Below are 72089 nucleotides of genomic sequence, written 5' to 3'. Positions count from 1 at the left end.
GTGTATACCCTCAGGGCAACGTGGGTGGAGAGATGGAGAGAGATTGCATCATCCCAACCTGATTGACATCTGAGACCCCGTGAGTTCAGATAAAAGAGGGGTTGTAAAGATGGCCCCTCAGACGCACCAGAAGACACGCTAGAAATCCTGCGACAGCGTTTAATAGCGACAGCCGGTGGGGGGGTTCGTGTGCATCTTTTCCTTGCCTGGGATTGGCGACCTCACCACAAAATAACGGCTTTAGCTACAGGAGAGGCCACGAGTGAACGGCCACCCCTCAACAAGACTCCGACGGATCGAACTCCTAAAGGTTGGAAAAAACCCGCCAGGTAACTGTTTCATTCAATCTCTATCTCTCTCTCTAACAAAAGTGCACCACCGCGACCCCCCAGAAGATGGCAGCTGGTGGAACTGCAGTGAACGCAAGAGACTTTTAGATATACAGCGGACAATATATACCTTACCCCTAGACAACGATAGAGCTTATTTCTTATTGATTATTACTATACCTGCGCTTTAGATTGAGTATTGACGACGTATGTTATCTGAATGTTTGTATTAACCTTACTTTTGTGCCCCTTTATAAATAAAAATGTTTGAAAATGGTACCATCAGACTTCAGCGGACCTCTCTATCTTTGCTGGTAAGTGATCCAGTTACGGGATACGTAACAGGACAAACCTGTGCTGTTTTCCCTGCAGAGTCAGAGACCTGTTAGAAGTTTGTAAGTTTATGAGCAGCTTCGGTAGATTAGGCAGATAGAATCTTATTCCAGGAATGGAAATGTCAAATACTCGAGGATGTAGGTTTAAGGTTGGAGGGGGAAGGTAAAGGAGATTGGCAGGGCAAGTATTTTTACGCAGAGAGGTAGATGCCTGGAACAGGCTGACATGAGCAGATACAATAGCAATGTTTAAAAGGCATTTAGACAGACAAATATTCAGGCAGAATATGGGACCTACAGAGGCAAATGGGATTAGTTTAGATGGGATTATGGTCATCAGGGAAGGGTTTGTTCCTGTTCTTTGTCCTATATTCTGTGAATGTGACTGACTATTGCTTCCACTTCTCACACTGACAACTCCTGAAGTTCAATTCTAAGGAATCAGATATTGGAAAGTACAGGATTGTGCAAAGGTCTAGGCACATATATATATAGCTAGGGTGCCTAAGACTTTTACACAGTGCTGTAAATGTGGCTTATGCTCACTCGCCATGAGTATAGAGCATCTACAACCAGAGACAGATCTCTCCCCAGTAGGGAACTGAGCAACAAGGTGGGGGAATGAAGTTGTGCTGCACATCAGGATTGATCCTTTTACACTGAGTTTAAAGAGATTTTAAAGATGAGCTTCATTTGTCACACGCACCTTAGGACATTGAAACATACAGTGAAATGCATTGCCTACGATAATGACCAGCACCGTCCGAGATGTGCTGGGGGCAAGTATTGCCATGCTTCTAGTGCCAACATGGCATGTCCACAACTTCCTAATCCTAACCGTGCCCCTTTGGAATGAGAGAGGAAGCCAGAGCATCCGTAGGAAACCCAAGCAGTCATGGGGAGAGTGTACAAGATCCCTATAGGCGGGAATGGGCATTGTGCCCTGGACTTACAGCTGGAACTGAGAAGTGTTACACTAACAGCTCCTTGCTCCTTGGATACGATTGACTGCAGTGTTTCTAAATACGCAGTGCAGGTTCCTTTCTGGCCTTAGGGCTGTCATAAGACCTGAGCTTAGTTGTGCACAGACCCATCATCATGGTTAGCTGGGTGGCTGCATTAGAACTGATCTCCTTCTTGGATGGTTTGTTCAACATGTTCTACTTTTTCAAAGTTCAAACTGTATTTATTATCAAAGTACACATATGTCACCATTTGCAACACTCAGATTAATTTCCTTGCAGGCATATTCAATAAATCTATAATAGAAAAATAACCATAATAGAATCAATGAAAGACCGCACCAACTTGGGTGTTCACCCAGTATGCAAAAGAGAACAAACTTGGGGAAACAGAAATAAATAAATAAATAAATAAATAAATAAATAAATAGATAATCAATAAATATCGGGAACATGAAATGAAGAGTCCTTGTAAGTGAGTCCATAGGCTATGGGAACATTTCCATGATGGGGCAAATGAAGTTAAGTGAATTTATCCTCTTTGGTCAAGAGCCTGATGGTTGAGTGTTAATGACTGTTCCTGAAGCTGGTGATGTGGGTCTTGAGGCTCCTGTACCTTCTTCCTGATGGCAGCAGTGAGAAGAGAGCATGTCCTGGGTGGTGGGGTCCCTAATGATGGATACTGCTTTCCTGCGACAATGCTTCATGTAGATTTGCTCAGTGGAGGGGAAGGCTTTACCCGTGATGCATCCACTACTTCTGCCATCTCCAAAGGGATCCTGCATATCTTTACCCCACCACCCAATTCTACTCTTTCTGCAGGGATCACTCTCTCTGCGACTCCCTTGTCCACTCGTCCCTACCCACTAAGCTTCCTCCAGCACTTATCCCTGCAAATGGCCTAATTTCTACACCTGCCCTTTCACCTCCTATCTCACCTCCATTCTTGCCCCGAACAGTCCTTCCAGGGGAGGCAAAACTTCACCTGCAGATCGCTGGGGTTGTCTATTGTGTCTGGTGCTCCTGATGTGGCCTCCTCTATATTGGTGAGACCCATCATAAATTGGGGAACTGCTTCGTTGTACAAACCCCATTTCCAGAAAAGTTGGGATATTTTCCAAAATGCAATAAAAACAAAATCTGTGATATGTTAATTCACGTGAACCCTTATTTAACTGACAAAAGAACAAAGAAAAGATTTTCAATAGTTTTACTGACCAACTTAATTGTAATTTGTAAATATACACAAATTTAGATTTTGACGGCTGCAACACACTCAACAAAAGTTGGGACAGAGTTAAAATAAGATTGAAAAGTGCACAGAAAATTCAAGTAACACCGGTTTGGAAGACTCCACATTAAGCAGGCTAATTGGTAGCAGGTAAGGTATCATGACTGGGTATAAAAGTAGCGTCCATCAAAGGCTCAGTCTTTGCAAGCAAGGATGGGTTGTAGCTCGCCCATTTGTGCCAAAATTCATAAGAGAGTTGTAGTCAGTTCAAAAGGAACATTTCCCAATGCAAGATTGCAGAGAATTTAAGTCTTTCAACATCTACAGTACATAATATTGTGAAAAGATTCAGAGAATTCAGGGACATCTCAGTGCGTAAAGGGCAAGGTCGGAAACAACTGTTGAATGCGCGTGATCTTCGAGCCCTCAGGCGGCACTGCCTAAGAAACCGTCATGCTACTGTGACAATTATAGCCACCTGGGCTCGGGAGTACTTTGGAAAACCAGTGTCACTTAACACAGTCTGTCGCTGCATCTAGAAATGCAAGGAGGAAGCCATACATCAACTCGATGCAGAAACACCGGCGAGTTCTCTGGGCCCGAGCTAATCTCAGATGGACCGAAAGACTGTGGAACCGTGTGCTGTGGTCAGATGAGTCCACATTTCAGCTAGTTTTCGGAAAATACGGGCATCGAGTTCTCAGTGCCGAAGATGGAAACGACCATCCTGATTTTTATCAGTGAAAGGTGCCAGCATTTGTGATGGTATGGGGGTGCATCAGTGCCCACGGCATGGGTGAGTTGCATGTATGTGAAGGTACCATTGACTCTGAGGCATATATTAGGATTTTAGAGAGACATATGTTGCCATCAAGGTGACGTCTCTTCCCGGGACGTCCACGCTTATTTCAGCAGGACAATGCCAGACCACATTCTGCATCGGCTACAACAGTGTGGCTTTGTAGACACAGAGTGCGTGTGCTTGACTGGCCTGCTGCCAGTCCAGATCTATCTCCTATTGAAAATGTATGGCGCATCATGAAGAGGAGAATCAGACAACAGAGACCACGGACTGTTGAGCAGCTGAAGTCTTATATCAAGCAAGAATGGACAAAATTTCCAATTGCAAATCTACTACAATTAGTATCCTCAGTTCCAAAACGATTAAAAAGTGTTATTAAAAGGAAAGGTGATGTAACACAATGGTAAACATGCCTCTGTCCCAACTTTTGTTGAGTGTGTTGCAGCCATCAAATTCTAAATTTGTGTATATTTACAAAATACAATTAAGTTGGTCAGTAAAACTATTGAAAATCTTTTCTTTGTACTTTTGTCAGTTAAATAAAGGTTCACGTGAATTAACATATCACAGATTTTTGTTTTTATTGCATTTTGGAAAATATCCCAACTTTTCTGGAAATGGAGTTTGTACACTGCTCCATCTGCCAAGAGCAGAACTTCCCGGTGGCCAAATATTTTAATTCTGATTCCCATTCCCATTCCAACATGTTGGTCCATGGCCTCCATTTGTGCCATGATGAGGCCACCCTCATTCATGGTGGAGAAGTAACACCTTATTTCCTGTCTGGGTAGCCTCCAAACTGATGGCATGAATATTGATTTTGCCTTCTGGTTTAAAAAAATTCCCTCCCTCTCCTCTCTTCTTATATTCCCCTCTAGCATCTTACCTCTTCTCACCTGTCTATCACCTTCCCACCCCCCCAGTGCCCCTCCTGCTTTCCCTTTCTCCCATGGTTGATTCTCCTTCTCTTATCAGGTTTCTTTCTCTCCAGCCCTTTACCTTCTGGCTATCCTCCTCCCCCTCCCCCCACCTTTTTATGCTACCGTCTTCCCCTTTCCTTTCCAGTCCTGAAGAAGGACTTTGGACGTTTACTCTTTTCCATTGATGCAGCCTGACCTGCTGAGTTTCTTCAGCATTTGGTGTGTGTTGTTTAGGATTAGTAAAGTAGCGTTCATGTGTTTATGGATTGTTCAGTAACCTGATGGTGGTGGGGAAGAAGCTGTTTCTGAATCACTGAGTGTGCATTTCAACTCCTCCCCCACAGTGTAAGAGAAGAGGAGAGGGCATGTGCGAGGATCCTTGGCAATGGATGCTACCTCCTTGAGGAACTGCCTCTTGAGGACACACATAAGAGAGCTGCATGCTGCCTTCCCCACCTCACTGCTGAGCCTCTGTGGCTGGAAATGTCTGAGTCATTGTCATTTGGCTCAGACTGTTGCAAGGGAGAAAATAGAGGCAAAACCAACTAGAACAATATCTAGGACCTTCATTAATTAAGAGAACACATGTCCTGAAGTGACTAAAGTTACAAAATTGTTTGAGAGTTGAGATGAAATTTGAGATCCATAACCCAACATTAATAATACCTCATCTTCTCAGCTGCATATCTGCCTTGTAGAGCATGCATCAGGTAAGAGGTTTCAACCTGTGCAGCCCTTGTAGACAATGCTCCTTTGCAGAAGATTGTTGTAAAACTTGACACAGAACCTGCTCTTAAAGCAATGACTGAGATTGCCCCTGGTTTGTAGTTGTGGGTCAGTTTGACCCAGTGACCCCCTTCAATCTATTAAATTCAAACATAAAACACAGTTGCCACAACTAATGTCCCTGGTTCAACAGTACGAGAGAATATATGGCTTGACTCATTGTTAGTACAAATTAAGATTTCCTGCTAAAACAAATCACTATGTTTAAGGAGAATCTGACCCAGAAGTCACCCCTATCAGATATGTGGCCTTGGAGTTAATTCAGCTGTTGCTATGGGCTGAACTCGGCCTCATTAGTCATCTAGTATAAAGTTAAAAATTACCTTCTCTCTCACCTTTTCAACTCTTGCACTGGTATTTGGATAAAGTGCCCTACAGGTAACTGTGATCAAAGCTGCCTCTTTGTGATGATATTAACTCATTGTGTTGAAAATCTGTACATAGGACACAGAACTGTATGCTCAGGAACAGATCTTTCAGCCCAGAATTCCTATGCTGTGTCGAGCCCAAAACAGCATCCTCTCCTTAGATGCTGCCCGATCTGCTGAGTTTCTCCAGCATTTTGTGTGTGATGTTCCAGATTTCCACCATCTATAGAACCTCTTGTTAAACCTGCACATAGTTTTGTATTCCTCTATTCCCTGCTGTTTTCATGTCTCTGTAAATGCCCTTTCAACACCACTATCATACTTGCCTCCATCACCTCCCCTGGGTGTCTGTTCCAGGTACCCACCACTCCCTGTGTAAAACAAACACTCACCCTGTGAACGTCTTTTAAACTTTCTCCCTCAAATTAAACCTATGCCCCCCAGTGTATGACATTTTGACCCTGCGGCTATCAGTTTGATTCTGTCCATCTATGCCTCTGATAATATTATGCACTTCTATTACCCTCTCCAAAACCTCCTCGTTCTTCTGTAGTGAATGACCAGAACAGTACATAATACTCCAAGTGTGATTGAACTTAAGTTTATATAGCTGCAACATGATCTCCTGATTTTTATACTCAGTGCCCAGACTGATGAAGGCAACAATGTTGAACACCTTCTTCATAAGACCATAAGACAAAGGAGTAGAATTGGGCCACTCAGCCCATCAAGTCTGCTCTGTCACTCCAACATGGCTGATACATTATCCTCCTCAACCCTCATTCTCCTACCTTCTCCCTGTAATTATGGCTCTCTGACTAATCAAGAACCTATCAACTTCTGCTTTAAATATACACAATATCTCGGCCTCCACAACTGTCCAGAGCAATGAATTCCACAGATTCATCACCCCATGGCAAAATAACTTCCTCCTCGTCTCTGATCTAAATGGGCATCCCTCTGTTCCAAGGCTGTGTCCTCTGGTCCTAGACACCCACCACAGAAAACATCTTCTTCACATCTCTCCATCTAGGCTTTTCAATATTCAATAGGTTTCAATGAGATCCCCACTCATTCTTCAAAACTCCAGAGAGTATAGGCCTAGAGCCATCAAAAAATGTTAACCCTTTCATTCCCAGAATAATTCAAATGAACCTTCTTCTGGACCCTCTCCAATGCCAGCACATCTTTTTAGATAAGGGACCCAATGCTGCTCACAATACTGTACTCCGAGTGTGGACTGACCAATGCTTTATACAACTTTAGCATTACATCCTTCCTCTTAACTTCTCAGTAATAAGTATCCCACTTTGGATACTGTTGAGGAAGACGGCTGACCAAGGGTGAGCCACAGTAACTGGGTCTCTGGCACTGAGTCTGGTGCTGTGATTCAGAAGAGCTGAGTGGTGAAGAGGACTGTAGTGTTGATAGGAGATTCTTTAGTCAGAGGAACAGAGACAAGATTCTGTGAGTGTGAGAGACACCCGGATGGTATGCTGCTTACCTGGTGCCAGGGTCAGGGATGTCTCAGGTTGGGCTCGTGGCATTCCTGGGGGTAGGGTAAGCAGCCCTACCCTTTGGTACATATTGGCACCAATCACACAGGTAGGAAAAGTGAATAGGTCCTAAAAAAAGATTTTAGGGAGCGAGGTAGAAAGCTGAAAAGCAGGACATCCAGGGTAGTAATTTCTGGATTGCTGCCTGTGACACGCACCAGTGAGGGTAAGAATAGGATGATTTTGCAGGTGAATGCATGGCTGAGGAGCTGGTGCAGGGGACACGGGTTCAGATTTCTGGATTATTGGGATCTCTTCTGGGGAAGGTATGGCCTGTACAAAAGGCGTGGGTTGCACCTGAACCCAGGGGGGACCAATATCCTTCTAGGTATGTTTGCTACAGCTTTTCAGAAGGGTTTAAGCTAATTTGGCAGGGAGGTAGGAGCCAGAGTGATGAGGCTCAAACAAAGGCAGTGTGCAGTGAGACGGTTAGCAAAGAGAAGTTGATGATAGGGCAAAATTGCAGTCAACAGGATGAGCTGCAATGTAAGAGGGGGACAAAATCGAAAAGGGTGAATACAGAACTGAAGGTGTTATATTTGAATACACGCAGTATGGAATAAGGTAGATGATCTTGTAGCACGGTTACAGATTGGCATGTATGGTGTTATGGGCATCACTAAATCATTGCTGAAAGAAGATTATAGCTGGGAGCTTAATGTCCAAGGATACACATTGTATTGAAAGGACAGGCAGGTAGGAAGAAGGTGTGGGGTGGCTCTGCTGGTAAGAAATAAAATCATTAGAAAGAAGTGACATAGGATTGGAAGGTGTAGATTCATTGTGGGTTGAGTTAAGAAACTGCAGAGCTAAAAAGAGCCTGATGGGAATTATATATAGACCTCCAAACAGTGCTTTATAAATTACAATGGGAGATAGAAAATGTGTGTCAAATGAGCAATGTTAGCACACTCTTGGGGGATTTCAATATGCAGGTAGATTAGGAAAATCAGGTTGGTGCTGAATCCCATGAAGGGGAATTTGTAGAATGCCCACGAGATGGCTTTTTAGAGCAGCTCGTGGTAGAGCCACAAGGGGATCAGCTATTCTTGATTGGGTGTTGTACAACAAACCAAAATTGATTAGAGAGCTTAAGGAACCATAGGAGGCAGTGATCATAATATGATGGAATTCACCCTGCAGTCTGAGGAGGAGGAGCTAAAGCCAGATGTATCAGTATTAGAGTGGAGCAAGGGAAATTACAGAGGCATGAGAAAGGAGCTGGCCAAAATTGATTGAAAAAGGACACCATCAGGGATGATGGCAGATGGATGATGGATGAAGGTGGAATTTCTGGGGACAATTCACAAGGCGCAGGATAGATACATCCCAAAGCAGAAGAAGTATTCAATGGGCAGGATGCTGCAACTGTGGCTGGTAGAAGTCAAAACCAACACAAAGACTCCCAAGTCCCTTTGCACCTCTGATTTTTGAATTTTCTCCCCATTTTGTAAATTTCTTCTACCGAAGAGCATGACCTTAAGCTTCCCTGCACTATAGTCTGCTTCCACTTCTTTGCTCTTTCTTTCTATCCATCTAAATCCTTCTGCAGACACCCTGTAAGTATCACGAAATCTCATCTTTAATAATCAATTCCAACATTTTCCCAACCACTGAAGTCAGACTAACTGGCCTGTAATTTCTTTCCTTCTACCTCCTTCCCTTCTTGAAGAGTTGAGTGACATTTGCAATTTTCCAGTCCTCCAGATCTATTCCAGAATATAGAGATTCTTGAAGCATCAATACTAATTCCTCAATGATCTTGTCAGCTACTTCTTTCAGAACCCTCTGGTGCAGACCATCTGGTCCAGGTGACTTATCTACCTTCAGACCCAAGCACCTTCTCCTTAGTAATAGCAACTACATTCACTTCTGCCCCCTGACACTCTAATTGCTGTATTGCTGCTAGTGATTTCCAAGTGAAGACAGATATAATTTACTTACAAATTCATCTGCCATTTCTTTGGCCCCATTACCCATTACTACCTCTCCAAAATTATATCCCAGTGGTCTGATATCCATTCTCACCTCTCTTTTACTCTTTGCATATCTGAAAAATCTTTTAGTATCCTCTTTTATATTTTGGCTATCTTACCTTCATATTTCATTTTTTCTCTCCTTATGATTTTTTTTAGTTGCCTTCTGTTGGTTTTTAAAAGCTCCCATTTCTCTACTTGGAATGAAGTGATTTGGTGGGTATGGACAAACTGGCGATGCCATTTAGAAGCATTGTTCAGGGTGTAGGAGACAGTGATGGGTGAAAGGTAGAGGGGAGACTGTGAGGAAATGGGATTGGGGTTGGTTAATCACAGAGGTTTGTGTCGCATGGCCTCAGGAGGACCCATTAGCAGCACTGTTGCCTGCACCTTTATCAGGTTGGGATCGGTAGGAGTGCTGCCTGAGAGAGAGAGAGATGGATGGGTGAGTATATTTTAACAGGATTAGCCTGACTACCCTCTGGGATCTGAGACTGCAGTACACACTGTACTTTGTTGTATTACTTTGTGTGCTTTGGTTGATGACTTGTTCACTGATGTATGGTATTACATAGGCTAGGCATTGTTGTATAGAGGCTGGTAAGGACCTCACCCCCAACCACCTCCTGACACTGATGCTCATCAGAATAGTTGCTTGTTCTTCTTGGTCTATTGATCATGGGAACAGACAGCAGATATCATACGAGCGTCTTCCGTGCTAAGCATAGTGATGGCAACTCTTTGTCTACTTTATGCACTGCTCTAGAATCCCACAACTGACATCTCTGGGTGAGGGTGACCACAAACAGCAAAGCTTCCAGGCCCTGTTTCATTCAGGAGATGAGCAGGGCCTCTGCTTTCCTGCTGACTTGCAGGCTCTCTGGCTCTCTGGGCTCTCTGTGTAACTGCACCAGGCTTGACCACAGACTGCAGTGCAAGATCTTCACAGGAATTAGAGGTATTGCTGAATCTCCTGGGACCTTGACCCTGGAGGACTGTGGAGGCTAAATCAATGCAGGTATTTAAAGAGGAAAAATGACAGTTTGAAAAAATCATGAATAGAGGTCCAGGTGATCACAAGCAAGTTGGAACAACAAACAAATTGCTGGAGGAGCTCAGCAGATCAGGCAGTATCTCTGAGGCACAATGGATAGATGGTGTTTCGGTTCTGAACGCTGTATCTTCATTAGAACTAACCTAGAATGACCCATTTCTACCTGCTACCAAAGATACACCAGCAAGACTGCAATGGTAGACCCATTGCTTCTGCCTGATCTTGCCCTACAGAACTTATTTCCTGACACCTTAACATCATGTGCCTCTTGGTCCAGTCCCTTCCCAGATACGCATTTCTGGGACACCTCACATGTTCTCCACCACTTTAGCCACTTTCAGTTCCCTGGTCCTGACCACTTCTTCTTCACCATGAAGTTCCAGTCTGTAGAAGCAGTCCTGATGAAGAATTTCAACCCAAAGCAATGATTGTCCATTTTCCTCCCACGAATGCTGCCTGACCTATTGAGTTCCTCTGGCGTTTTAAGTGATGCTCCAGATTCCAGCATCTGCCACCTCCTGTGACAACAAGAAAGTAGGAGCAGCAAAAGAATACTTGGCCCCTCAATCCTGCTCTGCCATTCAATGACTAACAAACCCTAAGCCTCACCAGGCAGTTCCCAGTAGTTTCACCTCCCTTATCTACCACTAGTTAATCTGCTTCCTGAAGTACGAGGGATGATTGATAAGTTTGTGGCCTAAGGTAGAAGCAGTCAACTTTAGAAAACCTAGCACATTTATTTTTCAACATAGTCCCCTCCTACATTTACACACATTTGCACAGCTCTCGTTACATGCACGTACAGTTCAATTCTTTGAGTGATTATGCAGAAAGTTTGAAGTTAATCTCTTTCTACCTTAGGCCATAAATTTATCTATCACCCCTGCTGTGGACCACTTCTGGAGGTCCAAGACGCCAACTTCTACAAAGAAGGGATCTGTATGCTCCATGGCCGCTGGACTAAGTGTGTAAATGTAGGAAAAATAAATGTGCTAGGTTTTCTAAAATTGACTCCTTCTAGCTTAGGCCACAAACTTATCAATCACCCCTCATAGTAGGGTAGTTTCACCTCCCCTATCTACCACTAGTTAATTTGCTTCCTTAAATAGGAGGGTAGTTTTGGTAAATTGGATCCAAGATTAGCTCGGTAACAGGAATCAGAGTGTGATACTAGGGGGTTGTTTCATGATTGGAAGACTGTAACCAGTGGTGTGCTGCAGGACCAGTGTTGAAGCCCCTGTTATTTGTTATGTGCATTAACAATTTTAAGAACAGCCACATCCCTTCAACCATTTGGTTCTTGAACCAACCGGCACAACCTACTCACAATCTCAGTATAGCAACACTGTGACCACTTTGATCTCTTTGCACTAAAATTGACTTCATGATTTTTTGGTTCAAATTGTATTTTTGCTTGTAAAAATTGTGTTTAATTCATGTTTAATGTATGTTTCTCTTGTGAATGCTGCTTCTATAAACCTATTGTACATACCCATGATGCTGCAGTAGGTTTTCATTGCACCTCTGCATACATGGAAGTAGAGATGACAATAAAGTGGACTTTGATGGAGGACTTTCAGCCTTTTCTGTATCTAGTGTTCTCAACCATTTCCTGACAGTACACAAAGTGCACTATATCAGCTAGGACTGGTTTCTGTGAAGGTGGCCTCTCAGGTAGAAGCTGAAATGAATGATCTGTTCTTCATCTCTGACTAGACATGGCTGCAAATACTTCAATTCCTTTACTGAGCACTGAGAGACTTAGGAACTCTGCTCCTCAAAGGTTGGTGGAAGAAGTCACTTGAATATGTCTGAGATGTATGTAGATAAGCAACAGGGTGACAGGTAACCAGAGTAACCAGGAATATGGAGATGAGCTTACAGTCAGATGCTTCCAAATGGCGGAACTGATTTGAAGTGGTGAATGGCTGTTTCTGCTCCCAGTTAGTATGTTAGTAGATACAAATTGGGAGCAGATTTGTATCTGTATGCCTCTACTTCCGCAGAACACTAAAGAAATTTGACTTGTCCCCATTGATCCTCACTAATTTTTATTGATTTACCAGAAACCATTCTATCTGGATGGATCACAGCTTGGTATGGTAACTGCTCTACATGTGAGCCTAAGAAGCTACAGAGAGCTGTAGACAGAGCTCTGCACATCACTGAAGCCAATTGCCCCTCCATGATCTCTGCCTATACTTATCACTTACCTCAGTAAAGCAAGCAACAAATTAAAAGACCTTAACTGCTCCTCATCTATCAGGCAGAAGATTCTAGAGCCTGAAAGCATGCAATAACAGGCTCAAGGACAGCTTCTACTCCACTGTTAAGAGACGATAAATGCCTCCCTCAGGCAACAAAGTGGACTCCTGACCTAGCAATCTACCTCATTATGATTATGCAACTTATTGTTTAACTACACTGGACTTTCTCTATAACTGTAAGACTTCACTGTTATTCTCCACTGTTATTGTTTTACCTTGGTCTACCTCAATGCACTGTGTAATGATATGATTTGCATGAACAGTATTCAAGAGAAATTTTTCACTATATTTTGGTAGGACTAGAGGGCACAGCCTCAGAATAGATGGACACCCCTTTAGAACAGAGATGAGGAGGAATTCCTTTAGCCAGAGAGTGGTGAATCTGTGGAATTCATCACCACAGATGGCTGTGGAGGTATATTTAAAGCAGAGGTTGAAGGTTATGTGGAAAAGGCAGGAGAATAAGGTTGAGAGGGGTAATAAATCAGCCATGATGGAATAGTAGAGCAGACTCACTGGGCCTAATAGCCGAAGTTTGCTCATTTATCTTATTGTTTTATGGTCCAGTTCCAATACACAAATGTACACTTTGGGAGCAGATGCTAAGCTGGGATCCAGTGAATGAATCAGATTGGACCCAACATATTTCTGAGTGTATCTGTGCAGTAGCCCTATAATACAGTGTCCATCACCTGGTGCTGCCTTTGACATAATCATCTGATTCCTTAATGAATCAGTGACCAGTGGACTTGGTACTAATATTACACTGAGTTATACTCTGCGTGGTCAGATTACAGATATTGTGGTTGGGAACAATTATACGGCTGTTTACTGTCCACCTGGTTTCAAGCTGTCAGTCTGTTCCCAGCCCCTCTCATACTGCAGGACAGTAGTAAGATTAACTCCACAAAGACCATGTGGTGGTCACTTCAAGGACAGACACATCCCTCACAGATTGTTTGGTGAGGATGAGGTTTGTCCCTCCTGTTGTAAATCAAATCTGGCAGCAGTCTCCTTCAGAACTGGCCATTTTCTTCAGTTTTGAGTCTACAGGGTCCAATCTCCAGACATATAGATGGCACAAAACCCAGAGTCATCAGCAACAATGAGAGCGCCACCATAAACTCTGATCTGTCGAAGGGCTGATAGAATCGATGCATGGATTGGAATGAAAATCACAGACATATATCATGAAAATTGTTGACTTGTGGCAGTAGTACTGTTCATGACATCAAATATTACTATAAGTTGCAATAAAAATGCAATGGTGGAATAACAAGTTAGTGTTTACGGACCATTCAGAAATCTGATGCCAGTGGGGAAGAAGCTGTGGTAAACTATGTATACCTGTCTGGACACGCCCCTCTGCTGACTGCTCCTGTGGCTCCTCCCACAGACCCCTGGATAAAGGCGATTGGAGGCACTGCTCCTCCCTCAGTCTCTGAGATGCCGTGCTCCGTTTTGCTGCTAATAAAAGCATATCGTTCACCTCCCGTCTCCTAGAGTTATTGATGGTGCATCAATTTTATTAGCAGCAATTTTAAAACATGGAGAGCATTTTACGACCCAACAGATTGGATCTCGACCCACAATCCCAGGAAGCCGGCAACGCTTTTGAACTCTGGCTAGCATGCTTCGAATTGTACCTGGAGGAGATTCATGTGACCGACCCTGCCACGATGCGCAGGGTTCTCCTCTCCAGAGTCACTGCAAGGGTCTACTCCATGATCAGATACCAAACGGACTACCAGGGTGCGATGGATGCCCTCAAAAGACAATACCGGCGGCCGGTGAACACCGTCTACACAAGATATCGCTTAGCGACACAGCAGCAGCGGGCCGGAGAGTCGAGCGCTGAGTTTGTCTGGGCCTTACAGACACTCGTGCGGGCCTGCGACTGCAGGAGACTGATGGTGGAACAGCATGTGGAGCTGCTAGTAAGAGACGCTTTTGTTACGGGGATCAGGTCAGTGTACGTGCGCCAGAGGCTGCTGGAACATGCCGATCTTACCTTACATTCGGCGATCGAGCTGGCCGACACGCTGGAGGCTGCTCTGCACAACGCTGACACTGTCCAGGCGCGCAATCTCCCACCAGTCCCATGGAGACTGCAGACCCCGCAACCCGCTGGCGAATCGACCTCAGCTGCTGTCAGTCGCGAGTCTGTGAAGTCCCCGCAACCCGCCGGCGAATCGACCTCAGCTGCTGCCAGTCGCGAGTCTGTGAAGTCCCCGCAACCCGCCGGCGAATCGACCTCAGCTGCTGCCAGTCGCGAGTCTGTGAAGTCCCCGCAACCCGCTGGCGAATCGACCTCAGCTGCTGCCAGTCGCGAGTCTGTGAAGTCCCCGCAACCCGCTGGCGAATCGACCTCAGCTGCTGCCAGTCGCGAGTCTGTGAAGTCCCCGCAACCCGCTGGCGAATCGACCATGGCTGCTGCTAGTCGCAAGTCCGCACAGTGTTACTTCTGTGGACTCGAAAAGCACCCGCGAAAACGCTGCACAGCCCGAGAAGCTACCTGCTCCAGCTGCAGAAAGAAGGGCCACTTCGCCAAGGCCTGTAAGTCTAAACCACGAGCAGGGTCGAGTAGCACCGCGTGCGAGGCATGGGGGCGGCCATCTTTGTTGGTGCCACCTCACCCCGCCTCCGACCCATGGGTGCTTACCGGGCACCAAGATGGCGATTCAACTCAGGCCTCCGTAACCCTCGACCAAACCGCTCCACACCAGCTCGCAAGGTCAATGATGGACATCCTGGTGGAGGGGCACAGGACTAGCTGCCTGTTTGACACGGGCAGCACTGAGAGTTTTATTGACCCGGACACGGTGCAACGCTGCGGACTCGTGACACGACCGGTAAGCCAGAGGGTTACCATGGCTTCTGGATCGCATTCCACAGACATCCGGGGGGGTTGTGTAGCGACACTGGTGGTGCAGGGCACAGAATATCGGGACTTTGCGTTACTGGTCATGCCTCAACTGTGTGCCCCTGTGCTATTGGGGCTCGACTTCCAGAGCCACCTGAAAAGTGTGACAATGGAGTATGACGGGCCCCTCCCACCAATCACTGTCAGAAATCCTCAGTTTTGTGGGGCTTCGTCATATACCCCGCTACTGACCACACACACACACCGACCCGCACATCCCAGCTAAAACCATGCCAACAGCCGCGCTACTGACACCACTTGCAGCCTCTCCACCCTCAAGATCCCTCCCCCACCGCTGTTCGCCAACCTGACCCCCGACTGTAAACCTGTGACAACTAAAAGCAGGAGGTACAGCGCGGGGGACAGGGCCTTCATTAAGTTGGAGGTGCAGCGGCTACTCAGGGAGGGGATCATTGAGCCAAGCACAAGTCCTTGGAGGGCCCAGGTGGTCGTTGTTCGGACCGGGCAGAAAAATAGGATGGTCGTGGACTATAGCCAGACCATCAATAGGTTCACGCAGCTTGACGCGTACCCCCTACCTTGCATCGCAGATATGGTCAATCAGATAGCTCAGTACAAGGTGTACTCGACCATAGACCTGAAATCCGCTTACCGACAGCTCCCCATCCGCCCAGAGGACCGCCCCTACACCGCCTTTGAGGCGGGCGGCAGGCTCTATCACTTCCAGCGCGTCCCCTTCAGTGTCATGAATGGTGTCTCTGTCTTCCAGAGGGAAATGGACCGGATGGTGGACCAGTGCCAACTGAAGGCCACGTTCCCATATTTGGATAACATCACCATCTGCGGTCATGACTGGCAGGATCACGACACCAACCTCCAACGATTTTTCCAAGTTGCCAAAGCTTTTAACCTTACCTATAACAGGGACAAGTGTGTGTTCGGAACCACCCGATTCGCTATCCTTGGGTATGTCGTGGAGAACGGGGTCATTGGCACTGACCCCGACCGTATGCGCCCCCTGTTGGAACTCCCTCTTCCCACCACCCTCAGAGCCCTCAAACGGTGCCTGGGCTTCTTTTCCTATTACGCCCAATGGGTCCCTCACTATGCAGACAAGGCCCACCCCCTGATCAAGTCCACCACATTTCCCCTCTCAGCCGAGGCCCGCGCAGCCTTCAGCCGCATTAAAGGGGACATTGCCAAAGCAACGATGCATGCGGGGGACGAGACCATTCCCTTCCAAGTAGAGAGTGACGCCTCCGACTTCGCGCTAGCTGCTACTCTCAATCAGGCAGGAAGGCCGGTAGCATTCTTCTCTCGTACCCTTCAAGGCCCTGAAATTCGGCACTCTGTGGTGGAGAAAGAAGCCCAGGCCATAGTGGAAGCTATTAGGCACTGGAGGCACTATCTTGCCAGCAAACGGTTCACCTTGCTGACCGACCAGCGCTCAGTTGCGTTCATGTTTAGCAACTAACAACGGGGCAATATCAAAAATGATAAAATTTTGAGGTGGAGAATAGAACTCTCCACCTACAACTATGATATCCTGTACCGGCCTGGAAGGCTCAATGAGCCCCCTGATGCCCTATCCTGGGGAGCGTGTGCCAGCGTGCAGCTCAACCGGCTATACGCCCTCCATGCAGATCTTTGCCACCCGGGGGTCACCGGACTTTACCATTTCGTGAAAGCTCGGAACCTGCCTTACTCCCTTGAGGAAATCAGGACGATGACCAGGGACTGTCAAGTCTGCGCTGAGTGCAAACCGCACTTCTACCGTCCTGAAAAAGCACAACTTATCAAGGCCACCCACCCCTTTGAGCGACTGAGTGTCGACTTTAAGGGCCCCCTTCCCTCCACCGACCACAATGTGTACTTTCTCAACATAAACGACGAGTACTTGCGGTTCCCCTTTGCCATCCCCTGCCCCGATACCACTGCCACGTCCGTCATAAAAGCCCTGCGCCAGCTCTTCACTCTGTTCGGATATCCCTGCTATATCCACAGTGATAGAAGGTCCTCGTGTATGAATGACGAGCTGTGCCAGTACCTGCTGGCTAGGGGTATTGCTACTAGTAGGACCACGAGCTATAATCCCCAGGAGAATGGACAGGTGGAGAGGGAGAATGCCACTGTGTGGAAGGCCACACTCTTAGCCCTCAGGTCAAAGGGATTGCCGGTCTCTCGCTGGCAGGAGGTCCTCCCCGAGGCACTCCACTCCATCCGCTCCCTGTTATGCACATCCACCAATGCCACCCCTCATGAGCGACTCTTTTCTTTTCCCAGGAAGTCTGCCACTGGGACCACCCTACCGGCTTGGCTGACGTCCCCAGGGCCAGTGCTGCTCTGGAAACATGCGAGGAGCAATAAATACTCCCTGATGGTTGAGTGGGTTCACCTACTTCATGCGAACCCCCAGTATGCCTACATGGTCTTACCTGATGGGCGGGAGGACACGGTCTCTGTCCGCGACCTGGTGCCCGCAGGAGCACCAGACCCCTACCCCGAACACTCCACGGTGACTATGAACCCCGTACCCACCGATGTATATACCCACGAGACACCGCACACACCAAGCCCTACACAGACTCCTCACGACACTCCCATACCAGGTGCCTCGCACACGCATGAGGGATTACTGACGCCTAACGGGCTGGCACCTCAAGTTAGGCCGGAGCCAACACAACCACCGTCACTGGTGCAATCACCACCGGTGCTACGTAGATCGCAGCGACAGACTCGATCGCCTGATAGACTTAACCTGTAAATATACTTGTCAGAAACTTCGCCCCGTAGGGACTCTCTTTTAAAACAAAGGGGGGGGGAGTGAATGTGGTAAACTATGTGTATACCTGTCTGGACACGCCCCTCTGCTGACTGCTCCTGTGGATAAAGGCGATTGGAGGCACTGCTCCTCCCTCAGTCTCCGAGATGCCGTGCTCTGTTTTGCTGCTAATAAAAGCCTATCATTCACCTCCCGTCTCCGAGAGTTATTGATGGTGCATCAGAAGCTGTTCCTAAAATGTTGAATGTGGGGTCTTCAGACTCCCGTCCGTCCTGGCTGGACTAGCAATTGGACTCACTGAGGAACATACAGGAAGCAGAGAGTGCTATTGACAGGAGCTTCAGAAAGATGGTCACACCACAGGTTCAGCTGGTCAGAGGGTGGATGACTGGCAGCAAGGGCAGGCAGACAGTTTAGGAGCCCCTTGTGGCTTTTCCCCACTCCAGCAGGTATAACACTTTGTATATTGTTGGGGGTGGGATGGCTTTTCGCAGGAAGGCAGTCAAAACCAGAGCATTGGTACTATGACCAGCTCTCTTGTACAGCAGGGAAGGACTGTTGAGACAAACAGTAGGGAAGGTGGACTTGGCAGTCAGGGGACTGTCAGACATGTTTGTGGCTGTGAGTGAGATTCCAGGATGGTGTGTTGCCTCCTGGGTGCTTGGGTCAAGGATGTCTTGGAGTGGTTTCAAAATGTTCTGAACAAGCAGCCAGAGATCACAGACCCTGTCGGTACCAATGACACAAGTAGGAAAAGAGATGAAGTCCAGCACACCATGTTCAGCGGCTCAAAAAGATGCCCATCACCGCACAATAGTGCCTGCAGTGGAGCCACTGCTTCCCAGTGCCAGACTTCCGATTCTCCCAGTAATCACATGGGTTTCCCCCAGGTACTTCATTTTCTTCCCAATTCCTCAAAACAGATTAGTTGGTCACATTAACTTGTTCCTAGTATGTGGTGAGTAGTAGAATCTTGGGGGGGGGGGCGGGCTGATGAGGATGTAGGGAGAATAAAAGGGGATAAGTGTAAATGGTCAGCATGAACTCAGTGGGCTGAAGGGCCTGTGCCATGCTGTGACTCTGTGACACTATTCAGTCATCTGAATCTGAATAAGGAATTGCACCAAAGTGTGACTGTGCCACAGAACACAGAGCCGGTGGGGAATTGAATAGTCAATACTCAGTTTGTGTACAACAGCTTAATAGTGTAAGCCTGGACCTAAAGCCCCACGTACTGAAACATCGGAGGAGAGTGGACATGGCAGGGACCATTGGGTCTGGGATGCTTGGTATATCAGTTCCATTGGGAAGTTTGCACTGGTTTAGCTTCCATGTCTAGCCATTCCTCTGTGGGAAGGTATTATCAGAATTTTGGAGTTATAACATTGCAGTAGACAAGTGGGCTCATTGAGACAGGGCATGGACATGGCAGATTAGAATCAGAATCAGGTTTTCCACTAATTATAAAAATATATAAATAGTGCAAAATAGAATGACGAGGTAGGATTCATGGGTCATGGACCATTCAGAAATCTAATGGCGGTGTCATGGTCTGGTCTAAAGTCCGCATTTCGGTTCACGGTCTGGTCCGCGGACTCCGGACTCCGGGTCCTCCGGCTGTCCCTTGTTTCGATTGGACTTAACCATAAGCACCTGATGCTCATCTTGAGGCTGGGAATATAAGTGGCCCTGGGATTGAATGTGGTTGGGAGTGGTTGTTGTTGTTGTCTTGTCAACATTCCCTGGGAGCAAATGGCTGGTGGAAGGCTAGACTGGCCACTTGCCATCTTTAGGCTGTGTTGGAGAACCATTGTTTCTTGGAGCCTTGCTGTCAGTAGTCGGAGCGGTCATTGCGGTATGGATTCGGCCGTTTCCCGGGCCAGCTGGGTGGTCGTCAGTCACTCCGAGCTAGGTAGGGATCAGGTTGTTTCTGTAGCCAGCCAAGGTTGCTGGCCGTGACTGCGACTCTGAGCAACCCCGATGCAGAGATGGAACTGTCTGCTGTTCTTCGGTGTTTGTCTCTTCCTGTCCTTGCCCTGTGGGGTAATTCAGGCTGTTCTGCTGTTGCCCTGCGGGGGAATCTGTCTTGTCTTGTCTTTGCCTCTGTCGGGTAAGTCAGGCCGTTCTGCCGTTACCCGATGGATGGACCTGCCCCACCTTGGTGTGGAGTGAAAGTTGAGTCCTGGCTTGTTGAAGGATAAGTCCTGGCTCTATGTTTATGTACTGTCCAGTCTCATGTTAGTGTCTTGTTAAAGAGGAGCCCTGGCTGGTCAAAGGAGAAGTCCTGGCTCCATGTTGATGGACAGTTCCTAGTCTGCCTCCAAGCTCCAGCCTCTGAGTTATGCAAGCCTCAAGCCCCCAGCCTCAAGCTCCAAGAACCCAGGCCTCGTCATGTCTTTGCCTGGTTTGGGGTCTGAGCCTGAGTCAAGACCCAGGTTCTGGGTCCTTGTCCAGTCCCGGGCTCGGAATCCACACCCAGGCTCCTTGTTCCCAGTCCCTCGTCCTGGTCCTGCTTCCCGAGTCTAGTCTGCCACCTGTTCCGTCCTTTAGTTTTGTCCTGTCCTGTACCTAGTACTTCAGTGTCTGTGTCCTGCTTTTGGGTCCATTCCCAATGCCCCCCTTACGAAAGGCGGAGGGGAAGAAGCTGTTCCTAAAATCTTGAGTGTGGCTTCAGGATCCTGTACTTCCTCCCTGATGGTGGTAATGAGAAGAGGGCATGTCTGAGATGATGAGGGTCTTTAGAGATGCCTCTTATCTGGGCAAAACTGGTAACTAAACAGGGACAGTTACTGTAGATGGGGACCTGTTCACAGCTTACTATTACTTGGTGAACTCTAACCCTCAACGGCTTGACAGAATGCGACAGCGTCCGACTGCCCACTCAGATTGAACACACATTGTTTTATAGACCTTCTATCGAATCCTCATCATCCTTCTCCAAAGAAAGAGTCTTGTACTGTTAATAGGGTATGTCCCAGATGATGAAGGCTTTCAAAGATGGATGCCACCTTCTTGAGGTATTCCCACTCAAAGTTAACCTTGATAGTAGAGAGGGTTGAGCCTGTAATGGAAGTAGCTGAGTTTACAACTCTCAGCAGCCTCTTGCAATCCGATAGAAAGCAAAAAGTGGACAGATTGGGGTGAGTGTCAGATTTTTGGTATTGGGGTACTTACTGCAGGGATCAGAGCTCAAGCCCCAGTGGTGACGGCTAAAGCAAAGATCTGGACCAATGTCATATCTGATCCACAGCGACTGATAGTAGGTGGGTTGTAAAGAATGAAGAGGTCGTAAAAAAACTGTTTCTAGGAGATAATGACAAGAGTGAGTTGGGGAGAGGATGGCACTCAGAAAATCATATAGTAAAATGAAAGGTCAACCACTTTCGTTCATGTAACCATAGAGCAGGGCACTTACGCAGTGCTGAGGGAACAAGGGATACCACTGCTCAAAGGTGTACACAAATCATTGAAAGCTAACACAGAGACGCAGCACAGAATTAGGAGGCATGTGATATGTTAGACACTTTTCCATAAATATTTAAGACTTTTATGAGACCACAACTGGTACATTGCGGACTGTGTTTGGTCTCCATCCATAAGACCATAAGAAAAATAAGATGTAGAACATAGAATAGTACAGCACAGTACAGGCCCTTCAGCCCACAATGTTGTGCCAACCCTTAAACCCTGCCTCCCATGTATTACCCCACCTTAAATTCCTCCATATACCTGTCTAGTAGTCTTATAAATTTCACTAGTGCATCTGCCTCCACCACAGACTCAGGCAGTGCATTCCACGCACCAACCACTCTCTTGAGTAAAAAACCTTCCTCTAATATCCCCCTTGAACTTCCCACCCCTTACCTTAAAGCCATGTCCTCTTGTATTGAGCAGTGGTGCCCTGGGGAAGAGGTACTGGCTGTCCACTCTATCTATTCCTTTAATATCTCATCCTCTTCTCCAAAGATTAAAGCCCTAGCTCCCTTAATCTCTGATCATAATGCATACTCTCTAAACCAGGCAGCATCCTGGTAAATCTCCTCTGTACCCTTTCCAATGCTTCCACATCCTTCCTATAGTGAGGCGATCAGAAATGGACAAGTACTCCAAGTGTGGTCTAACCAGAGTTTTACAGAACTGCATCATTACTTCATGATTCAAACTCTATCCCTCGACTTATGAAAGCTAACACCCCATAAGCTTTCTTAACTACCCTATCTACCTGAGAGGCAACTTTCAGGGATCTGTGGACATGTACCACCAGATCCCTCTGCTCCTCTACACTACCAAGTATTCTGCCATTTACTTTGTACTCTGCCTTGGAACTTGTCCTTCCAAAGTGTACCACTTCACACTTCTCCAGGTTGAACTCCATCTGCCACTTCTCAGCCCACTTCTGCACCCTGTCAATATTTCTCTGCAATCTTCGACAATCCTCTACACTATCCACAACAGCACTAACCTTTTTATCCTCTGCAAACTTGCTAACCCACCCTTCTACCCCCACATCCAGGTTGTTAATAAAAATCACGAAAAGTAGAGGTCCCAGAACCAATCCTTGTGGGACACCACTAGTCACAACCCTCCAATCCGAATGTACTCCCTCTGCTTTCTGCAGGCAAGCCAATTCTGAATCCACCTGGCCAAACTTCCCTGGATCCCATGCCTTCTGACTTTCTGAATAAGCCTACACTGTGGAACCTTATCAAATGCCTTACTAAAATCCATGTAGATCATATCCACTGCACTACCCTCATCTATATGCCTGGTCAACTCCTCAAAGAACTTTAACAGGCTTGTTAGACACAACCTGCCCTTCACAAAGCCATGTCCCTGATCAGACCATGATTCTCTAAATGCCCATGGATCCTATCTCCAAGAATCTTTTCCAACAGCTTTCCCACCGCAGACGTAAGGCCCACTGGTCTATAATTATCCGGACTATCCCTACTACCTTTTTTGAACAAGGGGACAACATTCACCTCCCTCCAATCCTCTGGTACCATTCCCATGGACAATGAGGACATAAAGATCCTAGCCAGAGGCTCAGCAATCTCTTCCCTCGCCTTGTGGAGCAGCCTGGGGAATATTCCGTCAGGCCCCAGGGACTTATCCATCCTAATGCATTTTAACAACTCCAACACCTCCTCTCCCTTAATATCAACATGCTCCAGAACTTCAACCTCACTCATATTGTCCTCACTGTCATCAAGTTCCCTCTCTTTGGTGAATACCAAAGAGAAGTATTCATTGAGAACCTCGCTCATTTCCACAGCTTCCAGAAACATCTTCCCACCTTTATCTCTAATCAGTCCTACCTTCACTCCTGTCATCCTTTTGTTCTTCACATAATCGAAGAATGCCTTGGGGTTTTCCTTTACCCTACTCGCCAAGGCCTTTTCATGCCCTCTTCTTGATCTCCTCAGCCCCTTCTTAAGCTCCTTTCTTGCTACCCTATATCCCTCAATAGACCCATCTGATCCTTGCTTCCTAAACCTCATGTATGCTGCCTTCTTCCATCTGACTATATTTTCCACCTCACTTGTCACCCATGGTTCCTTCACCCTACCATTCTTTATCTTCCTTACCAGGACAAATTTATCCCTAACATCCCACAAGAGATCCCTAAACATCGACCACCTGTCCATCGTACATTTCCCTGCAAAAACATCATCCCAACTCACACCCGCAAGTTCTAGCCTCATAGCCTCATAATTTGCCCCTCCCCAATTAAAAATTTTCCTGTCCTCTCTGATCCTATCCTTTTCCATGATAATGCTAAAAACCAGGGAGTGGTGGTCACTGTCCCCCAGATGCTCACCCACTGACAGATCTGTGACCTGACACAGACATCCCTCACCCTGTCCTCCCACCCTACCAGGGATAGGGTTTCTCTAGTCCTCGCCTATCAACCCACTAGCCTCTGTGTCCAGCACATAATTCTCCATAACTTCCGCCATCTCCAAGGGACTCCCACCACCAGGCACATCTTTCCCTCTCCCCCCACTTTCCGCATTCTGTAGGGATTTCTCCTTTCACTACTCCCTTTTCCATTCGCCCCTCCCCACTGATCTCCTTCCTGGCAAGTGGAACAAGTGCCTTACTTGCCCCTACACCTCTACCCTCACTACCACTCTGGGCCCCAAACAGTCCTTCCAGGTGAGGCGACACTTTACCTGTGACTCTTTTGGGGTCATCTACTGCATCCAGTGCTCACAGTGTGGCCTCCTGTATATTAGTGAGACCTGACCTGACATAGATTGGGAGACCGCTTTGCCATCCACCAGCAAAAGTGGGATCACCTGGTGGCCAGCCATTTTCCATTCCCTTTCTGGCATGTCAGTCCATGGCCTCTTCTGCTGTTGTGATAAAGCCACACTCAGGTTGGAGGAGCAACACCTTATATCCCATTTGGGTAGCCTCCAACCTAATGGAATGCACATTAGTTTCTTGAACTTCCAGTTATCCACCATTCCCCATCCCCATTTCCCTCTCTCACCTTACCTGACCATCATCTCGCTCTGGTACTCCTCCCCCTTAATTTCCTTCAATGATCTTCTACCCTCTCCTATCAGATACCCCTTCTCCGGCCCCTTATCTGTTTCACCTATTGGCTTTCCAGCTCTTTACCAATCCCCCTCTCCTAGTTTCACTTGTCATCTCCCCTCCCCCACCTTCTTACTCTGAGTTTTCATCTTTTTTCCAGTCTTAATGAAGTGTCTCAGCCCAAAATATCAACTGTTTACTCTTTTCCATAGATACTCCCTGGCCTGCTGAGTTCCTCCAGCATTTAGTGTGTACTTCAGACTTAGGCCACTTGGCCCATCGAGTCCTGGCTGATATGTTTTCCTCTCAGCCCCAATCTCCTGCTATCTGCTCGTAAACATTGGCAAGCTGACTTATCCACAACCAATCAACCTTTGCTTTAAATGTACTCAAAAGTTTGGCCACCACAGCAGTCTGTAGCAAAGAATTCCACAGATTCGCCACCCTTTGGCTAAAGACATTCCTTCTCATCTCTGTTCTAAGGTTGCGTCCTCTGGTCCTTGACTTTTCTCCACCTCCCCATTATAGGAAACATCCTCTCCACATCCACTCTTTCAAGGCCCTTCAATATTCAAAATGTTTCAACAAGATCCCTCTACATTCTTCTAAGTACCAACAAGTCCAACTGTTAATGTGAGAACCTAGAGGCTCTTTGACTCGGTGACCTGCATTGCATGTTGTCTCCCTGGAGCCAGGGTAAAGGTTATCACCAAGGGGGTGCAGAATATTCGACAACATTAAGAAAGAGGGTCAGAGGATATGAAATGGTGGTAGCAATGGCATGGGGTGGGGCAGGAAAGGATCTGAGATCCAGCATTGGGAATTCCTATCAGTAGGGCAGAAGTTAGAAAGGATCTTCAAGTCATACAGTCAGAGCGCACCTGTCACAACAGAGAAAGGAAGTTCAGGGGACAGAGAGTAGTGAGGTGGGTCTGGGTGGGGAATGGGTTCACAATATTATTGTATGGACCTGTCTGGGGTTGTGGTGACCAATTGGACAGACTGGAATGGTGATCAACGTTGTTGAAGGCTTGAGGCAGGAGTTGACCAGCATGAGGAGCATAGAGAGTGTGAAAATACATAGCCTGAGTCCCAATGAAGAACTGAGGGGCACAGGGCTAAGGTGAGAGGGCAGAGTTTTAATAGGAACCCAAGAGACAACTTTTACACCTAGAGTGTAGTCAGTGAATGGAACAAGTTGCCAAAGGAAATGGCTGAACCAGGTACATTAACAACATTTAAAAGGCAGTCAGCCACATTCTTCCTCACCTCCAGTCAGGACCCCAGGTAGTCCTTCCAGGTGAGGCAACACTTCACCTGTGAACCTGCTGGAGTTGTCTATTGTGTCTGGTGTTCTTGATGGGGTCTCTCCTACATTGATGAGACCCATCATAAATTGGGGACCACTTCATCGTACACCTCTGCACCATCTGCCCCAAGTGGGACGTCCCAGTCACAGTTTAATTCTGATTCCCATTCCCATTCTGACACGTCAATCCATGTACTCCACTTGTGCCAAGATGAGGCCACCATCAGGGTGGAGGAGCGACACCTTATATTCCATCTACGTAGCCTCCAACCTGATAGCATGAATATTGAATATTGATTTCATCTTCCAGTAAACAAAATTCCCCCTACTCTGTCATGGTCCGGACCGTGAAGTCCACATTCCGGTTCACAGTCAGGTCTGTGGACTCTGGACTCCGGGTCTTCCAGCTGTCCTTTGTTTCAGTTGCGCTTAATCATAGGCACCTGATGCTTGTCTTGGGGCTGGGAATATAAGTGGCCCTGGGTTCGCGTGTAGGTGCTGGTTTGTCTTGTCAGTATCCCATCCTCGCCTCCATGGGGTAAGTCAGGCCATCTTTGCTGTTACCCTGTGCTTGGATCTGTCCCTTCCTGTCCTTGCCTCTGTTGGGTAAGCCAGGCTGTCTTTGCTGTGACCCTGAGGTTGGACTGTACCCTTCCCTTCCCCTTCCTTCTGTAGCCCTTGCCTGCTACCTTTTGCCTGGAGCCTTGCCTGCGTCCTTGCCTATTCTTGCTGTCAAGTTCTACTGCTGGAGCGAGACTGGAGCCTTGCTGTGCCCAGATAGGAACCATCTTTCATTGGTTGGAACTGTCTGTTTGTGTCCTTGCCTTCGCTAGGTAGGTCCGGACGTTTGCCACTACCTAATGTTGGGAACTGTCTCGTTCTGTTCAGCTTTCTGTGTATGAATCCTGGCCCTACGTCCTGTTCCTAAGGAGGGGTTCTGTCTCTGTTTTCTGTCTTCCAAGACCAAGGCTCTGTGATCCGCGTTCCTGTCTCCCTAGACCAAGGCTTTGTGTTCCAGTCTCCCAAGTCCAAGTCTGAGCTTTATGTCCTCATCCAGCCTAGGAGTCCCACGTCCTCCCCCACGTCCTGTCCTTGCCTAGATCCGGAGTCCGAGCCCAAATCAAGACCCAGATTCTGGGTCCCTGTCCAGTCTCTGGCTCGGAGTCCTTGTCCAGGTTTCAAGTTCCTCGTCCGGGTCCCACTTTCCTAGTCTAGTCCTAGCCCAGGCCCTGTATCCTAGTCTCGTCCAGGGCCTGTGTCTTGTCCAGTGTCGTTTCTTCCCCACTTCCCTTGCTATCTTGACACACCTTGTCCTGTTCCTAGTACTTCAGTGTCTGTGTCTTGCACTTGGGTCTGCTCTCAATGCCCACCTTATGACATACTCTGACCTTTTACCTCTTCTCACCTGCCTATAACTTTATCCTGGGTTCCCTCCTCCTTTCCGTTCTCCTACGGTCCAATCTCCTCTTCTCACAGATTCCTTCTTCTCTAATCTTTGATCTTTCCCACCCACCTGGCTTCACCTTCACCCAGCTATCCTCCTTCCCTTCCCAAACCTTTTTTTCTGGCATCATCCCCCTTCCTCCTCAGTCCTGAAGAAGGCTCTGTGGCCTGAAACATTGACTATCTTTTCATTTCCATAGAAGCTGCCTGGCCTGCTGAGTTCCTCCTGAATTTTGTGATCTGTGACTGAGTTAGATCTGTGACTGAGTTAGATCTGTGACTGAGTTAGATCTGTGACTGAGTTTAGCTGTGACTGAGTTTGATCTCTGCCTGAGTTTGATCTGTGACTGAGTTTAGCTGTGACTGAGTTTGATCTGTGACTGAGTTTAGCTGTGACTGAGTTTGAGCTGTGACTGAGTTTGAGCTGTGACTGAGTTCAGCTGTGACTGAGTTTGAGCTGTGACTGAGTTTGAGCTGTGACTGAGTTCAGCTGTGACTGAGTTTGATCTGTGACTGAGTTTAGCTGTGACTGAGTTTAGCTGTGACTGAGTTTAGCTGTGACTGAGTTTGATCTGTGACTGAGTTTGATGTGTGACTGAGTTTAGCTGTGACTGAGTTTGATCTTTGACTGAGTTTAGCTGTGACTGAGTTTAGCTGTGACTGAGTTTGAGCTGTGAATGAGTTTGATCTGTGACTGAGTTTGATCTGTGACTGAGTTTGAGCTGTGACTGAGTTTAGCTGTGACTGAGTTTAGCTGTGACTGAGTTTGAGATGTGACTGAGTTTGAGCTGTGACTGAGTTTGAGCTGTGACTGAGTTTAGCTGTGACTGAGTTTAGTTGTGACTGAGTTTAGCTGTGACTGAGTTTAACTGTGACTGAGTTTGATCGGTGATTCAGTTTGATCTGTGACTGAGTTTAGCTGTGACTGAGTTTGATCTTTGACTGAGTTTAGCTGTGACTGAGTTTAGCTGTGACTGAGTTTGATCTGTGACTGAGTTTGAACTGTGACTGAGTTTAGCTGTGACTGAGTTTAGCTGTGACTGACTTTGAGCTGTGACTGACTTTGAGCTGTGACTGACTTTGAGCTGTGACTGAGTTTAGCTGTGACTGAGTTTAGCTGTGACTGAGTTTAGCTGTGACTGAGTTTGATCAGTGACTGAGTTTGATCAGTGACTGAGTTTAGCTGTGACTGAGTTTAGCTGTGACTGAGTTTAGCTGTGACTGAGTTTAGCTGTGACTGAGTTTAGCCGTGACTGAGTTTGATCTGTGACTGAGTTTGATCTGTGACTGAGTTTGATCTGTGACTGAGTTTGATGTGTGACTGAGTTTGATGTGTGACTGAGTTTAGCTGTGACTGAGTTTGATCTGTGACTGAGTTTAGCTGTGACTGAGTTTGATCTGTGACTGAGTTTGATCTGTGACTGAGTTTGATCTGTGACTGAGTTTGATCTGTGACTGAGTTTAGCTGTGACTGAGTTTAGCTGTGACTGAGTTTGAGCTGTGACTGAGTTTGAGCTGTGACTGAGTTTAGCTGTGACTGAGTTTGAGCTGTGACTGAGTTTGAGCTGTGACTGAGTTTGAGCTGTGACTGAGTTTGAGCTGTGACTGAGTTTAACTGTGACTGAGTTTGATCGGTGATTCACTTTGATCTGTGACTGAGTTTGATCTGTGACTGAGTTTAGCTGTGACTGAGTTTAGCTGTGACGGAGTTTAGCTGTGACGGAGTTTGATCTGTGACGGAGTTTGATCTGTGACGGAGTTTAGCTGTGACGGAGTTTGATCTGTGACTGAGTTTAGCTGTGACTGAGTTTGAACTGTGACTGAGTTTAGCTGTGACTGAGTTTGAGCTGTGACTGAGTTTGAGCTGTGACTGAGTTTAGCTGTGACTGAGTTTAGCTGTGACTGAGTTTGATCTGTGACTGAGTTTGATCTGTGACTGAGTTTAGCTGTGACTGAGTTTAGCTGTGACTGAATTTAGCTGTGACTGAGTTTAGCTGTGACTGAGTTTAGCTGTGACTGAGTTTAGCTGTGACTGAGTTTGATCTGTGACTGAGTTTGATCTGTGACTGAGTTTGTCTGTGACTGAGTTTAGCTGTGACTGAGTTTGATCTGTGAGTCTCTGTCTCCCCCTCCCCCCACCTTCACCCCTTTGTCAACTCTCCCTCCCCCCACCCCCACCTCCACCCCTTTGCCAGCTCTCCCTCCCCCCACCCTCACCTCCACCCCTTCGACCACTCTCCCCCTACCCTCACCTTAAGCCCTTTGACAACTCTCCCCCCCCCCCCGCACCTTCCAGCTTCTGGCACTATTCCCACTCTTTCCTCTCTCCCTTATGCCAACCCCTGCCTCTTCTGGGTCCACCTATAACCCACCAGCTCTCACTCCACCCCTTCCATCACACTTATTCCAGCTATCATCCCTCTGTCTTTCAGTCCAGATGAAGGTTCTGAGCCTGAAACGTTGACTGTCCATTTCCCTCAACTAATGCTGCCTGACCTGCTGAGTTCCTCCAGCTCCAGTGTCCTGCTGGAATTATCCTTCTCTGGTTTTTGTGTGCAGTGGAAATGCAGCTACATGCCATCCTGAGGGTACAGCCTTGCCAGCAGCTGGTCAGCAAGTAGGAGGGATTGGGGGGTGGGGGGAGAGGCAGCCCACACAACCTTTTAGAGTATTCCGAACACGTCAACAGATGAACTCCATCTCATTGCCCGTTTCCTCCCTACTTCCCTCTCACTGCCTGTTTCCTCCCTACTTCCCTCTCACATTCCCTGATCACTGGGAAACAGCATAGCCTTCAATCCAGACTTCAACTGAATGTTGCACTGCAGTAGAGCTTTCCATCTCCTTTCTGCCCTCTGCGTGTCATTTTCTATAGGAAGAGGGAGCTGAGAGTGGCTGTGGAGTATGGGTGGGGTACAGAGAACGTGCTTGGAACACCTGCAGACAGAAGACCAGAAGTCTGATACTGAGAGAAAGTGCAGTTGAGTGGGGTATGTTGGTTGTAGATAATGGAATTTGACTGATTCAGCCCCATCTCCAGGCAAAACCTCAGTGTAGTCCTGCTCCAGCATGGGTATGGGGCCAGGATCTGACCCTGGTGAGCACCAGACCGTAACCATCCTCAGTATGGGCCTGTTCCAACATGGGTTTGGGGCCAGGATCTGACCCTGGTGAGCACCAGACCATAACCATCCTTAAGAGGGCAGAATTTAACCGGCTACACATGACATCAGTACCACTGAATCCACCACCCACAACACCCAGGGGGTCATCGCTGACCAGAAACCCATGCAGACCAGCCAGATGGTCTTTGGGTTTAGGAGTAGCTCAGAGTCTTGGTAACTTGTGCTGAATGCATTGGTGATGCTGGTTAAGTTGCAGACTTGCCATGCATGAGATCTGGGTTCGTGGGTATATTTAAGGTGAAAGCTGATCGGTTCCTGGGCAGTGTCAGGGCGTCAAAGGATATGGCGAGAAGACAGGTGTGTGGGGTTGAGTGGGATCTGGGGTCAGCCATGATGGAATGGCGGAGCCGACTCGATAGGCTTGAATGGTCTAATTCTGCTCCTATGTCTTATGGTCTTATGGTGAAAATTGAAACAGAAAGATCTTCCAGAATACTCCACTGGGCTGAGGGAGCCCAAAACTAAGGAGAAATATACTATCAAATTAAAGCTTCTTACTTTACCTCTTCTCCTCTACCCATCCACCTTCCCACTCAATTGGTTTCACCTATCACCTACCAGCTTGTACTCCTTCCCCTCCCCCACTTACTTATTCTGGCTTCTGATCCCTTCCTTTCCAGTCCAGATGAAAGGTTTCAGCCCAAAACGTTGAGATGTTGCCTGATGTGATGAGTTCTTCCAGTATTTTGTGTGTGTTGCTCTGGGTTTCCAGCATCCGCAGAATCTCTTGTGCATATGCTTTTTGTTCGGAGATGGACAAAGTGACAGACACCACTGAGGTGGCACAATGGAGGGGAACCAAAGCTTCCTCAGCCCATTAGAATGTCCTAGATGATCCACTTTTCACTCTTTGACTCCTCGCAGGTGATGTGTTGCTCTGGGCTCCTGGTTGATGAAGTAAGAGTGTTCTGTCTACATTGCAGGTCCTTTCTGTCGTTGCACAGCAGATCCAGACCATTCAGCGAGCTGTCTCTGGGAAGGCGACTACATTTGTCTTCGAAGGGACTGATATCCCACTGGACTGTTCATGTGCTGTCTTCATCACGATGAACCCCGGCTATGCAGGCAGAGCCGAGTTACCTGACAACCTCAAGGCAAGTGCACAGCAGGGACTCTGAGGCACAAACCTGCTCAATCGCTCCCTTCTGGATAAACTCAGTGAGTCGAGCAGCATTTGTGGGAGGAAAGGAACCATCGTTGTTTTGGGTCAAGTCCTGAGGCAGGACCTTGATTTGAAATGTTGACAGTCCTCTTCCATAGATCTGCCCAGCCTCCTGAGCTCCGCCAGATGCCAGTGTCTCTGGTCTCTGGCATCTGCATTTTCCTCTTTAAAACCAGGAAGGGGAAGGAAGTTTAAATGGAATTCAACAGACATCAGGATGGCTACAGGTGCTCTCCAAAATAATGGCCTAGTCCACTTTGTCCCACCAATGTAGAGGAGGCTGTATCAAGAGCACCAACTGAGTAGACAAGGTTGGAGGAGATGCACATGAATTTTTGCCTGATCTTTGAAAGGGCTGTTTACATCTCTGAATGGTGGTGAAGCAGGAAGTATAGGGACCAGGGATTACCCCATGTAGTTGCAGGGAAAAGTGTCTGGTTCATATGGTAGGAGGTACAACCAATGGAAAGCTGTGTTTCCAATTAAACTATAGTACAGCTGGTTTCCATCAGGCTATCAGTTGAGGAAGTGGATAAAATTTAAATAGAAAATGCAGTTGGTGATTGATATCTGGAAATATTAAATGACTGTGATAAACAGTGTGAGCTCACCTGCCATTAGAGGGTGTAGTTCAGAAAATAGACACGCAAGAGATTGCAGATGCGGGAATCTGGAGCAACACACGATCTGCAGGTGGAGCTCAGCAGGTCGACCATCACCCATGGGAGCCTGAGGAAGGGTTTCAGCCTTTCCTCCCACTGCTCATCCCACTGAGTTCTTCCAACAGATTGTGTGTTGGTTCAGGCAACGATCTGGACAGGTGGTATCGCAGTTAGGGAAGGATTTAGAGAGATACAGTAGATCATGACATAGCATGCCAGGGCACGCCGTGCCAGATAAGAAGATGGAGAATACCACATGGTGAGTCACTGTGTCCTGGCAGGTGTTGAAGAACATAGAGACCAAGGCATACAAGTAAACAGTTCCGTGAAAGTGGAGACACAGAGTGATAGTGGTGAAGATGCTTGGCTTCATTAGATGGGGCACTGAGATGGGATGTCATGTTACAGCCGTGCAATTCACTGGTGAGACCGCACACAGAGTATTGTCACAGTTTTACTGCCTAGCATAGAAGGATGTTATTAAGCTGGAAACAGTGCAGGAAAGATTCACAAGAATGTTGCCGGGACTGGGTCGAGTTATAAACAGAGAATTGCTAGGCTGGGACTTTTCCCCTGAAATATCGGAGACTGAGGGTGACCTTATAGAGGATTATAAAAGCATAGGTAAGGTGAGTGGTCACAATCTTTCTCCCAGGGCAGAGCAGTCCAAAGTTAGAGGGCAGTTTTAAGGTGAGAGGTGAAAGATTTAAAGAGGACCTGAGGGACAATTTTATTAAGACGTACAAAAAAGCTGGATGAACTCAGCAGGTCAGGCAGCATCCATTGAAAGAAGCAGTGAAACAATTTTATTGGTGTGTGTATGGAACAAGGAAGTAGCTGAGAAAGGTACTTTAACAATATTTAAAAAGTACTTGGACAGGTACATGGATAGGAATATTTTAGAGTGATATTGGTCGAACACAGGTAAATGGGACTAGCTTGGGGCATCTTGCTCTGCATGGACCACTTGGGCTAAAGTGCCTGTTTCTATAAGACCATAAGATCATAAGACATAGGATTGAAATTAAGTAATTTGTCCAGAAGAATCTGCTTCGCCATTCCATCATGGCTTATTTATTAGCCTTCTCAACTCCACTCTCCTGCCTTCTCCCTGTAACCTTTGACACTGACTAATCAAGAACCTATCAACGTCCACTTTAAATATATTCAATGACTTGGCTTCCACAGCCATCTGTGGCAATGAATTCCACACTTTAAAGAAATTCCTGCTCATCTCTGTTCTAAATGGATGCCGCTCTATTCTGAGACTGTACCCTCAGGTCTTAGACTCTGCGAATATAGGAAAAATCCAGTCCACAGCCACTTTATCTAATCTTTCAATATTCAGTAGATTTCATTGAGATCCCCCCCCCCCCCCCATTCTTCTAAACCCCAGCGAGTACAGGCCCAGAGCCATCAAGCACTCCTCATGCATTAACCCTTTCATTCCCAGAATCATTCTCATGAACCATCTCTGGACCCTCTCCAATGCCAGCACATCTTTTCTCAGATAGGAGGTCCAACATGGCTCACAATACTCCAAGTGTGGTTTGACCAACACCAGAGCACACAGAGGAAACCCAAATGCACAAGGGAAGGAACATACAAATTTGCTTACAGAGGATGCCAGAAATGAACTCTGAACTCCATGACCTGAGCTGAAATAGTGTCACGCTAACCACGATGCTGCTGTGGCAGCCCAATATTCCAGTCCTCTCAATACAAATGCTAACATTACATTTGCCTTCCTTATTATCGACTCAAGTTAACCTGCAAGTTAATCTTTAGGGAATCCTGCACAATTAGTCCCAAGTCCTTTTGCACCTCTGATTTTTGAATTTTCTTTTCATTTAGAAAATACTCTATTCCTTAACTCCTTCTATCAAAGTGGATGACCATACACTTCCCTACACTATATTCTATCTGCTACTTTTTTTACTCATTCTCCCAATCTGTCCAAGTCCTTCTGCAGACTCCTGCTTCCTCAACACTACCTACCCCTCCACCTATCTTTATATCATCTACAAACTTGGCCACAAAGCCATTAATTCCGTCATCCAAATCATTGACATATAATGTGAGAAGAACCAGTCCCAATACCATCCCCTGAGGAACACCACTAGTAACAGGCAGCCAACCAAAATAGGGCTCCTTTATTCCCACCGTTTGCCTTCTGCCAGTCAGCCGATGCTCAATCCATGCTAGTATCTTTCCTGTAATATCATTGGCTCTTATCTTGCTAAGCAGCCTCATGTGTGGCACTTTGTCAAAAGCCTTCTGAAAATCCAAGTCAACAACATCCATTCACTCTCCTTTGTCTACCCTACCTGTTCCAGCAGATTTGTCAGGCAAACTTTTCCCTGAAGTAAACCATGCTGACTTTGGCCTACTTTATCATGTGCCTCCAAATATCCAAAACCACATCCTTAATAATGGACTCCAACATCTTCCCAAACTCTGAAGTCAGGCTAACTGGCTTATAATTTCCTTTTGTTTGCCTCACTCTTTAAGAGTGAAGTGACATTTGCAATCCCAGCCCTCTATAACCATTCCAGAATCTAGCAGTCTTGAAAGTTGATTACTAATGCCTTCACAATCTCTTCAGCTGCCTCCAACAGTACTTTGGGGTGTAGTCCATCTGGTCCAGGTGACTGATCTACCTTCAGACCTTTCAGTTTCCCAAGCACCTTCTCCTTAGTAATAGGAATGAAACTCACCTTTGCCCCCTGATATTCTTGAATTCCTGACATTCTGCTAGTATCTTCCACAGTGAAGACTGACACAAAATACTTATTTTTGTTTGCCATTTCTTTGTACCCTGTCACTCCTTCTCCAGCAGTTTCATATCCATGCTCACCTGTCTTTTACTCTTTATACTGTATATCTGTAAATCTTTGATATCCTATTTTATATTATTGGCTGGATTAGGGTTCATATCTTGTCTCTCCTTGTGGTTTCTTTTAGTTACCTGTTGGTTTTTAAAAGCTCTCCAATCCTCTAACTTCCCACTAATTTTTGCGATATTATATGCCCTCTCCTGTGCTTTTATGTTGTCTTTGACTTACCTTGTCAGCCACAGTTGCTTCATCCTCCCTTTAGAATACTTTTTCACCTCTGAGATGTATCTATTCTGTGCCTTCCAGACTGCCTCAGAAACTCTGCTGTCATCCCCGCCAGAGTCCACTTCCTAGGTGTGCATCGACAGTGTGATTATGCAGTTTCATCTGCAATGAGGTTTTTGTCAGCTATGAGCTTCGCAAATTTGTCCACATACTCAGTAGCTCCGTCACGGTTTGCGGACCGTTTCTCTCCACACACTTTATGCATAGAACTTCCGTGGTGTGTGTTCAACCTTTGAAGTCATCCTTCACTATAGTCGCATGCATGCTCTAATTTAAGTTCTTTATGGAATAACTTAGCTTGGTTCATTATCATACTGCCCGACATTTCGACTCCATCTCTCCGACACTGATGAAACCACTTGATCGTGCAATCCGGTACTGTTCTGTAAGGTTCTCTGTACACCCTCCCTGTGGAATGTGTGGCTTCTCTTCGGGTCCTCCGGTTTCCTCCCACAATCCAACCATGTCCCGGCTAGGTTAATTGATCATTGTAAATTGTCCCGTGATTAGGCTCGTGAAAATTGAGTTGTCAGGTTACTGGGGCAAATTGGCCTGCTGGGCCAGCATTGCCTAAATCATTAAATAGAAATAAATCGCTGTATCACTAAATAGAAGTAAACAAAATACACTGGTTACACCTCTAGCTTCTCAAACTTATGTTCTAGCCTGTGCCTGTTCATCCAAAGCCTGTCCATTCTAACACCGGTCCACTCACACAATGAGCTGTCCACTCTAACACTGGCCCATTCACACAATGAGCTGTCCACTCTAACACCGGCCCATTCACACAATGAGCTGTCCACTCTAACACCGGCTCATTCACACAATGAGCTGTCCACTCTAACACCGGTCCATTCACACAATGAGCTGTCCACTCTAACACCGGCCCATTCACACAATGAGCTGTCCACTCTAACACTGGCCCACTCACACAATGAGCTGTCCATTCTAACACCGGCCCATTCACACAATGAGCTGTCCACTCTAACACCGGCCCACTCACACAATGAGCTGTCCACTCTAACACCGGTCCAGTCACACAATGAGCTGTCCACTCTAACACCGGCCCATTCACACAATGAGCTGTCCACTCTAACACCGGTCCAGTCACACAATGAGCTGTCCACTCTAACACCGGTCCAGTCACACAATGAGCTGTCCACTCTAACACCGGCCCATTCACACAATGAGCTGTCCACTCTAACACTGGCCCACTCACACAATGAGCTGTCCATTCTAACACCGGCCCATTCACACAATGAGCTGTCCACTCTAACACTGGCCCATTCACACAATGAGCTGTCCACTCTAACACCGGCTCATTCACACAATGAGCTGTCCACTCTAACACCGGCCCACTCACACAATGAGCTGTCCACTCTAACACTGGCCCACTCACACAATGAGCTGTCCACTCTAACACTGGCCCACTCACACAATGAGCTGTCCACTCTAACACTGGCCCACTCACACAATGAGCTGTCCACTCTAACACTGGCCCACTCACACAATGAGCTGTCCATTCTAACACCGGCCCACTCACACAATGAGCTGTCCACTCTAACACCGGTCCAGTCACACAATGAGCTGTCCACTCTAACACCGGCCCATTCACACAATGAGCTGTCCACTCTAACACCGGTCCAGTCACACAATGAGCTGTCCACTCTAACACCGGCCCATTCACACAATGAGCTGTCCACTCTAACACTGGCCCACTCACACAATGAGCTGTCCATTCTAACACCGGTCCACTCACACAATGAGCTGTCCACTCTAACACTGGCCCACTCACACAATGAGCTGTCCACTCTAACACCGGCCCATTCACACAATGAGCTGTCCACTCTAACACCGGCCCATTCACACAATGAGCTGTCCACTCTAACACCGGCCCATTCACACAATGAGCTGTCCACTCTAACACTGGCCCATTCACACAATGAGCTGTCCACTCTAACACCGGCTCATTCACACAATGAGCTGTCCACTCTAACACCGGTCCACTCACACAATGAGCTGTCCACTCTAACACCGGCCCATTCACACAATGAGCTGTCCATTCTAACACCGGCCCAGTCACACAATGAGCTGTCCACTCTAACACCGGCCCACTCACACAATGAGCTGTCCACTCTAACACCGGCTCATTCACACAATGAGCTGTCCACTCTAACACCGGCCCACTCACACAATGAGCTGTCCACTCTAACACCGGCCCACTCACACAATGAGCTGTCCACTCTAACACCGGCCCACTCACACAATGAGCTGTCCACTCTAACACCGGCTCATTCACACAATGAGCTGTCCACTCTAACACCGGCCCACTCACACAATGAGCTGTCCACTCTAACACCGGTCCACTCACACAATGAGCTGTCCACTCTAACACCGGCCCACTCACACAATGAGCTGTCCACTCTAACACCGGCTCATTCACACAATGAGCTGTCCACTCTAACACCGGCTCATTCACACAATGAGCTGTCCACTCTAACACCGGCTCATTCACACAATGAGCTGTCCATTCTAACACCGGTCCAGTCACACAATGAGCTGTCCACTCTAACACCGGCTCATTCACACAATGAGCTGTCCATTCTAACACCGGCCCATTCACACAATGAGCTGTCCATTCTAACACCGGTCCAGTCACACAATGAGCTGTCCACTCTAACACCGGCCCATTCACACAATGAGCTGTCCACTCTAACACCGGTCCAGTCACACAATGAGCTGTCCACTCTAACACCGGTCCACTCACACAATGAGCTGTCCACTCTAACACCGGTCCAGTCACACAATGAGCTGTCCACTCTAACACCGGCCCATTCACACAATGAGCTGTCCACTCTAACACTGGCCCACTCACACAATGAGCTGTCCATTCTAACACCGGCCCATTCACACAATGAGCTGTCCACTCTAACACTGGCCCATTCACACAATGAGCTGTCCACTCTAACACCGGCTCATTCACACAATGAGCTGTCCACTCTAACACCGGCTCATTCACACAATGAGCTGTCCACTCTAACACCGGCCCATTCACACAATGAGCTGTCCACTCTAACACTGGCCCATTCACACAATGAGCTGTCCACTCTAACACCGGCCCATTCACACAATGAGCTGTCCACTCTAACACCGGCTCATTCACACAATGAGCTGTCCACTCTAACACCGGCTCATTCACACAATGAGCTGTCCACTCTAACACCGGCCCATTCACACAATGAGCTGTCCACTCTAACACCGGCCCATTCACACAATGAGCTGTCCACTCTAACACCGGTCCACTCACACAATGAGCTGTCCACTCTAACACCGGTCCAGTCACACAATGAGCTGTCCACTCTAACACCGGCCCATTCACACAATGAGCTGTCCACTCTAACACCGGCTCATTCACACAATGAGCTGTCCACTCTAACACCGGTCCACTCACACAATGAGCTGTCCACTCTAACACCGGTCCAGTCACACAATGAGCTGTCCACTCTAACACCGGTCCACTCACACAATGAGCTGTCCACTCTAACACCGGTCCAGTCACACAATGAGCTGTCCACTCTAACACCGGCTCATTCACACAATGAGCTGTCCACTCTAACACCGGCCCATTCACACAATGAGCTGTCCACTCTAACACCGGCCCATTCACACAATGAGCTGTCCACTCTAACACCGGCCCATTCACACAATGAGCTGTCCACTCTAACACCGGCTCATTCACACAATGGGCTGTCCATTCTAACACCGGCCCATTCACACAATGAGCTGTCCACTCTAACACCGGCTCATTCACACAATGAGCTGTCCACTCTAACACCGGCCCATTCACACAATGAGCTGTCCACTCTAACACCGGCCCATTCACACAATGAGCTGTCCACTCTAACACCGGCCCACTCACACAATGAGCTGTCCACTCTAACACCGGTCCACTCACACAATGAGCTGTCCACTCTAACACCGGCTCATTCACACAATGAGCTGTCCACTCTAACACCGGCTCATTCACACAATGAGCTGTCCACTCTAACACCGGCCCATTCACACAATGAGCTGTCCACTCTAACACCGGCTCATTCACACAATGAGCTGTCCACTCTAACACCGGCTCATTCACACAATGAGCTGTCCACTCTAACACCGGCCCATTCACACAATGAGCTGTCCATTCTAACACCGGTCCATTCACACAATGAGCTGTCCACTCTAACACCGGCCCATTCACACAATGAGCTGTCCACTCTAACACCGGCCCACTCACACAATGAGCTGTCCACTCTAACACCGGCCCACTCACACAATGAGCTGTCCACTCTAACACCGGTCCACTCACACAATGAGCTGTCCACTCTAACACCGGCTCATTCACACAATGAGCTGTCCACTCTAACACCGGCTCATTCACACAATGAGCTGTCCACTCTAACACCGGCCCATTCACACAATGAGCTGTCCATTCTAACACCGGTCCACTCACACAATGAGCTGTCCACTCTAACACCGGCTCATTCACACAATGAGCTGTCCACTCTAACACCGGCTCATTCACACAATGAGCTGTCCACTCTAACACCGGCCCACTCACACAATTAGCTGTCCACTCTAACACCGGCCCATTCACACAATGAGCTGTCCACTCTAACACCGGCCCATTCACACAATGAGCTGTCCACTCTAACACCGGTCCATTCACACAATGAGCTGTCCACTCTAACACCGGCCCATTCACACAATGAGCTGTCCACTCTAACACCGGCTCATTCACACAATGAGCTGTCCACTCTAACACCGGCTCATTCACACAATGAGCTGTCCACTCTAACACCGGCTCATTCACACAATGGGCACTCCCACAATGGCCACTCTGCTTGTACCTCTCTTTTCATTAGCCCCTGCCTAGTGCCTGATAGATTGTTATGATTGCAGCCCGACGAAAAGTTCTGGAAGTCCCTGAGCTCTCTTTAAACTTTGCACTGCCTCACTGACAAATAACTTCTCACAATGATTAGAGCCCATTGAAAAATTCCGGAGTCCTCCAGCTCTTATGAAGCCTTGCACTGCCTCACTAGTGAATGACTTCCCATGGTGATTGCAGTCCCCCAGTAATTCTGATTCTATGGTGTAAATTGCCTATGTCAGGGTACCAGTGTTGGGAAGGTCCGGTGTTGAGTCTGTGTGGATGGTCCAGTATTGGGAATCAATGTCAGGGGTCCTGTGATGGGTGTCCTGTGTTGGGAATCTGGTGACTGGGGCCCAGTTACAGTGAGCTGACTGCCTATGCTCTCACCTCTCTTCCTGCAGGTTCTGTTCCGCACAGTGGCCATGATGGTACCTGACTATGCTCTGATCGCAGAAATCTCCCTCTACTCCATGGGCTTCATCAATGCACAGCCCCTGGCTGCCAAGGTGGTGGCTACGTATAGACTTTGCTCCGAGCAGGTGAGGTGTCCAGGGCCCTGGGACAGGGGAGCGGCTGAGGTGGTCCTCTCTGTGACAGGATGTGTCTTTGAGAAGGGAGAATGTGTTTCCTGTCTGGAATGGGGTGTCTATGGGATGGAAGGGTGTAGTTCCTGTCTGGGAGGTGGTGAGATTGGTTCCTGTCTGAGATGGGGTGTTTGTGGGACAGGGTGCAGTTGGTTTCTGTCTGGGACAGGGTGTCTATGGGACGGGGTGTGGTTAGCTTCTGTCTGGTATGGAGTGTCTGTGGGATGGGGTATTAATGGGATGGGGTGAGATTGGTTCCTGCCTGGGATGTGGTGTCTGTGGGACATGGGGTGACTCCATGGTCTTGGACATGGGGGTATGGCTGGGACAGGGTATATCTATGGGACTGAGAAGGTGCAGTTCCGGTCCAGCCCTTGGTTTCATCGGGGATGTCCTGTGTGGGGAGGGCAGAGGCTTTCTGTGCCCCTGAGTGAGTCACTGACTGGTATGGATACAAGGTCTAGCATGATTTCAGGTTGAGAATGGTGTTTGTTATGTTGTTCTATGGCAGCAGTACAGTACAAGACATAAAAATTACTCTAAGTTAGAAAAATAAGCCAACAGTGTACAAAAGAGCTGACCTGACAGGACTGGCTCTACGTCCAGTGTAGCCTCTGAGTGGGTTCCACAGAGAAAGCACCCCTGACCCTCAGTACAGCCCAACCCAGCACAGCACTGAGACAGCACAACTAGTCACAGCTTTAATACCATTGACAAATACTGAATAATCCCGGAAATCACTGCAGATTACCGCATTGAACCATATATCATGGTTTTGTGGATATTGCATAGGGCTCTGACCACCATTTTCCATTATCCCATTGGATATAGGAGTGTTGAAATCTGTTCTTTATATCCAAGGTTCTTTTAAAAGTCAGGAAGGAGACATAAAACTTATTGATTCACAATCATTTTATTAGGAATTGATAGATCAAAGAGAATAGGAACAGAGCAGTGCCAGAGGGTTTTGCTACTTGAAGAAAGGAACTAAAGATGGCACCTCTCATAAAACAATGACTTTTATACCCACACTAGAACACGAGACACTAGAATACTACAGCCATTCAGCCCTCAATGTTGTGCCGACCCAAATATTCCTTAAAAAAAGTACTAAACCCACACTACCCTGTAACCCTCTATTTTTCTTTCATCCATGCGCCTGTCCAAGAGGCTCTTAAATACTCCTAATGTTTTAGCCTCTACCACCATCCCTGGCAAGTCATTTCAGGCACCCACAACCCTCTGTGTAAGACAACTTACCCCTGATGTCTCCCCTAAACTTCCCTCCCTTAACTTTGTACATATGCCCTCTGGTGTTTGCTATCCATGCCCTGAGAAACAGGTACTGGCTATCCACCCTATCTATGCCTCTCATAATCTTGTAGTCCTCTATCAAGTCCCCTCTCATCCTTCTATGCTCCAAAGAGAAAAGTCCCAGGTCTGCTAACCTTGCCTCATAAGACTTGTTTTCCAATCCAGGCACCCACGATAAGAAAATTCCATTCAAATCCATAGATAAGAGACAACCAATTAGAAAATACTTAATACTGCCGTAAAATTTAAAAATGAGAAAAAACTTCCTCACTATTAAAGTCCAGAGAAACTTTCAGAATTACAATGCCTGCAAAAAGTATTCACCCCCCCCCCACCCCCCCCACCTTCCCCGTTGTGGAAGTTTTCGTGTTTTATTATTTTACAGTATTGAATCACAGTGGAGTTAATTTGGATTTTTTTGACATTGATCAACAGTAAGGGACTCTTTCGTGTAAAAGTGAAAACAGATCTCTAAAAAGTGATCTAACTTAATTACAAATGTTCAAACACAAAACACAAAATAATTAGGATTTTTAGGGACAAATAATGTTTATACAACTTGATGTGTTTCTTTTGATGGAGTATTGGACAAAGTTGATGAGGACAATGTGCTTGAGGTGGTGTCCATGGGCTTCCGGAAGGCCTTGTATAAGGTGCCACATCAGAGGATTGTAGGTTAACTGGCAACTGTAATTTACCCCTTGTTCATAGATGAAGCAATAGAATCTCAGGCAATTGATGGAACAGTAGGGGAAAGAAAGGGAAATTAGTGTGGATGGGTCCTCAATGGTCAGCATGAATTTGGTGGGCCAAATGGCCTGTTTCTGTGCTGTTGGTCTCTGTAACTCTGCAACAGGATTTTCAGCAAATGTAAAACTCATGGCATCAAAGGGATGTTGGTAGCATGAATACTGAGCTGTCCAAGTGACTGGGTCCAGGGGGTCGTGCTGAATACTGAGCTGTCCAAGTGACTGGGTCCAGGGGGTCGTGCTGAATACTGAGCTGTCCAAGTGACTGGGTCCAGGGGGTCATGCTGAATACTGAGCTGTCCAAGTGACTGGGTCCAGGGGGTCGTGCTGAATACTGAGCTGTCCAAGTGACTGGTTCCAGGGGGTCGTGCTGAATACTGAGCTGTCCAAGTGACTGGGTCCAGGGGGTCGTGCTGAATACTGAGCTGTCCAAGTGACTGGGTCCAGTGGGTCGTGCTGAATACTGAGCTGTCCAAGTGACTGGGTCCAGGGGGTCGTGCTGAATACTGAGCTGTCCAAGTGACTGGGTCCAGGGGGTCGTGCTGAATACTGAGCTGTCCAAGTGACTGGGTCCAGGGGGTCGTGCTGAATACTGAGCTGTCCAAGTGACTGGGTCCAGTGGGTCGTGCTGAATACTGAGCTGTCCAAGTGACTGGGTCCAGGGGGTCGTGCTGAATACTGAGCTGTCCAAGTGACTGGGTCCAGGGGGTCGTGCTGAATACTGAGCTGTCCAAGTGACTGGGTCCAGGGGATCGTGCTGAATACTGAGCTGTCCAAGTGACTGGGTCCAGGGGGTCGTGCTGAATACTGAGCTTTCCAAGTGACTGGGTCCAGGGGGTCGTGCTGAATACTGAGCTGTCCAAGTGACTGGGTCCAGGGGATCATGCTGAATACTGAGCTGTCCAAGTGACTGGGTCCAGGGGGTCGTGCTGAATACTGAGCTGTCCAAGTGACTGGGTCCAGGGGGTCGTGCTGAATACTGAGCTGTCCAAGTGACTGGGTCCAGGGGGTCGTGCTGAATACTGAGCTGTCCAAGTGACTGGGTCCAGGGGATCATGCTGAATACTGAGCTGTCCAAGTGACTGGGTCCAGGGGGTCGTGCTGAATACTGAGCTGTCCAAGTGACTGGGTCCAGGGGGTCGTGCTGAATACTGAGCTGTCCAAGTGACTGGGTCCAGGGGGTCATGCTGAATACTGAGCTGTCCAAGTGACTGGGTCCAGGGGGTCGTGCTGAATACTGAGCTGTCCAAGTGACTGGGTCCAGGGGGTCGTGCTGAATACTGAGCTGTCCAAGTGACTGGGTCCAGGGGGTCGTGCTGAATACTGAGCTGTCCAAGTGACTGGGTCCAGGGGATCATGCTGAATACTGAGCTGTCCAAGTGACTGGGTCCAGGGGGTCGTGCTGAATACTGAGCTGTCCAAGTGACTGGGTCCAGGGGGTCGTGCTGAATACTGAGCTGTCCAAGTGACTGGGTCCAGGGGGTCGTGCTGAATACTGAGCTGTCCAAGTGACTGGGTCCAGTGGGTCGTGCTGAATACTGAGCTGTCCAAGTGACTGGGTCCAGGGGGTCGTGCTGAATACTGAGCTGTCCAAGTGACTGGGTCCAGGGGGTCGTGCTGAATACTGAGCTGTCCAAGTGACTGGGTCCAGTGGGTCGTGCTGAATACTGAGCTGTCCAAGTGACTGGGTCCAGGGGGTCGTGCTGAATACTGAGCTGTCCAAGTGACTGGGTCCAGGGGGTCGTGCTGAATACTGAGCTGTCCAAGTGACTGGGTCCAGGGGATCGTGCTGAATACTGAGCTGTCCAAGTGACTGGGTCCAGGGGGTCGTGCTGAATACTGAGCTGTCCAAGTGACTGGGTCCAGGGGATCATGCTGAATACTGAGCTGTCCAAGTGACTGGGTCCAGGGGGTCGTGCTGAATACTGAGCTGTCCAAGTGACTGGGTCCAGGGGGTCGTGCTGAATACTGAGCTGTCCAAGTGACTGGGTCCAGGGGGTCGTGCTGAATACTGAGCTGTCCAAGTGACTGGGTCCAGGGGATCATGCTGAATACTGAGCTGTCCAAGTGACTGGGTCCAGGGGATGGTGCTGAATACTGAGCTGTCCAAGTGACTGGGTCCAGGGGGTCGTGCTGAATACTGAGCTGTCCAAGTGACTGGGTCCAGGGGGTCATGCTGAATACTGAGCTGTCCAAGTGACTGGGTCCAGGGGGTCGTGCTGAATACTGAGCTGTCCAAGTGACTGGGTCCAGGGGGTCGTGCTGAATACTGAGCTGTCCAAGTGACTGGGTCCAGGGGGTCGTGCTGAATACTGAGCTGTCCAAGTGACTGGGTCCAGGGGATCATGCTGAATACTGAGCTGTCCAAGTGACTGGGTCCAGGGGGTCGTGCTGAATACTGAGCTGTCCAAGTGACTGGGTCCAGGGGGTCGTGCTGAATACTGAGCTGTCCAAGTGACTGGGTCCAGGGGGTCATGCTGAATACTGAGCTGTCCAAGTGACTGGGTCCAGGGGGTCGTGCTGAATACTGAGCTGTCCAAGTGACTGGGTCCAGGGGGTCGTGCTGAATACTGAGCTGTCCAAGTGACTGGGTCCAGGGGGTCGTGCTGAATACTGAGCTGTCCAAGTGACTGGGTCCAGGGGGTCGTGCTGAATACTGAGCTGTCCAAGTGACTGGGTCCAGGGGATGGTGCTGAATACTGAGCTTTCCAAGTGACTGGGTCCAGGGGATCATGCTGAATACTGAGCTGTCCAAGTGACTGGGTCCAGGGGGTCGTGCTGAATACTGAGCTGTCCAAGTGACTGGGTCCAGGGGATGGTGCTGAATACTGAGCTGTCCAAGTGACTGGGTCCAGGGGGTCGTGCTGAATACTGAGCTGTCCAAGTGACTGGGTCCAGGGGGTCGTGCTGAATACTGAGCTTTCCAAGTGACTGGGTCCAGGGGATCGTGCTGAATACTGAGCTGTCCAAGTGACTGGGTCCAGGGGGTCGTGCTGAATACTGAGCTGTCCAAGTGACTGGGTCCAGGGGGTCATGCTGAATACTGAGCTGTCCAAGTGACTGGGTCCAGGGGATCATGCTGAATACTGAGCTGTCCAAGTGACTGGGTCCAGGGGGTCGTGCTGAATACTGAGCTTTCCAAGTGACTGGTTCCAGGGGGTCGTGCTGAATACTGAGCTGTCCAAGTGACTGGGTCCAGGGGGTCGTGCTGAATACTGAGCTGTCCAAGTGACTGGGTCCAGGGGGTCGTGCTGAATACTGAGCTGTCCAAGTGACTGGGTCCAGGGGGTCGTGCTGAATACTGAGCTGTCCAAGTGACTGGGTCCAGGGGGTCGTGCTGAATACTGAGCTGTCCAAGTGACTGGGTCCAGTGGGTCGTGCTGAATACTGAGCTGTCCAAGTGACTGGGTCCAGGGGGTCGTGCTGAATACTGAGCTGTCCAAGTGACTGGGTCCAGGGGGTCGTGCTGAATACTGAGCTGTCCAAGTGACTGGGTCCAGGGGGTCGTGCTGAATACTGAGCTGTCCAAGTGACTGGGTCCAGGGGGTCGTGCTGAATACTGAGCTTTCCAAGTGACTGGGTCCAGGGGGTCATGCTGAATACTGAGCTGTCCAAGTGACTGGGTCCAGGGGGTCGTGCTGAATACTGAGCTGTCCAAGTGACTGGGTCCAGGGGGTCGTGCTGAATACTGAGCTGTCCAAGTGACTGGGTCCAGGGGGTCGTGCTGAATACTGAGCTGTCCAAGTGACTGGGTCCAGGGGGTCATGCTGAATACTGAGCTGTCCAAGTGACTGGGTCCAGGGGATCATGCTGAATACTGAGCTGTCCAAGTGACTGGGTCCAGGGGGTCGTGCTGAATACTGAGCTTTCCAAGTGACTGGTTCCAGGGGGTCGTGCTGAATACTGAGCTGTCCAAGTGACTGGGTCCAGTGGGTCGTGCTGAATACTGAGCTGTCCAAGTGACTGGGTCCAGGGGGTCGTGCTGAATACTGAGCTGTCCAAGTGACTGGGTCCAGGGGGTCGTGCTGAATACTGAGCTGTCCAAGTGACTGGGTCCAGGGGGTCGTGCTGAATACTGAGCTGTCCAAGTGACTGGGTCCAGGGGGTCGTGCTGAATACTGAGCTGTCCAAGTGACTGGGTCCAGGGGGTCGTGCTGAATACTGAGCTGTCCAAGTGACTGGGTCCAGGGGGTCGTGCTGAATACTGAGCTGTCCAAGTGACTGGGTCCAGGGGGTCGTGCTGAATACTGAGCTGTCCAAGTGACTGGGTCCAGGGGATCGTGCTGAATACTGAGCTGTCCAAGTGACTGGGTCCAGGGGGTCGTGCTGAATACTGAGCTGTCCAAGTGACTGGGTCCAGGGGGTCGTGCTGAATACTGAGCTGTCCAAGTGACTGGGTCCAGGGGGTCGTGCTGAATACTGAGCTGTCCAAGTGACTGGGTCCAGGGGATCATGCTGAATACTGAGCTGTCCAAGTGACTGGTTCCAGGGGGTCGTGCTGAATACTGAGCTGTCCAAGTGACTGGGTCCAGAGGGTCGTGCTGAATACTGAGCTGTCCAAGTGACTGGGTCCAGGGGGTCGTGCTGAATACTGAGCTGTCCAAGTGACTGGTTCCAGGGGGTCGTGCTGAATACTGAGCTGTCCAAGTGACTGGTTCCAGGGGGTCGTGCTGAATACTGAGCTGTCCAAGTGACTGGGTCCAGGGGATCGTGCTGAATACTGAGCTGTCCAAGTGACTGGGTCCAGGGGGTCGTGCTGAATACTGAGCTGTCCAAGTGACTGGGTCCAGGGGGTCGTGCTGAATACTGAGCTGTCCAAGTGACTGGGTCCAGGGGGTCGTGCTGAATACTGAGCTGTCCAAGTGACTGGGTCCAGGGGATCGTGCTGAATACTGAGCTGTCCAAGTGACTGGGTCCAGGGGATCGTGCTGAATACTGAGCTGTCCAAGTGACTGGGTCCAGGGGGTCGTGCTGAATACTGAGCTGTCCAAGTGACTGGGTCCAGGGGGTCGTGCTGAATACTGAGCTGTCCAAGTGACTGGGTCCAGGGGGTCATGCTGAATACTGAGCTGTCCAAGTGACTGGGTCCAGGGGATCATGCTGAATACTGAGCTGTCCAAGTGACTGGGTCCAGGGGGTCGTGCTGAATACTGAGCTTTCCAAGTGACTGGGTCCAGGGGGTCGTGCTGAATACTGAGCTTTCCAAGTGACTGGTTCCAGGGGGTCGTGCTGAATACTGAGCTGTCCAAGTGACTGGGTCCAGGGGGTCGTGCTGAATACTGAGCTGTCCAAGTGACTGGGTCCAGGGGGTCGTGCTGAATACTGAGCTGTCCAAGTGACTGGTTCCAGGGGGTCGTGCTGAATACTGAGCTGTCCAAGTGACTGGGTCCAGGGGGTCGTGCTGAATACTGAGCTGTCCAAGTGACTGGTTCCAGGGGGTCGTGCTGAATACTGAGCTGTCCAAGTGACTGGGTCCAGGGGGTCGTGCTGAATACTGAGCTGTCCAAGTGACTGGTTCCAGGGGGTCGTGCTGAATACTGAGCTGTCCAAGTGACTGGGTCCAGGGGGTCGTGCTGAATACTGAGCTGTCCAAGTGACTGGGTCCAGGGGGTCAAGCTGAATACTGAGCTGTCCAAGTGACTGGGTCCAGGGGGTCGTGCTGAATACTGAGCTGTCCAAGTGACTGGGTCCAGGGGGTCGTGCTGAATACTGAGCTGTCCAAGTGACTGGGTCCAGGGGGTCGTGCTGAATACTGAGCTGTCCAAGTGACTGGTTCCAGGGGGTCGTGCTGAATACTGAGCTGTCCAAGTGACTGGGTCCAGGGGGTCGTGCTGAATACTGAGCTGTCCAAGTGACTGGGTCCAGGGGATCATGCTGAATACTGAGCTGTCCAAGTGACTGGGTCCAGGGGGTCGTGCTGAATACTGAGCTGTCCAAGTGACTGGGTCCAGGGGATCGTGCTGAATACTGAGCTGTCCAAGTGACTGGGTCCAGGGGGTCGTGCTGAATACTGAGCTGTCCAAGTGACTGGGTCCAGGGGGTCGTGCTGAATACTGAGCTTTCCAAGTGACTGGGTCCAGGGGGTCGTGCTGAATACTGAGCTGTCCAAGTGACTGGGTCCAGGGGGTCGTGCTGAATACTGAGCTGTCCAAGTGACTGGGTCCAGGGGATCATGCTGAATACTGAGCTGTCCAAGTGACTGGGTCCAGGGGGTCGTGCTGAATACTGAGCTGTCCAAGTGACTGGGTCCAGGGGATCATGCTGAATACTGAGCTGTCCAAGTGACTGGGTCCAGGGGGTCGTGCTGAATACTGAGCTGTCCAAGTGACTGGGTCCAGGGGGTCGTGCTGAATACTGAGCTGTCCAAGTGACTGGGTCCAGGGGGTCGTGCTGAATACTGAGCTGTCCAAGTGACTGGGTCCAGGGGGTCGTGCTGAATACTGAGCTGTCCAAGTGACTGGGTCCAGGGGGTCGTGCTGAATACTGAGCTGTCCAAGTGACTGGGTCCAGGGGGTCGTGCTGAATACTGAGCTGTCCAAGTGACTGGGTCCAGGGGGTCGTGCTGAATACTGAGCTGTCCAAGTGACTGGGTCCAGGGGGTCGTGCTGAATACTGAGCTGTCCAAGTGACTGGGTCCAGGGGGTCGTGCTGAATACTGAGCTGTCCAAGTGACTGGTTCCAGGGGGTCGTGCTGAATACTGAGCTGTCCAAGTGACTGGGTCCAGGGGATCATGCTGAATACTGAGCTGTCCAAGTGACTGGGTCCAGGGGGTCGTGCTGAATACTGAGCTGTCCAAGTGACTGGGTCCAGGGGGTCGTGCTGAATACTGAGCTGTCCAAGTGACTGGGTCCAGGGGGTCGTGCTGAATACTGAGCTGTCCAAGTGACTGGTTCCAGGGGGTCGTGCTGAATACTGAGCTGTCCAAGTGACTGGGTCCAGGGGGTCGTGCTGAATACTGAGCTGTCCAAGTGACTGGGTCCAGGGGGTCGTGCTGAATACTGAGCTGTCCAAGTGACTGGGTCCAGGGGGTCGTGCTGAATACTGAGCTGTCCAAGTGACTGGGTCCAGTGGGTCGTGCTGAATACTGAGCTGTCCAAGTGACTGGGTCCAGGGGATCATGTTGAATACTGAGCTGTCCAAGTGACTGGTTCCAGGGGGTCGTGCTGAATACTGAGCTGTCCAAGTGACTGGGTCCAGGGGATCGTGCTGAATACTGAGCTGTCCAAGTGACTGGGTCCAGGGGATCGTGCTGAATACTGAGCTGTCCAAGTGACTGGGTCCAGGGGGTCGTGCTGAATACTGAGCTGTCCAAGTGACTGGGTCCAGGGGGTCGTGCTGAATACTGAGCTGTCCAAGTGACTGGGTCCAGGGGATGGTGCTGAATACTGAGCTGTCCAAGTGACTGGGTCCAGGGGATCGTGCTGAATACTGAGCTGTCCAAGTGACTGGGTCCAGGGGGTCGTGCTGAATACTGAGCTGTCCAAGTGACTGGGTCCAGGGGATGGTGCTGAATACTGAGCTGTCCAAGTGACTGGGTCCAGGGGGTCGTGCTGAATACTGAGCTGTCCAAGTGACTGGGTCCAGGGGGTCGTGCTGAATACTGAGCTGTCCAAGTGACTGGGTCCAGGGGATCGTGCTGAATACTGAGCTGTCCAAGTGACTGGGTCCAGGGGGTCGTGCTGAATACTGAGCTTTCCAAGTGACTGGGTCCAGTGGGTCGTGCTGAATACTGAGCTGTCCAAGTGACTGGGTCCAGGGGGTCGTGCTGAATACTGAGCTGTCCAAGTGACTGGGTCCAGGGGGTCGTGCTGAATACTGAGCTTTCCAAGTGACTGGGTCCAGGGGGTCGTGCTGAATACTGAGCTTTCCAAGTGACTGGGTCCAGTGGGTCGTGCTGAATACTGAGCTGTCCAAGTGACTGGGTCCAGGGGGTCGTGCTGAATACTGAGCTGTCCAAGTGACTGGGTCCAGGGGGTCGTGCTGAATACTGAGCTGTCCAAGTGACTGGGTCCAGGGGGTCGTGCTGAATACTGAGCTTTCCAAGTGACTGGGTCCAGGGGATCGTGCTGAATACTGAGCTGTCCAAGTGACTGGGTCCAGGGGATCGTGCTGAATACTGAGCTGTCCATTTTGTGTGTGCTGCTCACATAGAAGATGACATGAAGCTTGGCAGTGCTGTGGTGAGAATGGTGATTAACTGCAGCAGGTCTGGTGAACCGGGCAGACACGTGGCAGATGAAGTTTCATGGTGACATAAATGTGAAAGGATACATTCTGGTAGGAAGAATGAGGAGGGAATTTACATATGGAATGTAGGATGTCAGGGAGCATGCGGCACTGGTGTGCAGATCATTGCACAGGGGCAGGACAAGTTGAGAAAGTGTTTCATGTTGAGAAACTACTTATTGACCAACTTGGCATTTAATACTATCATCCCTCAGAAATTGGTGGGTAAACTGTCCTCATTGTGTCTCAACACATCTGTCTGTAAGTGAATCTCAGACTTGATGGAAAGACCACATTCAGACTGTGTTGCAGCAACATCTCTGGTTCCATCACGCTGAGCGCGGTGTCCCCCCACTGCTGTTCACATGACTGCACTGCTAGATCTAGTTCAAACCTGGATCATAAAGTTCACAGAGATGGCGTACAGAAAGGAGTAGAGTTAGCCTGTAGAACGGTGCAAGCACAACAACTTGAGTCTCAATGTAGACAAGACCAAAGAGATAATCATGGACTTCAGGAAGGTGCAGGGTGACCACTCCTCCCTTCATATAAATGACTCCTCCATGAAGAGGGTTAAGAGCACCAGGTTTCTGGGCCATCTCACCCAGTTTCTCAACATCACTTCTTTAGTCAAGAAAGCACAGCAGAGTGTCCATTTCCTGAGGAGATTGGGGTGAGTGAGGCTCCCCTGCTCCCATTCTAACAACTTTTACAGGAGCAACTTTGAGAGTATCCTGACCATCTGCATCAATGTTCGATACAGGAATCGCATAGCATTTAACCACAAGTCCCTACGAAGGATTGCGAGAACTGCTGAGAGGATCATTGGGGTCTCTCTTACATTCATTCGGATAGTTATCAGTCCCATCTGTCTCAGAATCTCTTTAACCCCCACACAATCATAGCATTAGGACAAGGACTGTTAGGATGGAAAACAGCTTCTTCCCCGAGGCTGTGAGCTACTGTACTCCCTGCAACCCCTCAGGTCTCTCACGTATCAAGTGCCAGTAGTATTATACTGCTTGCTTTTTAACATGTGTAATAAATGCATCTTATGCTAAGTATTAATCTTCTACAATATATTTCATTATTTGTTAATGTATTTTTAGTAATAGTTTATGTAATACCACAAAATGCTGTAGGAACTCAGCAGGCCAGGCAGCATCTATGGAAAAAAGTACAGTTGATGCTTTGGGCTAAGACCCTTCAGCAGGACTGGAGAAAAGGATGGGGAGCAAGCAGTTGGGGAAGAAGAAGATGTACAAGGTGGGAAATGATAGGTGACACCGGAAGAGGTGAAGTAAAGAGCTGGGAGGTTGATTGGCGAAAGAGATAAATGGCTGGAGAAGGGCGAATCTGATAGGAGAGAACAGAAGACCATGGAAGAAAGGGAAGCAGAAAGCACCAGAAGGAGGTGATGGGCAGGTAAGGAGGTAAGGTGAAATAGAGAAATGGGAATGGTGAAGGGGGAGGGGCCATTATTGGAAGTTCAAGAAATCGATGTTCATGCCATCAGGTTGGAGGCGGAATATAATGTGTTGCTCCTCCAACCTGCATGTAGCCTTATCACGGAAGTAGAGGAGGCTGTGGAATGACAATGGGAAGTAGAATTGAAATGGATGGCCAACAGGAGATCCTGCTTTTTCTGTTGGACGAGCATAGGTGCTCAGCGAAATGGTCTCCCAATCTACTTCGGGTCTCAATGATTTACAGGAGCACCGAACACAGTATATGATCCCAACAGACTGACAGGTGAAGTGTCGCCTCACCTGGAAGAACTGTTTGAGGCCCTGACTGGGAGTGAGGGAGGAGATGTAGGGGCTGGGGTAGCACTTGTTCCACTTGCAAAGATAATTACCAGAAGGGAGATCAGTGGGGATGGATGAATAGACAAGGAAGTGGTAGAGGGAGCAATCCCTGCAGAAAGCAGAAAGTGGAGGTAGGGGGAAAGATGTGTTTGGTGGTGGGATCCTGTTGGAGATGACGGAAGTTACAGAGAATTATGTGCTGCATGTGGAGGATACTGGGGTGGTAGGTGACCTTCTCCAGCCTATGTCCTTTACCTATCAATTTCTCAGATCTTTACTTCACCCCTCCCTTTCTCCCAGTTTCACCTATCACCTACCACCTTGTACTTCGGAGTTCCTCCAGCACTTTGTGTGTTGCTTGGATTTCCAGCATCTGCAGATTTTCTCATCTTTATATTACTTTATGTGTTGTGTGTGTGCACTGTGGTCCAGGGGAACATTGCTTTGTTTGACAATAAACTTGAACAGGGTGATGTGTACAATTCTGGGATTTACCAGTTGAATCACAGAATGTTAACACAGGAGGCTGTGCTGATCCTTTCTAAAGCACTGGTCCAGCCTCACCTAGAGTAACATGTTCCAATGTGGTCACCTCAATCATTGAATCACACAGCATAAATTCAGGCTCTTCAGTCCAACTCACCTATGCCACCTGTGTTTCCCAGCAAGCTAGTCCTATCTGCAGTAACACACAAAAGGCTGGAGAAACTCAGCAGTCAGACAGCATGTATGAAAGGAAATAAACACAGGACCAGAATCTGCAGAATCTCTTGTGTTTATGATTTGCTAGTCCCATCTGCCCAAGTCTGGTTCCTAGTCCCCTAAACCTCTGCTATCCATGAGGTTATCTAGATATCATTTCAATATTGCTAATGTGCCCTACTCAACTATTCCCTATTTCCAGCAGCTCGTTCCAAATACACACCACCCTTTGTGAGGGGAAGCTGCCCCTGACTCCCTCTTAAATCCCTCACCTCCAATCCAAAAGCTATGCTGTCTTGTTTTAGGCACCCCCTTAATGGGAAAAAGACTGTGTTTTCACCCTGTCGATGCCCTTCATCATGTTATATACAGCACCTCTAACAGAACAGAAAGGTGCTGGAAATCCAGAGTAATGCATGCAAAATGCTGAAGGAATTCAGCGAATAAGGCAACATCTATGGCGAAGAATAAAGATTCAGCGTTTTGGGCCCGAGACCCTTAATCTGGGCTCATAGACTCAGCCCTTAATTCCTACATTCCAAGCAATGAAGTCCGAGTCCACGCAAGTGGTGCTTGTAACTCAGATCCTCAATCTGGCCAGTGTCCTAGTAAACCTTTTGTGCACTTTCTACAAACGTATTTAAATAATGGTTCCTAGCAAGAGGGAGTAGAGCTACAAGGACAATCCAGTCACCCACCCCCCTCACCTAGTCTCACATATCACCTGTCAGCTTATCCTGCTCTCCCTCCCTCCCCCCCATCTTCTTATTCGAGCTTCTGCCTCCTTCCTTTCCAAACCCAATGAAGGGACTCAGCCTGAAGTATTGACTGTATATTCCCCTCCATAGATGCTGCCTGACCTGCTGAGTTCTTCCAGCATTTTGTGTATGTTGCTCTGGAGTTCCAGTGTTTTGTGTGTGCTGCTGTGGATTTCCAGTGTTTTGTGTGTGCTGCTCTGGATTTCCAGCATTTTGTGTATGTTGCTCTGGATTTCCAGTGTTTTGTGTATGCTGCTCTGGATTTCCAGCATTTTGTGTATGTTGCTCTGGATTTCCAGCGTTTTGTGGGTGTTGCTCTGGATTTCCGGCATCTGCCGAATCTTTTACATCAAGGACAGAATCAGGTTTAAGGTCTCTGACATTTGTTGTGAAATTTGTTGCTTTGCAGCAGCACTGCTGTGTGATACATTAAAAATGACTATAAATCACAATAAAAAATATATATTAAAAATAAATTAAATACATAGAGCAAAGGAGATCAAAAATAGTGAGGTACAGTAGTGTTCATGAGTTGGTTCATTGTTCAGAAATCTGATGGCGGAGGGGAAGAAACTTTTCCTAAAACATTGAGTGTGGGTCTTTAGGCTCCTGTACCTCATCCCTGATGGTAGCACTGAGAAGAGGGCATGTCCTGGGTGATGGGGGTCCTAAATGATGGACGCCACCTTTCTGAGGATGTCCTTGATGTGGGGGGAGGCTAGTGCACATGACAAAGCTGGGTCAGTTTGCAACCCTCTGCAGCTTTTTCCAATCCTGTGCAGTGGCCCCTCCATACCAGCTAGGGAGGTTGAGACTGTTCTTTGTGGAGAAGGATGGGTGGTGGGGTAATTCAGTAGAAGTCTGGACATTCGGGATGCTGTTCATTTTGGTGATGGGGTTGAGGATGGGGGTAGCAAGTATACAATACAAGGGAGGAGAATGAAGGCATGTAGAGAGAATGTTTCACACTTCTTATTGGAATCTGGACCACACTGACTGCAGATGAGAGGGAAGCTTCCACTCTGGCTTTCACTTGGGAATTGAATACATAAAATGTGGGGGAAGGTCAGTAAGGCTGCAGAGAAGGTGCAGCAGATGGCTGTGATTCTATACCCAGAAGAATCCTTGCTGAGACATGTTAGTTTTTATGTGCAAGGGGCTGCGATACTTGTCAGGCTTGCAAGGACAGGTACCTCCCGGTTTCCACCCAGCGAACCTGAGTGCCTCTTGTTTCCAACTTATCACCAGCAGCCTATTTAAACCCAGCTCTCATTCAGAGTCCCTGTTCACTCATCAAACCAGCCAACCTCAACCATTTACTCTTCCCTTTTTGCTTTGCTGTATTAAGTAGCTGTTCTCTTGCTTTGTAGCTCCTCATGGCTTGTTATTTTGCAGCTTATTATTAGTTATCACTCATCACTGGTCAAGCTGCCTGGCAAAACTATAGGAAGGAATATTAGTTGACAGTGAGAATATTTAGTTGAAGCTTCATTCTTGGGCCGTTACCTGTGGTTCTAGTTTCCAGACCTAAGGAAGGGACCTGGGAGAAGGATGGCTTTGGTGGAGAACTGTGATGGATATTTAGTTGTGAAAGGTCATGGTGCAGGGTTGGAAAGGCAGGATTATCCTACAGGGAGCTGCCTCAGGCTCAGTGAGCCCCTTCAGAGCCAAAACCATTCCCATTTTCGGCATCAGAACAACTGGAACCATTCCTGGGGGGGAGGAGCTGCCTTGTCTCTAACCAAGCTTACTGACTGAATCTTTAATGTTTAGCTCTCCTCTCAGCATCATTATGATTATGGGATGCGAGCTGTCAAATCAGTTCTGACAGCGGCTGGAAACCTGAGAATCCAGAACCCTGTGGAGAAGGAGGACGAGCTCACCCTCCGTGCCATCATGGACGTTAACCTCCCGAAGGTACACGTGTACGCGCACAGACACACTCTCTCACTCTCACACACTCACACACGTTAGTTGGGCAATGACTGTAAGTCTAATCCAGCCCTTGTACTGTATGACATCTTCCTGGGGCTATACTCTGTTGAACTCAGGCTGAGAACCCATAGTACAAGGGGCATGGACACCCCACCATCACTGGTTTGTTGGTGGGTTCTTGGGCTACTAGACGGGGGAGGGGGCACTGCTCACTGGGAAGGCGCCTTAATTATTGTGTTAGCATATCTCCCGGGAGGTCACATGAGTAGCAATGGTTCTATCAGTTTAGACAATAGTACATTTATTAGACAATAAATGCTACAGAGTGCATTAGACAGGAATATAAGGGCAGTTTATTCTTGTATAAATATTCTATTATGAATAAAGCTTGTTTTGTTAAAAAAAGTTGATGAGGACACTGAAATATCCAGCCTTCCATACCCAGTGTCTACCTCACAGAACAAGATGCAGCTGGAATTCAATTCTGTGCAAAGCTGTGTGGCTCAAAACATACCTGTTAGCTACTTCAGGTACTGGGTGACTGTGGCATTAGTGGGCTGTGGACAGTCTCAGTTGTCCTCTGCCACACCTCTTGCATTTCTGATTTCTAATTAATTTTGGAAAAAGGTTTTTCAGACATTATTGATAGCTGTTGATCATGCTAATGTAACAAGCAGCTCTATCAACGTCTAGGGGAAACCACCGTCTGCCTGCCAAACTGTGTCTCACGGTTGTGTAGATGATGGGTATGCACAACAGCACCAACCCACAACGTAAAATATCAGTCAGTACACAACATATGTTTGAACGACTATACTTTATAAATTTTACTGTGACTATGGGTTTAGTAGAGAAACAAAATTATAAACCAAAAAGCCGCCAAGAATGGAGATTATACTGTTTGTGCACAACGTTGGAGCTCACGCAATATCCTCGGTCCAACATTCCATTTCCTCCAAACTCCATGACCCTCGGACTGGGACCAACCACTGTGGTCTACCAGGGCACTTCCTGCACGTCCTCCCTCTTCGCCTCTCCTCACCGAACTTCCCTGCACACCAACCCCGGTTCCCACACATACAGATGGAATAACAAGACTCCCATTGGTTAGTCCCCCATTATCAGTAGTTATAACCCAAACATTTCAGCTACAGAGAACATTACCTCATAGTTAACATTACAGGGAAGCCATTTCAATATAACACTTCAGATAAGCTATTTTATCATTAGCAGTTAACAGTTAACATTACAGTTAATATTTCTGAGAACCTTACATTCCCACCCCACCAAATTTAGTCATGCCCTCATGATGTTCAGATAATTTGCCAACCCTTCCTGCAATACACAGAGCCCAATCCAAGTGACATAACTCCCAAAACAGTAGACATCACACCCTGCTCCCCAGGTGCTACATAGACCAACCTCTCTGGGGGTTCCTAATCCTCTGGGACCTCCATACCCCCTGTCCCAGCTCATCTGGCTCAGCCACTACTGGGGACACTTTGCGACTACCTGGCAAAACCTCCCGCGATCTGTCACACAAACCCTTCTGCAACTCGGAGCCCCCGCCTTGGGTTCGGGCCTCCCTCCCTCTCCCTGTTGCCCACCAATAGTCCCCCTCACCTCACCTGCCGCAGTGGGAGAAGGGGTTGGAGTCTCTTCCTCCGTCATGGGGGAGTTAACCAACGGTCCGTGATAACTAAGACATTCGTCGTGTTGCTGGCATTGGGTTCTATGGACATTGGTGCCTGGATCAGCAACTCTTTCAGTAATTTAAAAGCCTACTCACATTTTGCATCCCAACTGTGACCGAAGGGCTCCAACCTCCCGTCCCCTTTTCCCTTTCTTTCCCAAGGGAGGGTAACCATGCAGAAGCTGGATCAAGGGGTGACTCACTTTGGCGTAGCCCTTCACGAATCTCCAAAAATAACCACAGAACCCCAAGAACGAACGCAGAACGCTCACAGTCTGGGGCCTCGGCCACGTGGTCACCGCTTCTATCTTAGCCGGGTCTGTAGCTACTCCATCCCGCGAGATTATGTGCCCAACATAGCTAACAGATGTCTTGCAGAACTAACACTTGTCCAGGGACAGTTTTATCCCTTCCTCCTTCAGTCGACTTAGCACCTTCAGTAGCCTCACTTCGTGTTCTTCCAAGGTGGCTCCAAATACTATCAAGTCATCCAAATACACCAACACTTCAAGCAAATTCATATCCCTCACCATCTTCTCCATGACCCTCTGGAAACCCTGGGGCATCATTTCGAACTGGAAAAACCCCAGTGGGCATATAAATGCTTTCTTCTCTTTGTCGGCCTCACTCATCAGGATCTGGTAATATCCACTTCTCAAATCCAGCACACTAAACCACTTCACTCCACTCAGACAGGCCAGCACATCTTCGACCCTGGGGACCGTATACTGGTCAGGGACAGTACGCCGGTTCAAAGTCCTATAGTCCACACACATGCATACCTTTCCGTTCTTCTTCCAGGCCACTACTACTGGGGACACATAGGGGCTTCGGGACTCAGTGATGATTCCAGCTTCCTTCAACTTACGCAGGCACTGGTGCACATCTTCCACATCTGCAGGGGCCAGTCGCCGTGACCTTTCTCCAAACGGGGTGTCCTCAGTCACCCAGATGGTGTGGCAAGTGCTCTTGGAACAACCCACATCAAACTCGCCAAGGGAAAAAACATCTTCCAGTTTCAACATCTTCTCCACCAGCCTTTTCTTCCAACCTGGCAGCAGAGAAGAGTCCCCAAAGTTAAAGGCCTCAGCAGTCAGCTTTCCTCTGTTTTCCAATCCTTCTCCCCCAGTGGGCGTCACGGGGGCACTAGACATTACTGTCACCAGGAACAAATGCGCTAGCGGCATCCCTCTCTTTAAGGTGATTTCTCTCTTCGGAGTGTTTCTGACAATCACAGACATCCTGCTCACCCGTACCACCAAGGGCCTCTGCACTTCAGGCATCACCAGCACCCCAGCTGGAAAACGAGGTCTTCTGGGGCGTCCACTGAAAGGGCCTTGCTATCAGGCACTTCGGGAAATCTGGGGGTTCCCATCACTCTCACTACTTCCCCGAGCCTTATTACCTTAGGCTTTGACTGGGTGCCTCATTTAAATTCAGTATCCGGCCCAGGGCAGCTCTGCACCTCCTCAAAAGCAACTTGAAACACTGGGTGCACAGCACGGGTCTCCATAAAGTTCTCACCCGCCCTCTCCTGGCAGGGCCCCATGAGCCTCCACACCACAGGGGTGTTGGTCTCCACCAGAATTAAAGCACCACCCCGTCTCAACCAGGTCTGGACAAACCAGCACTAACATCTCCAGAACTTCAGACACTCCCATATTAGCTTCTGAAAACTCCAGTTTCACTGACAAATACTCGTCATATGGATAATCCCCAGCACTGATGCCCCAAATCTCCAGCGCACTGAATGGGGTCAAGGGAAAATGCTTTAAATACTGGTTGTAAAACGAATGGTATAGTAACATGACCTGCGACCCGGTGTCGAGTATGGCTTTAGCATAGATTCCCTCTATCCGTAGCGACACACTAGAGTGGGGTCCCACTAATTCTTCTGGAATCAGGTCTTTTGCTTTCAGGAGTTCCTTGGTACGTTGCTGGGAACATGTTCCCCTAGAGACACCAGGCCGTTCCCTCACTGGGTCTCCTCTAAGTTTCCCGACACCTCTCCCTGCTTGAATGCCCAGGGACTCACCCTCCAAGGGTTTCCCTTTCGTTCACATTCCCACCGGAAGTGGCCCTCTTCCTCACAGTTATAGCACACACTTCCGGCCACCCCTCTTCTCGTGGACCCCCTGCCACTCGCAGCCCTCTGCGCTGTCTGTCCCCTGGGGGGCCCTGCCTACCGACCCCTCAGTTCTCAGCATGGCCACCATCACCTTTATCAATTTCCAGGTGGAGCCAGCTCCGCTCACTTCACCACCATGGACTACAACTAAGAATTTCACCCTACTGACAGAGTCCTCCCGCGACCTCAATGCATTTTCATCCCCCCTCACGTCTCTGATTAACTGAACGAATGTTGGAGGAGGGCACATTTTATAAGACTGCCGGAGGCTCCAAGTAATCTTGTCCTCAGCCTGGGCATCCCTAGTTACCTGATCCATCCTTAACTGATCCACCAGTTCAGCCCAAATGACCCCCCAGTGCCACAGCCCATTAAGCCATCTGCCTAGCCGAAAAAGGTACGCAGAGAGCTTCTCACTCTTCACCTGACGAATGTTTTGAAACTCCCCAAGGAGCTCCTAGGAGCTCCTGGTCAACCCAGAAGCACTCTCCAAGGCCTCTAGATAGTCATCCAGAGTGGCCGAAGGCTGATCTTCACGCCTCGCACTATCCCAGCCGCCACTCCCTGCAAACTTTCAACCAAACTCTGTCGCTTTTCCTCATCTGAGCACTACCCCTCACTTAACAACTGCAGCATCTGCTCTACCCATGTCTCATAATCCTCTTCACAGTGGGTGTTATCCCCAAGAAAATCCTTATCTTCTGGTAGAGCCCCTCTGCCCTTCTCGCCGGGGAGGTAATTGCAGAGGGCAACTCGGAACTCTCGCCTTTCTCTGGGGGACGGGAACTAACCAAATTTTTCAAATCTGACCACTCCTTCCCTTCATCCCTCAGTACCGAGAGAATTTGTTCCCTAAGATCCCCTCCCTCATCCACTGGTGACTCAGCTCACTGAGCCGCCTCCCCTGGGATGCCAGTCTCCTCTGGCAACTTCGCCCCTCTTACGTCCTCACTTGTCTGCACTAACACTATGTCTGTACCTGTCTCAAAATCACAGTTCCTCAATACAGTCTCCACTTTGCCAACAACTTTAGCTCCACTCAAACCTCGAAGTAACACTTCATCCGATACTCCCCTCCACCCCACTCAACACACAGGCATTGCTCTCTGCCACCCTAGCAGCCGCATACCATCGCCAAAATGCAGCTGTCGCCATCACAACTGTACTTTAAGCCAAGTGGCCACACAACATGTACAGAATTCAATCACCGGATGAGCACCCAACAACTGTAACACGCAGCTCTATCAACCCACGTTTGTCTAGGGGAAACCGCCGTCTGCCCACCAAACTGTGTCTTACGTTTGCGTAGATGCTGTGTATACACACCAGCACCAACCCACAACGTAAAATATCAGTCAGTACACAATGTATGTTTGAACGATTACACTTTATAAATTTTACTGTGACTATGGGGTTAGTAGAGAAACAAAAATATAAACCAAAAAGGCACCAAGAATAGAGATTATACTGTTTGTGCACAACGTTGGAGCTCACGCAATATCCTCGGTCCACCATTCGGTTTCCTCCAAACTCCATGACCCTCAGACTGGGACGAACCACGGCTACCAGAGCGCTTCCCACACGTCCCCCCCCTTCGCCTCTCCTTGCCGAATTTCCCTGCACACCAACCCCGGTTCCCACACATACAGATGGAATAACAAGACTCCCATTGGTTAGTCCCCCCGTTATCGGTAGTTATAACCCAAACATTTCAGCTACAGACAACATTACCTCATAGTTAACATTACAGAGAAGCCATTTCATTATAACACTACAGATAAGCCATTTTATTATTAGCAGTTAACAGTTAACATTACAGTTAATATTACTGAGAACCCTACACTAATTACGAATGTGTTTTCAATTCCAGTTCCTCACCCACGACATCCCGCTTTTTGTCAGTATAATTTCAGACCTCTTTCCTGGTATCGCCTTGCCAACTCGTCACCATGGCTGCCTGGAGACCTCCATCAGAAAAATCATTCACAGACTTAATCTGCAGCCATCACCCTGGTTCATTGAAAAAATCATTCAGGTGATGAGGTTGTTTTCTTGTGCATGGTCTCAGCCTCAGTGCGCCCGAGACTTTGCAGAGTCACACACACACTGCCATGTCTGGACTCATTGGGGAGTGCCACATATATTCTGCCATGTCTGGGCCAAAGAATGAGGGAAATAGTGGAAGGCAGCATTGGACAAACACCTTAAATCCCAGTTAGGCAGAGAGTGGATTTGTTTTCACCTTTACCTGGGTTAGGCGCAGTACTGAAAACAAAATGGTTATCATCCGAAACCTGGGGGACCTCTTTGAGGCCATAAAGGGACCAAGATGTTTAACAGTTTTGTATGGTATCTTTTGTTAATCTCTGTGACCCTGGGGGGCTGAGGACCTAGATGTTTCTCTTCAACACACCTGAACCCCAATTGGAACACCAGTCAGTTACCTTCCACACAGGTAGACATAAGGCTTTGGAGGTGAGCCTGTTCTAACTTTTGAATTGAGTTTTTGCCTTCACAAAAGAGCGACTGGGGTTTGCATATGGACAGAATCTTTGCCTTCATGAGCGAGCGATTGGGGTTTGCTCTGAAATGTTTCCTCTAACACTTTAAGGTTAAATTCCAGGAACTTATATGGTTGTGTAACTTTACAGTGGGAATCAGGTGATGATGGCGATACACCATCCTCCTGTCAGAACTTTCAAGTCATTAGCTGATAGACCATAGAAGCAGGTCCTTGGGAAAACATGGCTCCATTTCACCTTATTTGGCCCAAGTCCTTCAAAACCTTTCCATTCCTTGTACCTACTTGAGTCCAGTTCATTTGTTGGTGCTTGGATTGCTCAGTATTTCCTGCAGTTAGTCACCAGTTGCATCTCTTTCCTGTGCATTGAGTGAATAACGGACATATTCTGTGACTGAGTGTGCCCAGCAGCAGTCCAGGACCGCTGTGCTGGGTCTTCTCACAGTTATCCCTCACTGCACAGAAATACTGCAAATCTTCATTTCAAACAGCATCTAAATTCACTTTCAAAAGCAACAATTCAGCCGGATTCATCACCCAAAAAGGCATCAAACTCAGATGAGAACTGCTGACTACAAGATCCTTCCCTATTTCCTCTGGCTACACCTGTCAAAGTATGAGTGTCCCAATGGCCGTCCCATGTACTAAAGTCCAGGAGGGAGGCTCTATCTCTCTGAGCATCGTGATAATTATTGCATAAGAGTACAAGAATATCATTCTATCACACCCCTTATCCCAGACCGGTCTCTGTGTCTGAGAGTGCCTGTGAGACCCCTCATATTAGCTGGGTTCATTATAGGTGTTGGTTTGTAATGTACCAAGATACAGTGATAAAACTAGACTTGCGTGTTGTTCACACTGATAAGATCATTACACAGTTCACTGTTCACACAGATCGGATCTTTACGCAGTTCAGTGCTCACCCAGATGGGATCATTACACAGTTCACTGTTCACCCAGATCGGATCATTACACAGTTCACTGTTCACACTGATAAGATCATTACACAGTTCACTGTTCACACAGATCGGATCATTACACAGTTCACTGTTCACACTGATAAGATCATTACACAGTTCACTGTTCGCATAGATCGGATCTTTACGCAGTTCAGTGCTCACCCAGATGGGATTATTACACAGTTCACTGTTCACCCAGATGGGATCATTACACAAGTCACTGTTCACCCAGATCGGATCATTACACAGTTCACTGTTCACACAGATCGGATCATTACGCAGTTCACTGCTCACCCAGATCGGATCATTACGCAGTTCACTGTTCACACAGATCGAATCATTACGCAGTTCACTGCTCACCCAGATGGGATCATTACGCAGTTCACTGCTCACACAGATCGGATCATTACGCAGTTCACTGTTCACCCAGATCGGATCATTATGCAGTTCACTGCTCACCCAGATCAGATCATTACGCAGTTCACTGCTCACCCAAATCGGATCATTACGCAGTTCACTGCTCACCCAGATGGGATCATTACACAGTTCACTGCTCACCCAGATCGGATCATTACACAGTTCACTGTTTTACCCAGATCGGATCATTACACAGTTCACTGTTCACACAGATCGGATCTTTACACAGTTCACTGCTCACCCAGATGGGATCATTACACAGTACACTGTTCACACAGATCGGATCATTACACAGTTCACTGTTCACCCAGATGGGATCATTACACAGTTCAGTGCTCACCCAGATGGGATCATTACACAGTTCACTACTCCCACAGATGGGATCATTACGCAGTTCACTGCTCACCCAGATCGGATCATTACACAGTTCACTGCTCACCCAGATCGGATCATTACACAGTTCACTGTTAACCCAGATCGGATCATCACACGGTTCACTGTTCACCCAGATGGGATCATTACACAGTTCACTGCTCAACCAGATCGGATCATTACACAGTTCACTGCTCACCCAGATCGGATCATCACACAGTTCACTGTTCACCCAGATGGGATCATTACACAGTTCACTGCTCACCCAGATCGGATCATTACACAGTTCACTGTTCACACAGATCGGATCTTTACACAGTTCAGTGCTCACCCAGATGGGATCATTACACAGTTCACTGTTCACACAGATCGGATCTTTACACAGTTCAGTGCTCACCCAGATGGGATCATTACACAGTTCACTGTTCACACAGATCAGATCATTACGCAGTTCACTGCTCACCCAGATCGGATCATTACGCAGTTCAGTGCTCACCCAGTTGGGATCATTAAACAGTTCACTGTTCACCCAGATCAGATCATTACGCAGTTCACTGCGCACCCAGATGGGATCATTACACAGTTCACTGCTCACCCAGATCGGATCATTACGCAGTTCACTGCTCACCCAGATCGGATCATTACACAGTTCACTGCTCACCCAGATCGGATCATCACACAGTTCACTGTTCACCCAGATGGGATCATTACACAGTTCACTGCTCACCCAGATCGGATCATTACACAGTTCACTGTTCACACAGATCGGATCTTTACACAGTTCACTGCTCACCCAGATGGGATCATTACACAGTTCACTGCTCACCCAGATGGGATCATTAAACAGTTCACTGTTCACCCAGATCAGATCATTACGCAGTTCACTGCGCACCCAGATGGGATCATTACACAGTTCACTGCTCACACAGATCGGATCATTACACAGTTCACTGCTCACCCAGATCGGATCATTACACAGTTCACTGCTCACCCAGATCGGATTATCACACAGTTCACTGTTCACCCAGATGGGATCATTACACAGTTCACTGCTCACCCAGATCGGATCATTACACAGTTCACTGTTCACACAGATCGGATCTTTACACAGTTCAGTGCTCACCCAGATGGGATCATTACACAGTTCACTGTTCACACAGATCGGATCATTACACAGTTCACTGTTCACCCAGATCGGATCATTACACAGTTCACTGTTCACACAGATCGGATCTTTACACAGTTCAGTGCTCACCCAGATGGGATCATTACACAGTTCACTGTTCACACAGATCGGATCATTACACAGTTCACTGTTCACCCAGATCGGATCATTACGCAGTTCACTGCTCACCCAGATCGGATCATTACGCAGTTCACTGCTCACTCAGATCGGATCATTACGCAGTTCACTGCTCACCCAGATCGGATCATTACACAGTTCACTGTTCACACAGATCGGATCTTTACGCAGTTCACTGTTCACCCAGATCGAATCATTACACAGTTCACTGCTTACCCAGACCGGATCATTACACAGTTCACGGTTAACCCAGATCGGATTATTACACAGTTCACTGTTCACCCAGATCGAATCATTACACAGTTCACTGCTTACCCAGACCGGATCATTACACAGTTCACGGTTAACCCAGATGGGATCATTAAACTGTTCACTGCTCACACAGATCGAATCATTACACAGTTCAGTGCTCACCCAGATGGGATCATTACACAGTTCACTGTTCACACAGATCGGATCATTACACAGTTCACTGTTCACCCAGATGGGATCATTACACAGTTCAGTGCTCACCCAGATGGGATCATTACACAGTTCAGTGCTCACCCAGATGGGAGCATTACACAGTTCACTGCTCACACAGATGGGATCATTACGCAGTTCACTGCTCACCCAGATCGGATCATTACACAGTACACAGCTCACCCAGATCGGATCATTACACAGTTCACTGTTCACACAGATCGGATCATTACACAGTTCACTGTTCACCCAGATCGGATCATTACACAGTTCACTGTTCACACAGATCGGATCTTTACACAGTTCAGTGCTCACCCAGATGGGATCATTACACAGTTCACTGTTCACACAGATCGGATCATTACACAGTTCACTGTTCACCCAGATGGGATCATTACACAGTTCACTGCTCACCCAGATCGGATCATTACGCAGTTCACTACTCACCCAGATCGGATCATTACACAGTTCACTGTTCACACAGATCGGATCATTACACAGTTCACTGTTCACACTGATAAGATCATTACACAGTTCACTGTTCACACAGATCAGATCTTTACGCAGTTCAGTGCTCACCCAGATGGGAGCATTACACAGTTCACTGCTCACACAGATGGGATCATTACGCAGTTCACTGCTCACCCAGATCGGATCATTACACAGTACACAGCTCACCCAGATCGGATCATTACACAGTTCACTGTTCACACAGATCGGATCATTACACAGTTCACTGTTCACCCAGATCGGATCATTACACAGTTCACTGTTCACACAGATCGGATCTTTACACAGTTCAGTGCTCACCCAGATGGGATCATTACACAGTTCACTGTTCACACAGATCGGATCATTACACAGTTCACTGTTCACCCAGATGGGATCATTACACAGTTCACTGCTCACCCAGATCGGATCATTACGCAGTTCACTACTCACCCAGATCGGATCATTACACAGTTCACTGTTCACACAGATCGGATCATTACACAGTTCACTGTTCACACTGATAAGATCATTACACAGTTCACTGTTCACACAGATCAGATCTTTACGCAGTTCAGTGCTCACCCAGATGGGATCATTACACAGTTCACTGCTCACCCAGATCGGATCATTACGCAGTTCACTGCTCACCCAGATCGGATCATTACGCAGTTCACTGCTCACCCAGATCGGATCATTACACAGTTCACTGTTCACACTGATAAGACCATTACGCAGTTCGCTGTTCACACAGATCGGATCTTTACGCAGTTCAGTGCTCACCCAGATGGGATTATTACACAGTTCACTGTTAACCCAGATGGGATCATTACACAGTTCACTGCTCACCCAGATAGGATCTTTAAACAGTTCACTGTTCACCCAGATCAGATCATTACGCAGTTCACTGCTCACCCAGATGGGATCATTACACAGTTCACTGCTCACCCAGATCGGATCATTACACAGTTCACTGCTCACCCAGATCGGATCATTACACAGTTCACTGCTCACCCAGATCGGATCATTACACAGTTCACTGCTCACCCAGATCGGATCATCACACAGTTCACTGTTCACCCAGATGGGATCATTACACAGTTCACTGCTCACCCAGATCGGATCATTACACAGTTCACTGTTCACACAGATCGGATCTTTACACAGTTCATTGCTCACCCAGATGGGATCATTACACAGTTCACTGTTCACACAGATCGGATCATTACACAGTTCACTGTTCACCCAGATCGGATCATTACACAGTTCACTGTTCACACAGATCGGATCTTTACACAGTTCAGTGCTCACCCAGATGGGATCATTACACAGTTCACTGTTCACACAGATCGGATCATTACACAGTTCACTGTTCACCCAGATGGGATCATTACACAGTTCACTGCTCACCCAGATCGGATCATTACGCAGTTCACTACTCACCCAGATCGGATCATTACACAGTTCACTGTTCACACAGATCGGATCATTACACAGTTCACTGTTCACACTGATAAGATCATTACACAGTTCACTGTTCACACAGATCAGATCTTTACGCAGTTCAGTGCTCACCCAGATGGGATCATTACACAGTTCACTGCTCACACAGATGGGATCATTACACAGTTCACTGTTCACACAGATCAGATCATTACGCAGTTCACTGCTCACCCAGATCGGATCATTACGCAGTTCAGTGCTCACCCAGTTGGGATCATTACACAGTTCACTGCTCACCCAGATCGGATCATTACGCAGTTCACTGTTCACCCAGATCGGATCATTACGCAGTTCACTGCTCACCCAGATGGGATCATTACACAGTTCACTGCTCACCCAGATGGGATCATTAAACAGTTCACTGTTCACCCAGATCGGATCATTATGCAGTTCACTGCTCACCCAGATGGGATCATTACACAGTTCACTGCTCACCCAGATCGGATCATTACACAGTTCACTGTTCACCCAGATCGGATCATTACGCAGTTCACTGCTCACCCAGATCGGATCATTACGCAGTTCACTGCTCACCCAGATCGGATCATTACGCAGTTCACTGCTCACTCAGATCGGATCATTACGCAGTTCACTGCTCACCCAGATCGGATCATTACACAGTTCACTGTTCACACAGATCGGATCTTTACGCAGTTCACTGTTCACCCAGATCGAATCATTACACAGTTCACTGCTTACCCAGACCGGATCATTACACAGTTCACGGTTAACCCAGATCGGATTATTACACAGTTCACTGTTCACCCAGATCGAATCATTACACAGTTCACTGCTTACCCAGACCGGATCATTACACAGTTCACGGTTAACCCAGATGGGATCATTAAACTGTTCACTGCTCACACAGATCGAATCATTACACAGTTCAGTGCTCACCCAGATGGGATCATTACACAGTTCACTGTTCACACAGATCGGATCATTACACAGTTCACTGTTCACCCAGATGGGATCATTACACAGTTCAGTGCTCACCCAGATGGGATCATTACACAGTTCAGTGCTCACCCAGATGGGAGCATTACACAGTTCACTGCTCACACAGATGGGATCATTACGCAGTTCACTGCTCACCCAGATCGGATCATTACACAGTACACAGCTCACCCAGATCGGATCATTACACAGTTCACTGTTCACACAGATCGGATCATTACACAGTTCACTGTTCACCCAGATCGGATCATTACACAGTTCACTGTTCACACAGATCGGATCTTTACACAGTTCAGTGCTCACCCAGATGGGATCATTACACAGTTCACTGTTCACACAGATCGGATCATTACACAGTTCACTGTTCACCCAGATGGGATCATTACACAGTTCACTGCTCACCCAGATCGGATCATTACGCAGTTCACTACTCACCCAGATCGGATCATTACACAGTTCACTGTTCACACAGATCGGATCATTACACAGTTCACTGTTCACACTGATAAGATCATTACACAGTTCACTGTTCACACAGATCAGATCTTTACGCAGTTCAGTGCTCACCCAGATGGGATCATTACACAGTTCACTGCTCACCCAGATGGGATCATTACACAGTTCACTGTTCACACAGATCAGATCATTACGCAGTTCACTGCTCACCCAGATCGGATCATTACGCAGTTCAGTGCTCACCCAGTTGGGATCATTACACAGTTCACTGCTCACCCAGATGGGATCATTACGCAGTTCACTGTTCACCCAGATCGGATCATTACGCAGTTCACTGCTCACCCAGATGGGATCATTACACAGTTCACTGCTCACCCAGATGGGATCATTAAACAGTTCACTGTTCACCCAGATCAGATCATTATGCAGTTCACTGCTCACCCAGATGGGATCATTACACAGTTCACTGCTCACCCAGATCGGATCATTACACAGTTCACTGTTCACCCAGATCGGATCATTACACAGTTCACTGCTCACCCAGATCGGATCATTACGCAGTTCACTGCTCACCCAGATCGGATCATTACGCAGTTCACTGCTCAGCCAGATCGGATCATTACACAGTTCACTGTTCACACTGATAAGACCATTACGCAGTTCGCTGTTCACACAGATCGGATCTTTACGCAGTTCAGTGCTCACCCAGATGGGATTATTACACAGTTCACTGTTAACCCAGATGGGATCATTACACAGTTCACTGCTCACCCAGATAGGATCTTTAAACAGTTCACTGTTCACCCAGATCAGATCATTACGCAGTTCACTGCTCACCCAGATGGGATCATTACACAGTTCACTGCTCACCCAGATCGGATCATTACACAGTTCACTGCTCACCCAGATCGGATCATTACACAGTTCACTGCTCACCCAGATCGGATCATTACACAGTTCACTGCTCACCCAGATCGGATCATCACACAGTTCACTGTTCACCCAGATGGGATCATTACACAGTTCACTGCTCACCCAGATCGGATCATTACACAGTTCACTGTTCACACAGATCGGATCTTTACACAGTTCATTGCTCACCCAGATGGGATCATTACACAGTTCACTGTTCACACAGATCGGATCATTACACAGTTCACTGTTCACCCAGATCGGATCATTACACAGTTCACTGTTCACACAGATCGGATCTTTACACAGTTCAGTGCTCACCCAGATGGGATCATTACACAGTTCACTGCTCACACAGATCGGATCATTACACAGTTCACTGTTCACCCAGATGGGATCATTACACAGTTCACTGCTCACCCAGATCGGATCATTACGCAGTTCACTACTCACCCAGATCGGATCATTACACAGTTCACTGTTCACACAGATCGGATCATTACACAGTTCACTGTTCACACTGATAAGATCATTACACAGTTCACTGTTCACACAGATCAGATCTTTACGCAGTTCAGTGCTCACCCAGATGGGATCATTACACAGTTCACTGCTCACACAGATGGGATCATTACACAGTTCACTGTTCACACAGATCAGATCATTACGCAGTTCACTGCTCACCCAGATCGGATCATTACGCAGTTCAGTGCTCACCCAGTTGGGATCATTACACAGTTCACTGCTCACCCAGATCGGATCATTACGCAGTTCACTGTTCACCCAGATCGGATCATTACGCAGTTCACTGCTCACCCAGATGGGATCATTACACAGTTCACTGCTCACCCAGATGGGATCATTAAACAGTTCACTGTTCACCCAGATCGGATCATTATGCAGTTCACTGCTCACCCAGATGGGATCATTACACAGTTCACTGCTCACCCAGATCGGATCATTACACAGTTCACTGTTCACCCAGATCGGATCATTACGCAGTTCACTGCTCACCCAGATCGGATCATTACGCAGTTCACTGCTCACCCAGATCGGATCATTACGCAGTTCACTGCTCACTCAGATCGGATCATTACGCAGTTCACTGCTCACCCAGATCGGATCATTACACAGTTCACTGTTCACACAGATCGGATCTTTACGCAGTTCACTGTTCACCCAGTTCGAATCATTACACAGTTCACTGCTTACCCAGACCGGATCATTACACAGTTCACGGT

This window comes from Hemitrygon akajei, chromosome 14 (assembly GCF_048418815.1).
Source record: "Hemitrygon akajei chromosome 14, sHemAka1.3, whole genome shotgun sequence".
Lineage (NCBI taxonomy): Eukaryota > Metazoa > Chordata > Chondrichthyes > Myliobatiformes > Dasyatidae > Hemitrygon > Hemitrygon akajei.
This window is presented reverse-complemented; position numbering follows the sequence as displayed.